This window comes from Apteryx rowi, unplaced genomic scaffold (assembly GCF_003343035.1).
Source record: "Apteryx rowi isolate R43461 unplaced genomic scaffold, aptRow1 scaffold_212, whole genome shotgun sequence".
Taxonomy (NCBI): Eukaryota; Metazoa; Chordata; class Aves; order Apterygiformes; family Apterygidae; genus Apteryx; species Apteryx rowi.
The window spans coordinates 133,027-203,752 of NW_020448442.1; the positions used below are offsets into that span (position 1 = coordinate 133,027).

Below are 70,726 nucleotides of genomic sequence, written 5' to 3' on the forward strand. Positions count from 1 at the left end.
GCACAGGCTGACGATCTCTTCTCAAATAAAATTGTTTGCAATACCTGTCAAGCACAGTGTGACAGCTAACAAATACTTTTTCTACTTTTTGTACAGTAGTAAATACCTTTACAACTGTTTAGTCGTTTTCATTCATTTTTATAATGAATACAAGCTTCCTTAGAGGATGATCTGGAGCAGGAGCTGGACTTAAGGTGCTCTGAATTGCCTCCAGAGGCAGCTCAGAAAAAAACACCTCTTTCCTCTAAATGCGATCGACACAGAATTCGTTAATTATACAGCTAATAAAACTAAAACTGATCTGCAGACTTCTCACAGGTGACAGGAGCTTCCAAAGACTGAAGAAAGCGGTTACAACTGCGTGGTTGGACAGTTTAGTCATCCTATACCTTTTGCTTATACAAATCCATCCACAAAAATGCAGAAATGAGCATGAGGAAAAAAAAAAACCCTAATTTCCATGTATGTCTCAAGTCTATAAGAAACTTAAAAAAATATATAGAATATGCAGTCCTTTTCTGAACACATGAACAGTGTTACCTAATCAGATCTTCCCAGGGCAGAGATCAGTATAGTTGTGAGCATAATTTGAATTCAGTGCAGCCACACTGATTTACCTCAGCTGAAGATCTGGTCCAATTTTTTAAAATGTGATATTAAAGATAATTTTATTCTGCCCTCAGACATTACATGCCATATGACAAAATTAATGGCATCAGGTAGATATAAAGCACAATATGAGATTAGCATTTCACAAACACAGTAACGCAACTTTGAGCTTTTTCTTGCTGCTTTCCATTTTTACATTATATTGAGCACAAAGAGCATGGTGCAAAACAGTATTAAAAGCAACCACTTTGGAAACATTTTTGCTGCTGCTTTCCATGGAGCCGCAGCATCTAAGATGTTTATTCCTCCTGATGGTGCTGTTCTTTTGCTGATTTTAGTGATTGCTTTATGCCTCTAAAATCAAACTTTCAGAGCGAGCCCTTGAATGATTTCCAAACAATCTTTTTTTGTGACAGCCTTCCTTGTTCAAGAGGTGATTATTTAGATTTTCTTTCATCCATAAATCTACCAAACTAGCAATGGAAAGCTCAGATGTTTGTACGCAATTTGTTTTAACCTCTGAGACAGTGACAAATACCAGTCTGTGCTGATTCCCCTTTTCACTTGCTTAGGAAGAGGGACTGGATGAAAAACACTGCCTGTGTATCGAGTGAGGCTGTCCTTTGACATTATTCACCCAGGTGTCTGTGTGACTGCAAGGTTGGATAATTATGGTTTTTGCCTAATGTTTTGGAGCTGGCTTTTGCCGGCCCTCACAATAAGAAGTGTATACGCACACAAACAACATGGTTGGACCTGTGAAGAAACTGTTAAAAATACGGAAGCATCTGTTCACTTAGAAATAGTGGGAAAGTTTGGCTGAGGTCAGCAGGTCTGGACTGACTGGTGATATGGGCTGGTGTCAATCAAGAGGAACAGTACGGAGAATCTGCACAAAGGGGAACCGGGTTGAAACGATGTACAGTATGTTCATTTTGCAGCTTTTATTGGTTCTAGGTTCTTTTAGGTATTGCAGAAGGCTTTTTGCCACTGTATGTGGTTTTGTTTCCATTGTATGTGGCCTTAAGAGCTGAGTAAATCTAACGGATTAGGGAAAATTCCTTGGGAGCATGGGCCAGGATAAAGAGAAACAAAACAGCTATCATCGGACAAAGGTATCTGATATTACTAAGGAACACTCAGCTGAATTAGAATAGATATTTTCCAAGATGCAAATCAAGCTGAAATACGCATTTCCAGCAGGTTCTCTGTTACAAACTCAGATCTCCAAGGCACCTTATTAAACTGAGTCTACCAGCCGCTAAACCTTAGTGCCTAGTTTTGATTGTACAGCCCCAAAGGAACAATTTAAATTTGTAGCAAAGTGTGGAAGTGCTTTGCTAATCAGAGACACAGGTGTGAACAGCAAACAGAGCCATGTGGTTTGGTCTGGTTTTATTTCCTCAGCACAATTACAGAAGCTCCTTATTATTTAGTTGCTCCAGAAAATTACACTTTACTGAGTTAGTGCTGTAAGGCAGATATTTTTGAGAACTCATGATATGAGGGCAGCACTCTCAGTGTGACCTCTTTAAAGTCACAGAAAAAAGGGGGTAGAAGATATCCTTGAAATCAGGTGCAAACAAAGAAATCAAAGTGCTGCCAGTTATTTTATTACAAGCACTCCTATTTCAGCCACTTTATACCCATAGCAAAAAAAGACCCAGAAGCAAAGCTGAAATTCAGTGTTGTCCTGCAGTCCAGACAAGCTACGGCCCAATTTAAAAGACAAGAAAAGATAATTCAGTATCGACACAGGCTGAGTCCTCTGCACCCGAGCACAGCCTGTGCATCCCTCTGTTCCTTGCCTCTGAGCAGCAATGTTTCCAATGGCAAGTAAGTGCCATTCAGCACAAAAAGGAAATTTTAAGGATGATATTCTGTACCGGAGGGAGGAGCTGCCTGCTTTCTCTTAGCCTGTCATCTCTGGCTTCATCTGCCCAGAAAGCAGCAGGCCAGGGAATGTTTCATGGGCGAAGGCCAGGATGGTAGCCAGGGAGCACATCCAGTTGCCCATCTGACCACTAAGTATGTTGTACACGAAGCAGCACCTTAGTTGGAGCCTGTTTGTTGGTATCAGTGTGTACTTAGGATGGGGAGTTTTTTATCTGCTGTTACCTGTTGTAAATCAGGATAGCTCCTTCAAAGGCAAAGCTGACATTTCTGCTCAAGTTACTTAAGTTTTAGCCTGACGTTAGGGAAGAGAGCACAAGCGATCATGCTGTGCTCTACATGCACATGTGTCCATTCCTCTCCCTAATAGCTTAATGTGAACAAATTTGAAAAAGAAGTAGAGGATTTCAAAGCTGCAAATCTCATGATGGCCAGAAAAAGGAGAGAGATGATATTAGGGCTGAAGGCTGCAAAATAATATAGAATAATATATTTTCTGTGTTATCAGAGAACCTACAGGAGTTAACCACTGAAAACGGGATTTCATTAGTTTTGTTGTTCACTAATTGTTTTTTTCCCAGAGTTGCTTTGAATTCCTAAAAGATTGGTCACCTGCAGAGGAGCTTCAGGTAGCAAAGTGCATAATCTAATACCTTTCTGTCTTCCTCAGTGCATACAACAACAATAGTAATAGAGGAGGATTTCAAAAATGAAAGGCAGTGAGAAACATTAGGGAAAGCAGTGACAGTATATAAGAAACCGAGTACTGTAAAAAAAACAATCTGTGCCTGAAGACAGCAGTCATGTAAAATATTTCCTGAAGGTGGCACCATAATACATGAGATCATCTTGACAGTGCCTACTATTATTATTGTTAATAATGATAATTATATATGAAATGAAACCACATGCTCGGCCACTGCCTACTTAGGATTTGCCCAGAAATGCATATCTATTATGAAGCCTGAAGATATTTTTCTAGCATTTTTCTTTTATTATTTAATATAAGCAATTTATTAAAATGCCTATTGCTAATATTGATGGGGAAAGAGTCTGAATGCTATATCTATTCTAAAATATATATATTTCTATTGTAAAAATAATCATGAAGCTTCTTCCCACTCCTTTGTAACCAAGATATCACTGGTGTCTACAGAAGGCATGGTGAAAAAAAAAATGCATATTTAATATATGAACCAGAGAATAATTTTGACAGTGAAGTCTCATTTTAAGCGTTCGTGCTCAAGATTCGTATGAAATTCCTATTTTTTAATGTTTTTGAGGGTGAGGGGCAAGAAAAGCAGAACTTTTCAACATTGTAACTACTAGTTACACTATGGAGGGAAAGACATAAAAATTTTTTATAAGTTCAGGCTCATATCCGCTTAACCAAGCTGACAGCTCAGGCGCACTGAGCTAAAATGAGAAGCTGTCTTAATTGCACATTTTGTTTTTGTGTTTGTCATTAACTGGTACGGTAACTTCATGATCGTTTAAGCCCTGTTGACAGATTAATTGGTTCTACCTCAAGTCAACTGTGTGGAACACAAAGCTATGGGAATCAGTTTTCTGGAATCCAAAGGATTCAACCATTCACAAACAGTTTGCTGAAATGAAAGTACAAGAAAACACCATTATTTTGTTCTGAAATAGAATATGCCCGTTTTCTTTATTGAAACAAAAACATTGGAGGTGCCTCCCAGGTAAAACGAAGTTCAAAGGTGGGACTTCARCTTGAGAAGTGAGAAAGTGCCATTACCAACACAGTCCACACAGGGAGAATGCAGGCAGTGATTCAATAGAAGTTGATCATATTTAGCAAAGCATTTAATCATGTATTTACCTGTAAAGATGTGTTTGAACATTATTGGCCTAGACAGGGTTTAAGCATATGCTTACAGTTCATGACAGGCTTTCCTGACTGGAAAAGAGGCTCTGGGTGTCCACAAGCCTAGCACAGAGCTAAAGCATCACGTCACCTTCGTCATAGGTTGGTCTCTATAGGTAGGGTGGGACCCTCTGTTTTAAACAGCTTTTAAAGACTATGATTAAATGATGCTTTGCAATTTGACAGTGGTGGTCGATTCTTTTAGGCTTTTATGGGTATATAATTCTGCTGTCCTATGCTTACCGCTACTTTATGTCAACACTGGTGTGAAAGCAAAGTCAAATCCTTAATCAGGACAAGATTTTGAATTCAAGCTTAAAAAAAAAAAAAAAAAAGGTATGTACCAAGGACTGATTTAAAAAAAAAAGTTACCCAAGATTACTCATGACCAGTGTGTCACAATAATTTGACTTCAAGATCGGTATCTACTTCTCACCTGTTTAAAAAGACAACTAGTCCTTTCCCGCCTCATCCATCTGTTCCTCATTAAGATAACTCACAGAATGGTGCTTTCTTAAACCTTGCCTGGTTGTCCATTTATTACATTAGACCTTGCAGCTGAATGTATCGTATTCTCATCAGCACCTGTTAAACATTTAATTTTAACAAGGTGGCATATCTCCTAGGTTGATTGTAGGCTCAGAAGCTAGAAAGCTTGTCTTCTGTTTGTGACTATTACTGAGGAAGCTTAGGGCTAAAGGATCAAAAATGTAAAAATGGGAGTCTGTTAGGGATATTGAACAGAGCATCCCCCATCATACTGTCGCCTCCCTGGAGTCATCCTCGAGGTGGATGGACACTCTGCCCAGAGACCAGGCAGGACAAGGGAGCAGAAACAGGTCTCAGGAGCACTCCTCCTTCACCACCCCCACACAGGCACCCTCCTCCTGCTGCGGTGGCTGTCCAGCTTGCTCAGGGCTAGGATGAGGCTCACAGAGAGCTCCCACAACTCTACTAAGTGGGACACTACTAAGTGGGAATAATTTATTTGCTGAATTTGATGCTGAGGCGAGCCAGACTGCCTGGAATTGCCTGCTGTTTCACAAAGGTGCTCCTCCGTTCCCTTCTGCTCAAAAAAAAAGTTCTCAAAATTAAACTAAGGGTGAAACGTGAATGCATTTTTTTCCTCTGCTTGTAATAAATCCAATAAAACAGAGCGTGGAATGATGAGACATTGCTCTAGGCAGACAGTGCTGGGAAATGGGTAAAAAACAGTGTTAGCATCTCAACCGGACAGACTGCTCTTGCACACCTGTCCCTGTTCGAATGAACAGGCTCAGAGTTTTCCCAATGGTGCTATAGGATTGGTGCCCAACACACTTGATAGCTGCAATTTATTGTTAAAGACAAAGCAAAGACTTCTCTGTCACTGCTTTTCTGATGTTTTGGAAAGACCYCCCAAGGCAAAAAGAAGCTGCATGCAAGAGGTGACCTTGAAGTTATTTTCCAAACTTGTATATCACAAAGATAGTTCATTGATTGTCTTTGCTGTTTGGTACTGCTGCGTACTCATAACTGACTCAGCAAACTTTGATTATAGCATTACTCAACCCTGACCCCGTGCTAGACAGCCTGTTTTTTGTCCTAGTTATTTGCCATGGGAAGTTCCTCTTGTTTCTTCTGCTTAATTAGATACCTAACAAATACAAAGGAGCGGGAGTTGTTCTGAGTCTTTCCTTTATCCAAAGGTAGTTCCTGTTTCTGTAGGCAGCCATGAGCTCTTAGTAGGCTTGGAGCATTGTGGCTCTTTGTTATGTGCACAGAAATACCTCCCTCGCCCTCCTCTTGTGTTGCCATGTAATTTCCACAGATATTCCTCTTGCTGCCTTCCTTACAGAGCCACAGGACTAATATCACGCTTGCTGTGCTTGAGCGTTCGAGTGTTCAATGGCCTTATGCCTGGCCTGCGTGCCTGTCTTATAAAACCATGATCACTTTGCCAAAGAGATTAGACCACGGAAGAGAAGCAGGCTAAAACTACCTTAATTCTCTGTGTCTGGGAAGTGCCTAGAACAGTGGTTTTGGTTGATTCTGGAGTGTTTGTGGTCTAAATGCAGTAACTTGTAAGAGACCTGGCACAAGCAAGGGATCTGGTATTTAAATAATTTCAGTATTAGTTTTACAGAGGTACAGCAATTATAAGTCTAAATTCTGTTATGAGTGTCTGATTTCTGTTAATTTTTGGTACTTTCTGTGCCCCTCTCCAACATTTCACATGCATGAAGACAAAAAGGTYGCAGGCAGCATTGCCAGTATTAATGCCAAACTACAAGATGCTATGAAGTTGTAGGGCCAGTGCTGCAATCCAGTCAGTTAACACCTCATTTTGTCATAAAGACGTAACAGAGGTGCTGTGCTTTGCTCTTGCTATGAACCAGGAAACTGCAGGAAAGGCAACAGGCTGGAACAAAGAGACCCAGGAGCAGCAGTGAAGTTTGTAAATCTTGCAAAAGGACCTCCAAGATCATCTTTGCGCACCTGCTTCCCTACTTGTTTTACACAACACCATGAACAGACCCACTACTAATTTTCTGTTGAAAGAATCCTCTTTGCTTGTGCTCCTTAAAGGTATCAATGCTTTGCTCAAATGCCAGGCTAAGTACCAGAAACCAGCTTCTCACAAACCACTTTACGACAAGTGACAGCAGGTATGTTGAAGTGAATACGGGTTGTGCAAACTTGATTTGGTTTCTGTTTGAATGAGTTTGATCCAAATAAGCTGTGTTCCTGCATGATATTTATTCACACTGGTATCGTGCTGCTGATCTTCATGTTGCATATGGACTCTTGCAAGCCCATGGAGGTATCATGTTGACAGGCAAGCTCCATTTTGCATAATCCTATGCAGCACTGTATATAAACAGTAACTGGTTCACCCTCCCTTTGCTCACATGTGATAGGCAGATATTTGCTTTATGTAGTTAGAAAACCTGAGGCAGTTATCCAGACATGGAATGACACAGTACTCTATTCTCACTCGTTCTCAAGCAGACAGGGTTTAACGGAGTTTTTCACCCTGCCTGTTAGGAGGAAATATGCCAGCACTAAAGGTCCTAGTTCTTCCCTTTTCATTTGCATGTGACTGTACTGATAATGATGGGAACTATGTAAGCATTCCCAAATGTGTAATTCATCTCAGCAAGGCAAACAGCCCTTTAGAAGACCTGCTGCATCTCTAGACATGCTTCTTGTGTCCTGTTAAATGGTCTCACTTGACAAGTGAGATCTATTTTCATGCACAGGAATAGCTCAGTCCTGTTAGATAGCTTCTCCCCCAAAAAACACAAAGAAAACCCCCAGAATAGGCTCAGAAGTCATATTCTGCTCTATTACATGATCAGTGTCCATAGAGCAGCTCTGGTTTCCACCAGCAGAGCTCAGAGGAAAACTTGCCGCTATTTTTAAAGAAGATACTCTACACCCCAAACTATGAAATCAGCAGCTCTGAGCTCATTAGGCTCAGAACAGCCAAGTATCTGAGCACCTTGTAGTATTTAGCATATTTTAAAAGCTTAGAGATAACTCACTTGCAAAAGAGGAACAAGTTCTAAATGAATTGCTCAGGCTCTCACGGGAGCTTTGAATCCCCGTCACTGAAGGCACGGGCTAACATGCTAAGCCGCAAGCCGTCTGTCCTCCCTAAGGGGAGCTCTTCACTGACGATTGCAAGAAGGAGTAGATGGGACCACAAAGCAACATCCACGTATTGTTGCACCAATCGGGTACGTGATGTATTGCTACCATAGGTCTGGTAGGTACATGTGCTTAAAAACAATACTAAGATGCCTCTTGTCTGTGGGAGGGATACATTCAGCACTTGGGCTTTTAAACTTTGCCATTAAGAGGCTGCTTTTTTCATATAAGGGGCAGCCTGAGTATGGGGACAGATGGCACTTCACCTCCATAGGGCCCTTGTAGCTCATGTGAAGCTGGAGCCACAGGTGGCTGAGGTTCGAAAGTGCCTTTTTTCCCTCTGGTTTTGCCACAACAACTGGAATTTGTTAGGTGAAGATGTGTGTGGCAGTGCACGATGCGGGCTGACAAGGTGGTCCTCTCACATCCTTGAGGCAGGACCAGAAACCAGGCTTTAATGGGATGATTAATGGGAAAGAAGCTGCTTACTTAGGGACCAGAGGGAGCATATCTTTTTTTCCAGGATGTTGCTTTGCTTGAGAAACATGCTTTTAAAGTCAATTCTGCAACTATATAAACCCACAAAGAGACATTCGATTTCAGCTAGCTAGAACTGCCCTTACATTTATACAATTTGGAAAGAAAGCCATGTACAGTGCTAGGCTTTATCCATCTAATTTTTTATCCAAAAAGGCAATATACAGATATCTTCAGTGCGACACTCATGCATGAAAGAGAACAAAGTGGAGAAAGACTGCAATAACCTTCAGAGTRTTTTTATTTGTTCTAGTGCTACAGATGATGTGGTAAAGTAATTACTACTGTATCCTTTTACTGTGCTTAAACAATTATAATGTTTATTAGAAATAAGTCCACTTCCTATAAAAAAGTAGCATCTTTACAAGATTAGCTGCATTTTCTCAACTGATGTACAAAGTTCTACTTAAAAGGCTATATTTCAAGAGCATGGCATAATGATTGAAGCATACAGCTACAATGACAATTTTTGTACCAGTATATTAACAGCACAACCCCCTCCCTCCCCAGTTTGTCCTGTGTCTTAACAGGCATGAAGCTTGAGTTGCAGTGGTCCAATTTCTCTAAAATCAATATAAAATGAAGCAGCTTACATCCCTGTTTAAAATTTTCTTCAGGATTTGGAATGTGCTGTGAATCTCTTTCCATTTTGCTTGGCCTTATGTATTTTTTCCCTCAATTTCTTTTTCGTTTTTTGTTTTCTTTCTTTAACTTAGAAGAAAATAACTCAAATTTTATTCTACACCACAAATGACTTGATACGCATTGGAGTAGAAGTGAGAAATATCAGTTCTATAAATAGGCATCGTGTTGCATATTTTTAAACTCTAAAACTTTGGATCAGTCTTTCTGGGTGGTAACTTGTTGTTTTCTTAGGTTGGGATATGGGTTAATTTGCAAAACTATATTGCTCACCTGAATCTGTTCTTTTCTGTAATCTAAAATACCTGATAGAAGAACTGCCATAGAAGTTTAAAAAGAGCCAAGTGAGGTAAACAGCAAATACACTAAAAGTTAATGTAAGATTGATGCTGAATTTACTTAGTCTTTTTGTAAATTCCAGCTTCAAGTGGCTTGATTTTTTCAAGTGCTGAACAACCCACACCTGAAACAGGAGGCTATTGGCTGAATTTCCGTGAATTTAACTGTGGGGCTCAACTTCAAAAAGCAGACCATATGCATTGTTTTTGTAGAAATATGGAAGGAAAAACAAAATTGAGCAAAAATAATTACTTTAAGACCCAGATATTTGTCCACCATGCTTTGCAGCTAAAATTTGTTTGCTGGTTTAATCATAGCATTACAAGGTTCTGTATGTTGAAGCCCACTAGCCAGCTACTCATGTCAGTTTACACGTTGTTCTGTTTTTGACTGTGAGTTCATATCTATTAAAAGCATACAGTAACATGCTGTTACTCAAAACATAGCAGAAATATACAAAAAAGATGTTTCCCCCCAATTTTTTTTAAGCATTCAGAAAGTTAAAGATACTTGTTAACTAAATAATAACAACAACAATGATAAAACATCGTGCCAACATGACTAAAATACTCTTTCTGCATAGCCTTCTTGTTAGGCTATGTTGTTTAGGTATGGGTTCCCTTCCATAGGACTAGACCAATTTCAAAATGTTTAATTAAAACAATATGCCTTTGCTTCTTTTCCTTCCCAGCCAGTTGAAAATTTAGTTCAATTAGGTTATAGAATTTGGGTATTTAAATCCTTACATTTTCTTCATTTAGCTCGGGAGTCTTTGAAACTTTTGATTTCTGAGCTCTTGTTTTGTTGGTTTTTCATTTCCAAGAGAAGACTGCCAGGTGTACTTGTGGGGAGTCAAAAATGCAGACCGAAGCCCGGAGGCCTGGGGGGAAAGCCAGCCTCTGGGCAATGGAGTCATGTCCCCTCGAAGCAAGGTGCTGCAAGGAGCAGTTCCTGATGTCAGTGRTGCTATATCTAAACTTTTCCTCTTGCACAGAAAGACTGGGCAATCTGTACACTTGATACAGGGAATCAAAAAGCAGAATGAAATTACAGTGTAGGTTTTCCTTTTCTCACCTTAGAGAAGCCCAGTTAGTCATATATAAAAGGCACCTTGCAGAGGTCAGTTGTCCTAATGCGCTGTTTCCTCACTTCTCAAATCCCAAACCTCTGGGTTTAGCATGTGCACAGTCAGTATAAGCATGTATTCTCTAGTTTGATTTAGTTGTTCTGATGCCATTTAGGCAATGTTTACTCAATATTCACTGCTCTCAAACCTTAAGGCCTGTCCTTCATGCTCCGCATAGCTGTTCCCCAGCAGTTGTCCATACCGATAGCTCTCCATGCTCTCCACTGGCTCGGACTTTGTGGGAACTGGGTCATGCTGGTAAAGCAACGCTGACTTTATCATCCCAAAGTCTTCCTGAATCTTCATCCCTGAATAGATAGTGCCTGAGACGTTTTCTGCCATGTGGGTATAGCTCTGAAGATTTTTCACGTCACAGAGATTGTCACTGTATTTCCCCACTGAGGGCTTATAGGCCTGGTAGGACACTTTGGTAGTGGTGGTGATGACGGTTTGTAACGGCGGAGCTAGGGGAGAGGCACCGTTACCGTATCTGCAGGGATACTCCCCGCTGTAGTAAGGATGATTCGTGTTGGTTTGGATCTGTCCATAGTCACTCCTGTCTCCACTGCCAGCTTTCCCCCAAACTGGTTTCAGTGCATAATGTCTACCAGTATTATTGAAGCTCTTATCATGGGCGGTCACAGAATTACACTGAGGTCCATTCAGGTTCACGGGGTCGGTGTCAACGGGAGTACTTGTCATGTCTTTGTAAAATGCTGGATAAGAACTGGAACTTATGAAAGCAGGAGCTCCAAACTCATAGCTGCAGGGCCGAGGCATGTAGATCCTCGGGTTAGGACACTTTTGGCACGGCGATAGCTGGTCCTCTTGGCAGCTGGCTGAGTCATAAGAAGCTTTGTAGAGATCAGGGTTTTGCAGTGAGGGATAAGACTGAGCTGGAACTGAAAAACTGGCATCTGTGATGATACTGACCCTTTCTGGGCCTTCCAGGCAGGACAGATTCTGCATGTTACCGATATAACTGCTGCTGTTGTGGTATCTTCCTGCCTGAAAAGGACAAGAAAATAGATCTCTGAGGTTCGGGAATGGGTACTGCACACACATGTCCTGACAGTTGCCCTGTTGCTTATTTCAGTCCTCCCCTGCCCTTATCCACTTGGGCATGAGCTGAACGAACAGATGAAGTGTGGCATAAAGCTTTGCTTTGCTCTGTGATTCCTGGTACATGCTTATGCTGTCTTTTTAATTAACTGAAAATCTTGACTTACCTCTGAATTTAGAGGTCTCTTTTTCTGGGATTGGTGAGAAGAGGACACTTGTTTCTTAATTGCACTTCTTCTTGCCTCTGCCTCCAGTTTACTCTCTGGCCTGGGGTGGTCATGGACTCCTTTAGCCTAAATTAAGATTAACTCTTAAGATTAAAGAATTGCTTGCTTATCTAAAGACATACGTAAGCTTATAACTAAACTTCAGTGTTTGCGCCGTTTATTATTTTATAGGCCTCCTGAGATTACCAGGAGCTAGATTCACCCTGTCTTAATTTAGACACCTGACTACTGTGCCTACATTAGGATCCCTGTTGTCCTGTGCTGTGCCTACGGTTTCAGAGGCAGCATTAGACATGAGGTGGATCAAGGTAAGATTACTCAAAGGATTTAGTATTCAGTGAAGTGAGTGGCGGCCACAACATGGACCATAGTTGAGCACAAGTGGAGGAGAAACTAAAGCACAGGGAGCATTTAAATTTAAAAGAAAAAAAAAAAGGAAAAAAATCATGACTTGCAGGTATATAGGAATAGAAAATGAGGGAGAAATCAGTGGTGACTGCAGAGATGTGAGCCTGTTGTTTGCTTCTGTGATGTTCAGGAGTAGCTGATTAGAACCAAGAGAAAAGGATTACAAATTTAATTTGGTCAGTTCTCCGCAGTCCAAGATCTTGCTTCTGCTTTGTAATAGCCACCACTAAAACAGCATAAATGGGCTTCAAAGAGACTGCACACTACCAGATGACAAATTTTCTTTACTCTAATAAGCAATAACTACCTTCTTGAAGAGGACCGAAACATATACCTGGAAAGCCATCCAAAGATGCTCTACTACTGAAAGATCTATGGGTACACATATGCAAAACTATGCTGAGGTATGATAAAATACTGTATGCAACATGTACTTACTCATTACTTTTTCCCAGCTGTGAGTGGACTTGAGTATAGTTCTTAATGCAAACTAGGAAACTTAGCATTACTTTTAAAAACACTTTCATTTCCCCAATAGAAATTAACTTTTAAATGAGGATTTATCACCTATTTTGACAAAAAAATCTTTTTAGATTTTGCATTTCTGTAAAACAATGTCTGAATAATAACAAGAAAATATTTGATAACAAGTGAGTATTCAGAAATGTGACCAGTTTGCTTCCTTTTACTCACTGGACAACAGAGAGACTGGAGACTGGGTCAGGAAAAAAAAAAAAAATCCAGCAGAGCATGTAATCTCATAAAATGGAAGCTTTTTGTGAGATTTTGTCCTAATGCTGCTAAAAATGGAAATATCAACATAAAATTTCAGAATTGAGCTTTTTAAGTTCTCCTTTTCTGTCCAGCTTCTAAATTGTCTTAAAATTCAAAGGCCAATTTCAGATGAAATAGAACTTTCACATTTGAACTTGCCCAGTTTAAGTCTGGCTTTCCCCCTACACACCCTTTTTTTAAAATAGAAAATAAATATTAGGTCCTTAATTCAGTTGTCAGAAACGTGCCAAGGTCCAAGACAGACTTTAGTTTGTATTTGTACACTGTACTCAAGAGAGTTTTAGACTTCTGTAACGACTTTAGAAAACAGTTAACCTTCACATACGGCATTAAAAAAGGAAGGCAATTGCCATTGTTTTATTTATTATTTCCATTATTGTAATACAGAGGAATCCAGTCATGGATCAGAACTCCACCACTCTGTTATACAAAACAGCAAGGTGGGGGGGGGGGGATGCTTTTTACCTGGAAAAATATCGCTTTGCCATCAAGCCTCCAGAAGTTGGTGACTGGATAGCCACTGTGTCCTCGGCAAGGAATCAGCTCAAGGGCTGAGTTACAGTTTGGACAGGTTTTCTCTGTAAATATAGGTAAATTAACACAGGTTAAAAGTGAAGGTGTTGTGCGAGAGGAACACTGAGCCAAAGAGCAACATGTTCAATCCTTCATTGAAATTCAGATAAAAACGTGATATTCAAACATAAACTATGAAGATAGAAATGATATGGACCAGAGCTTTATGTGAGATATAAATGCGWATGACTGAAAGGCTTGTAGGTCCATTTTCCCTGAGCCATTTACAGACAGATGTTGCAGAAATTTGGAGCTAAATATATTCATCATGCTCTTTGTGACTATGCCTCCGTCAGTGTTGCTACACTCGGAAAGGAAACAAACAAGGAATCCATGCAAGGAAATAAGGTTGGTCTCGGTTTAGCCATCAGGACCGGCTAGAAAAAGTGGCCCCCATTGGCATCCCTCACTTTGCTGCTTCTGCCGAGCCTTGTCGCATATGGCGGGGCGAAGCTGGAGCCGGGCACCACCGGGCAGCACGCAGCGGCCAGCGCACACCACTACCCCCAGGCAGGACTTCTTGAGGATCTGGCAGTTGTGGTTGTTGGTGTTGCGCATGGCCCAGCCACTGAGGTGCCGCTCGGCGTTCTTCTCCTCGCTGGAGTAGACAAGCCGCACGTAGCCGTCAGGCCATTCTTGGAAGCTGTCGAAGTGCTTGGGCTCCTGCGGCAGGGGAGGGAGGGCGGGAGAGATGGGTAGCAAGGTGGAAAAAGGGCAAGGGAGGAGACCGGGGACAAAAGACTGTTATCAGGATATTGCAACCTGTTTTTTTTATCCTATTTCAAAATATTTAATGTGAGAAGAGACTTTCTCTACGATCTTCCAGAGCAGCAAAGTCAGAAACAGCAGGGAAAAAAGATTTATTTAAAATAATAACTTATTCAGAAATGTCCTACAAAAGAGGAGAGGCATTTTGAACTTTCACAGCTCAAAAGAAAGCTGTGATGCTTTCCTCTTATGCAGCACGGTCAGTAACAACCCCGTCCCTCATCACTGATGCCTTTTTTTGGTAAGGTTGCCCCGCTGTAGCAGACTGGCCTCGTTACCAAAACTTACTGGCTGCTTGGTGCTGCCCTGCTTGTACTTGCTATTAAATACTCCTTGATGTGCACCTGCAGGCTGAAAACCAGAAGTTTTAGCTACATAACAGTTTAATGCACCTAGTAAGACTTGAATAAGCCTTCTGTCAAAACAAAACACAATACAACACACCATTGTGAGTATACCTCCTCTATATGAACAGGGGTGTTAAGAGAAAGAGATTTTCAATTTGGGATGTCATCTCTGGCTTTCTGGAGTTCCTTACCAAAACATAAATACCAGAACAAAGAAAGAATGACTGAGATTTAAACTCCCTACAACACTTACGTATTTAACATGTGTGTGTACACACATGAACAATCGCAGTGAACTCGGTAAAACTGTCAGCATTTACAGAGTTAAGCCATTCTGTAAGTGCTTGGTCTCTGAATAATGAAATAATAAACTCTAAGATGAAGAAAAGATGTGAAATAAAAAAAATGCATTTAGGGCTCACTTAAAAAGAAATCAATGGAATGTTCATTGACAGTACAAAGTATTAATCAGACACATCAACAAACCAATGAAGTATTTAGATAGCTTGAAATATATTAGCAGAAAACAGTCAAGCCATGCTGCTTTTGACATTTCTTTGGAAGGGGAACAAGGGAGAAAGAATCTGGTCAAACAGTGGCATTGAAGATTATTTTAGGTGTTCGTACACAGCTGGCCAAAGTTGCATATCAAATCCATATTTTTATTACAAGTTATTCTGTCAGAACTATTGGACAGCCTTAAGATTTCTGTAATTATATTTAAAAGGTAAGAGATTTTGAAAGGCAAGAGCTGAACTTTGCAGAAAGTGAGGCTGAGACTCCAGATCCTGGAGGATTAAAGCAGTTGTAAAACAAAGTACTTTCCACCTGCTGGAAAGAGCTGCTTTGTTCAGAGGTAAGATTTTTTCACCTCTTTAGATTAAAATGCCCACATTTTATGAAAATTTCCTGCATAGTGGAAGCAAGAAACCCAGCCAGGCCCTGGGAAGAGGGGAGCGCACAGAGGGGTTTCGCAGATGCGGTCCCCCACCTCTGCACCCGGTGCAGCAGGGACCCCGTGGTCCTGTCTTGGGTAGAGATGCGCAAGCGGCATCGCCAGCAGTGCAGCCCCAAGCTTTAGCCAGGCGACGATTTGGGAAAAGTCCCAAACCCGCGTTTCTGAGACAGCTCCGCGGCCCGGGCCGGCCCCACRGTCCCCCCGCCCCGGTACCTGCGGCAGCTTGGGGTCGTTGATGTCCCAGGTGAGCTTCATGCTGGGAGCGGCAGCGGGCTGCGCCTGGCGCTTTTATACGGCGGGGCGCCTCCGCGTGTCCGCGGCGCCGCGCGTGGTGGCGGGAGGGAAAGGTCCTCCCGCGACGGCCCCGCTCCCCAAACGAGGGGGCAAGAGACGACTTCAAATCACAGCGCCCTGGCCGCGCCGCCTCCGCGGCCAGGACAAGGCGCCTTCCTCGGGAGGAAGAGGAGCAGCCCCACGGGCACGGCGGGGCCCGCGATTTCTGCCTGCCCCAGTGCGGTCTGCAATAACTGCGGTCTGCTCCTCGCTGCAGCGGGCGGCAGCGCCGTCTCTCTATCCCGGCAGGTCCCGCTTAGGGCACGGCAGAAATTCAGGTCACTGATGCTTGATTTCAAAAGCCGGGCTCGAAGCCGGCTACAGGTTGAAAAGACCTTTAAGGGAGTCAAAGGAAGCGTGCGGATACCGCGCTGTTCTTTCAGCGCACTCATTCTCTAAAGATTTAGGTGTAAACGAATTAAATACTTCATGTTTTTAAGCGTGTTCTCCCTACGCACTGTGCTGTATGACACAACGTTAAAAGCACAGACAAGAGTCAGTATCGTTTTATTGATCACTGTGTTTCCTTTTATTGGAAAACTACAGGTAACGTTTTTGTTGGAAAATAGTTGGTGTGCCTTCTGACGAAAAAGAAAACGTTTTTGGCTCTTGGAAACAGAACGAAAAAAGTAAAGTTCTGTAATGTTACGGAGACGGAGCCGCTGAATCCCCCGAGCTCCTGCAATCTTTAAATGAGCCGCCCCTTCCCAAAGGTCATCTCACTCGCTTCAGACCCCCTCTGAAAATTTCCCAGACCTTCACTGTGGTGAAAGAGCAGCTCTCTTTATGCCTTTCGCTTTGCAAAATAAAAAACAACCTGCGAAAAAGGAAGCGTTTGTGGAAAGGAGACAGACTGCCGTCCCGGGGGGTTAGGAAACAACCCCCACCGAGGCGCTGAGCTCCCCTTTCGCAGCCATCTGCTCGGCCGAGGTGGGAATCGGCATCACCTGGGCGCTGATTAAATGCCCGTTGCACAGGTGAGACCTTTTTGCCCATTTTCTGCTGCGGGGTCGGGAGCCGCAGCCCGGGACCCTCCCCTCTGCAGCCCCTGCTGGGCCCGAGGCCGGGTCGCCCGTTTTGCTAGCCCTGCAAAAAAGGGTAACGGTAACTTAAATAGTCTCTTCAAGCGGATGTATAGTAAGGATTTTTGTTTGTTTGTTTGTTTGTTAATGGGAAGCTGCCGGTTTGACTTTCTGTCGCTAGCGCGGTGTTACTTGTATTTTTGCACCCCCCGATGCTGGTAATTCCTGGGGGAATTTTGGTGTTTTCCCAGCTGCTGGGCCGGGCCGGGGGGGGCGCAGCGCAGTGCAGTGCGGCGCGGCGGCGCCTCCCCCCTCCGCGCACCGGCGCGGCCTCAGGGCCTCGCCCGCCGGGTCCCCGAAACCGGCGGTTTGAAAGCGCGGAGGTGATCTTGACAGCTTAGCTGGAAAATAAGGAAGCAAAAGCAGCCCTTTACGAGAGGCTGGATGAGTAAACGGTCTTCGCTTTTTGAGCAGAAAAAGTCTTTTTGCTTATATTTCCCCCCCCCCTTTCCTTTTAAGGGAAGAAAAAAGTGAAGAATGGAAGAGAGAGATAAATGACACCATGGCCACCAGAGCGGAAGACTATGTAAATATTTCTTTAATAGATCTTTAGGTTTAGCTTTATCTTACAAATAGCTATTTTTGATGTGTGATCGTCTATGAATCTATTTCTGTCATGGTATCAAATACTTTATACACCTAACTTTCAATATAACTATAAGTCAGTTGCTTCAGGCTATTCCTAAGGGCTATGGCCATGACGGCGTGTTTTCTTAAAAGCATATGTTTTTAAAGATATATTCTCAAACAGAAGCGGCATAACCTAGAATTTTTAATAGTTTAATGTAACATTTTAAGTAAAACAGAGAACGTCATCTTTTCCTTCGAAAATATGAAGAAATGTTTGTAGGAGTTGTGGGACAGGGTAAGAATTAAAAACAACTCCTTTGGTCCTGTCGAGTTGTTTCTTTAGTCAGAATCCTTTAAAATATTTCGGGTTTGAAGTCCCTGTAATTAGCAGTCTCCCTTTGAGATTAAGACCAGTGTTCCACCTTCAGATATAATAGGAAAAATAAAAATAGAAAAACAAATGAAACAAACGAACAAACAAAGAACTTTCAAACCCTCACATTTTTTTTAAATAGCGTTACAAGCGTTTTCTGATGTGTGCTGCAACAAATCAGACGCCCGTCTATTTTAATCTCCAGTGAGATTGCCCTAACGTTTGTTTGCTTCCCCTCCCACAGCTCGAATCACTTCTAACTGATGCTTTTAAGGGGAAGGGATTTCAGAAAATAAATGAACTGCTTCAAGAGAAAGAAGTTGAACCTCCCCAAAAATACAGCGAATCTCTCTTCAACCAACTTGACAAAGCATTGAGAAAGGTGAGTGCCATAACTCGTTGTAAGCATCCTAACGCCCACTTGTGATAATACACAGATTGGACAACTGGACTAATGAAGTGTGGCAAAATATGTTTTTACAGGAGCTGGACAAGAATGAATTCCAGAATGTTTCAGTGTTGTTGAGATGCATTCAGCTCTACTTTAAAAGTGACCTTCAGGAAGGGGAAAGCTTATTTATCGAGCAAGGACTGGTACAAAAGATGAGTATAACACAGTATTTGAGTTACTAATGGTTTAAGGTTCCTTATATCGGGGGGGTGGGGGTGGAGGAGGGACTCAAAGGGAGCAAGCACTAGAGTATGACTTTTTGGCTGTGCAGAAAAAAATCGCTTTTTTCTTTTTTTAATGTATGTCATAAGTTTAGTGGAAAAAAATGTTTTTTTTTTTTTAATTTTCTTTGCATTGTCTTCAGTACAAAATCATGATTAMTCTTATCATTGGACTTAATGTTTGTGGATTTTTTTTAAGCTGCCAATGGAAGCAAGGAGCGGATGAGTTTAAATGAGTCCCATCTGTGAAATAACATAAAATTTCTAAATCCATTTTAAGTGCTGCAGCAAAAATACAATTTTAGTAATAAAATTCAGGGAAGTTTGATGTGCTTTGCAATTTTATAAGTTAACCTACTCTTACGAGGGCCTCTTTTCAGATAAGTAGTACAACAAATATATTTAACCTGTAACTGTATTTTACCTTCTCGCTGGCACTATACTGATTTCAGCTGATATTGGTTGTAGTAGAGAAATGCACTTGTATCTAAGATAAATAATACCCAGATCTAACCTAGGAAGGAACAGTTAGCAGGGGTTCTCTGTCAGTGGCGCTGTGCCAAGGAGTCCTCAGTCCTATGTGCTAATGCAACTTTGTAAAAATGCTTTTCCAGGGATACTGTTCAAAACTCCCCTGCAGGGAGCAGTAATAAGGTCTCGCCCACTTGAGCTGTGTGCGGGGTACAGAAGCTCCCGGCAGCACAGATTTGTTGGGAGCCATAGGTGTGTTGCACCACTTAATGTAACGCTTATGACTATGTGTTTAATAACACATTCATAAAACAGACTATGCAAAAACTTGAGAAATCTCTTTAAACTTTTTCATGCTTTTAATTGACCTCCTCAAGAAGGCTCTGGCTGCAGCAATGACACCAGCACAGCCCAGGGTGCCAGGGGTGGGTGCTGGGAGAACGAGGAGGAGGATGGGCTGGGGAGGTGGAGGAAGAGAAGCTGCCGCCTGGGTGAGGGGTTGGGGATTTCACCTGCCACTGGCAGCCTTCAAGCCCCATAATGCCTTCAGCATGATACGGTACTGCTGAGGTCAGGGGTCAAAAAATCTCATGTGTGTGCATAAGGTTTGCTGAAGATATATTTAGTTTAAGGATTATTAACACTTCTTGCCAGGTTTTAACTGATTCTTTCAATTTTTACATGGTATCTTGGTTTGAAAGAACAAGAACGTTTGTGATCCTCATAGACCTGAATGAAAACAGGTTTTTGATGATACTTCTTGAAGACTTCTTTGACTGTGCATTGGTATGTATGTGTATTGGAGGGGAGAAGAGTTGCCTTTATTGTACATGAAAGCCACCACTCACAAATAATCTTCTACTCTAAATAATAATAATAAAAAGAGGCTACACAGGCCTTGTGAACCCCAGGATTTAGCCTGGAGCGCAGCCCAGCTGGTGCAGACTGGGCTACTCTTATGTGGAGGTGTGAGATGCCTGGGAGAAGTAGCTGCAGGGGTGCTCAGAGCTGCAGCGTTCTCTCATTTTCCAACACCAAGCAAAGTGATTCCTTTTACAAGAAAACACACAAGAGGCTCTGATACACTTTGTAAACAAAATCTTTTGTGTTGAAGCCCTCATTTAAAAATCCAAATAAGATATGCTGGTGTTTCAAAGGCTGAGTTGCAGCTTATGTGCAAACACTTCTGCTGAGATGGCTCTGGGTATTTGTTCCTATATCGTTCAAAACCACTAGTTAATGTTTAAAAAATGATCCCAACAGCTTATAGTTTTCCTTTAGATTTCATTTTGAAATAGGTGCTGGAGGTCCAGTGATAGTAAATTTGCAATAGGAAGAAAGCTTTTAGCTTCTTTGCCCCAAGCTGTTAAGAAATCTTATTGTCTGTAGTGCTATAAACTTTCTGGGGTGTGGAGGTGAGCCTACATCCAACTAAGTATCTCTGTTTAGTGGAACCGTGTCGTGTGTCAATCTGCGCACTGGGATCTGCTTGAATACTTGTGACTCATTAGGATTTCATGACTCAAGTTTAATTTTTAGAGAATGTCAATACAAACATTTGAGCAAACTGAATTTTCTTGTTCATCTACTAAATAAATTGAAATTATATAAAATGTTTTAAAAGTTACTTATTTGTCCAAATTCGATTCCCTTGTCTTCCAGCCCCATCTCTTCCATGTGCTTTTACCGTGGAGAATGACAGTTTAAAAAAAAAAAAAAAAAAAAAAAAGCTTCCTCAGGGGGCTTTAATGCTTTTTCAGATGTTGGTATGTTGTCTGGTATGGTAGTGTGTAAAAAGGAAATGTATTTTTACACAGGCCCAGATGTATAGTAAAAATAACAAAACAATGCTGTGATGTGGGTTTCCGAGGAATCTGAGGGCGCTCTGCTCCAGTGCTACCTAAATCCCCGGGGGAAACGGGTGCTTTGCTCCTTTTATGTTTTCTGCATAAGGCCAACCTGCCTGAGGGGGTCACTATATGGGAGATACCTGTATCGAGTGGCACTGCCAGCCTTGCCTTGGGTACGGTAATGTTTCATTATTTTAGCCTTGGGGAGGTGCAGTGGTGGGGGCATAATCACCTAAGCACTTTGACTGCTATTATGTTCAGGGTGGTTTTGTTAATGAAGACTTCATTTACCTTTTTCTTTAGGTGATTTGCAGGTGCAGTAGTAAAGGTCAGTGTGTGTGTGTGTGTGTGTATATACACACACACATATATATATATATATATCTCCCTGAATAGCCTGAATTTCTGTACCAGAGCAATTTCTTAATTCTTCGTGAACTCTCCCCTTCCTGCTCCCCACCTCCTCTTCCTCCCTGCAATGTGGTGGGKTTTTTTTGTTTGTTTGTTGTTTGTTTGTTTGCCTGTTTTAAATATACTAAAGATGTCTAGCTGTGATACCTTATTTACACTGCCAGCATCAAGTATGTCACTTGGAGTAAGCGGTACTCCTGAAAGGACTTCAGACATGGACAGTGTGCTCTTGCACATCTCTCTGTAGTGGCTTCAGATGTTATTTTCTTGCAAAGGGCAACCACCTCTGCAAAATAACGTAGTAACTGAGTACTCCTAGTCTATTGTAGAGCCAAGCGCATCAAGTTATTGCCAGCAAACACAGCTACAACTTAAGCTAACCTGATTTAGAGATCCTCCTGTGGATATTGAAGTACTTGTTGCAATTCGAGACGCAGTTGCCGTGCGGTGTGGTGCTTGTCCCGGGGCTCTGCGCGCAGTGAGAAGGGCTGTGACTGCATCTACTTGCTGCAACTGGTGCTTTGGTGAAGCTGTGAAAAAACGTCTAAATTGGCTTTGAAGTGGGCTCAGGATGCTCCTCTATGCTCTTTGCTGCTGAACTGGCGGCTCCCTCGGCCGCTCTGCCTAGGCGCAGGGATGTGGCCTCCCGTGTTCATTTTGGAGTCGGGATTTTGTCCGTGGTTGCAGCTCTCTGTCGCATAGTTTAGGTGAACGGAAGCTCCCAGAAGGAGCCGAGTACCTGTGTGGAGCTGTAGTTTGCCCAGAGATCCAGGCTCACAGGTCATGCAAAAAGGAGGCRTTATGTTGTGTGCCAGGTAACTTAGGCGTGTTTGTTGCTGTAGCTTGTTCTGCCCAAAGCAGAGCAGGAACAACCATGCTCTAATACCATGGTAGTATGCATCATATCTGCTGGAGTGCTGACTTTTTTAAAAAATCTGTATGTTACTGGTTTATCTATYGTGGTTAGTGAGTAGCTTCTCCTTTCTGTATCTATGTAAGTAGGTACCCAGGTCAGCGACTAACTTATCTTGAGCTATTTTTACAGAGAAGTCACCAATTCCCCTTTCTGTATAGGATTAGACTGTTGTAAGAGTTTTGTTTAAAACTGAATCCACAACTGGGATATTTTTACTCCTTCAACAGCAAAGTGTTATTGCTTCAGCTCTCTTTTATACATGGACCAGTTCATTGCTAGCTGTAACTGTTTTACACCCTTCCTCTAGGGAAGAAAGAGCTGGTGAATTTATTTCTACCTGAACTAGGGCATCTTGTGACAGAAACAAATGTTTGCTGCACCCTACGGCAGGAGGTAAGATTCATAGTAGGGAAATAAAATACAAATGTGTGCACGCACAAGTGTGTGTAAATAAATAAAAATATTGTGAAAATCATGAAAAAATCTTACTGACTTCTTTCCCTTCCCATTCTGTTCCCTTCCCCTGTGGGGGGAATAAAAAGGCTTTGAGGACTCTCAACTCTATACTGGACAGCGTACCACGAGAGGAGAGAAAGAAATTTCCTCTGTCCGAAGAAATGTGCTCACTCACGTAAGTGTTCCCCTGCCAACGCTTGCTGCAGGGAAGACGGTGTTTAGTTGTTGGAAGCAACCAGCTTTCCAGCTCTCCATGATCGTAATGTTTGCTTGGTTGGGCAGTGCAGCTTGATTGCACAGGCACGGGCGAAGCCCTGGCCTTGCCGTTGTATTTTACGCTTGATCATTATCATGAAGCATGTGTGCTTCTATCCAGCTTATTGATTAAAATCGCTTTAGTGTTTTATTTCTGCTTTAATTCATTGCATTATGTTCTTTCAGGAAAGATCTTGCAAAAAGTATTCTGGAGGTTGGTGGTAAGAAGTGCTCAGTAGTTATTTTTATGAAGCTAGGGTTCTCTACTGTCTTTTTATTTGCTTATTTATTATAGATGAATTATAATTTTAATAACTTCCTTTTAGATACTTGATTTCTCTGGCAGGAAAATCAGATAATACTTTAAGAGTCTGCATTAAAAATTGTTAGATATAACAATCTGTTAATTCTTTCCATTTAGTATTAAGTCTTAACTAATAAGAAAAGCTCAACTGTGATATGAATAGAAAGGTAATTATATCAGCTTTATGTATATGCTTAAAAAGTATGCTTGCTGTTCATTTTAAAGTAAAGCTTAACTACTTGACCATGATGGGGATAAACTGCAGTCAATAGGGCTTTATCGCCTCTTAAGTCAAGTCTTAGGTGTGTGGGGGTTTTTTTGTTTTTTTTTTTTTCTTCCCCCTGCCCCCCAGCAATAACACTTTCCAGGTAGTTACATTGTGGTACATGAAAAATGACTTAATCATAGTGACAGTTATCAGTGCTCTGTACCTGTTGAATAAGGGTAATTAACTACATGTCCTCTGATGGCTGGAATAAACACTCGGCTGTTACCCTCCACTATAACGCAGTGTTATTTTCCTAGGTGAAATGGAAGGTAGCTGATTAATGTGATTTTTTTTTTTTTTAAAGTATATTAATAGTAAAAATACCAATTCTCTGTTATGGTGGGGGAGATGCTTATTCTTTTATGTTTACCATGTAGACTATGACCTTCAGGTTGCCCTTTCAGAAGCACTTTGTAGGCTAATGACAAAAAAATGGAGGGATGACCTTGTTCACCACTGGTTTGAAGATAATTATCTTGCTGAAGCTTTCAAAGAGATCAAGGATAGAGAATTTGAGACGGTAAGGGCCTTTATTTTGATAACAACATACTTGACAAGGCTGCATAGGGGCTAGTGTTGTTTGAGTTCAGCCAGGATGTCCTTGTAAGAAGTTCCTACAGAAGTGGTGTTATAAATGCAAGAAGCTTATTTGGAGGTGGTAGGGGGATTTTTTAACCTAGCAAATATAAAATGGCATATAATTAAAGTAGCTCTTATTTCTAAGATGTTCTACTTCTAAAGCATGCATATGCATATATATATATATACACACACACACACACACACATATATATACTTTGTGATTTCTGTTTGGAGGCTTTTGGCATCATACTGACTATTTAAAAGCTTATAACTGGAGTAGAGATGCAGCTCCAATAAAATAAGTCTTTGCAAAGGAAATGTAAACTGATTTTTGATAAGATGTCATTTGTCTTGAAGGACTGCAGGAAATTTCTTAATCAACTAAATGAAAGGCTTGGGGATGAAGGAAGGTAAGCTGTGGACCAAGAATCTAAATTAATGCTGTCATTACTTCAACCAAACAGAAACAGAGGGAAAACTAGGGCTATAGACTGACTTGGGTTGTATTTTCCACAAAATAATTTACATCATGTGTGAGAATATATATATTTTTTAATTTTTTAGTGATGATTCTTTGAAAGTAAAATTAACAAAAACAAGGTATCACTAAATGACTAAAACAACATTTTCTATAAGCTTCTCCAAGCCTAGTTTACCTCTAGAAATTTGTTAACCTTTTGAACAATAAGTTTAGTAAACTTTATTCAGGATTTTGGCTTTCATAAATTCAGACTCTGACTAATGTTGAACGTATCATATGCAAGTTTGCTTTTCTTCCAGAGTCTATTCGTTTCCTTGCATATCTGCTTTTGCTGACATGAATGAGGTAATGTTTCTTACTGCTGTGGCACATCCCCTACAGTGTTACCACCATTAATATGGTTAATTTCTGTGTGGTGTATGGGTCCTTCTCCTCCCCCTTCCCCTTTCCTTTTCATAAAAGGATTTAATTTTCTTGAGTGGAAATATACCTTTCTATTCTAGTTTGAAAGTTTGCTTAGTTATGTCGTCCAACTCCGAACTTACTGCTGCCAACTTATCTTTTGTATCAGCTGAACGATAGAAGCAGCCCTTCTCTTCATGGTAAAGGAAGAGAGAGCTTTAAAAAGAAACCGGACAGGGGAACTCTGATTCCTCTGGAAGAGTTACTCCCAGGCTGCCCGAGTACAAGATCTGCTTGGTGGTTACAGATCACTTTACAGCTGTCTAAGTAAACGTTGCATTTGTTGCACTCTGTTTCTGATAGTTGTTTCAAATCAAAGCCAAGTCACYGAAGAGCTTTGTTGCAAGCTGGTTCCAGTGCTTCTGCTTGGTAGAAGTACTCAGAAATGCGGAAGGCTTCGTAGAGTCTTCCCTGAACCAAGTGTACAAGCATTTGCTTGAATTATTTCCTTCCTGTGAGCTGATGTACGGTAATATTCTGACTAGACTGGTGTGGTTGGGTCAGCGGTAGGTGGACAACGTGCAGTTTGAGCCCAGCTTTTATTTCTATGTGGTATACATGGGGCAACTTGTTGCAACTTAATGCTGTAAAGAAGATGGGGAATGACTGAGTAGTTTGCAAATGAGTTTTCTCTGGAAGTGGCAGCGGTGGCTGTTGTGTCCCCCTCAGGTGAAGAAGCCCTCGGACGAGAAGCTGGAGGAGTTCTGGATTGACTTCAACGCTGGCAGTCAGAGCGTGACTTTTTACGTGGACAGTAGCGAGGTAGGAGCAAAGCCCGCTTGGCCTTTGATTAGACTAATGCAGCTGGTGCTAGCTCAGCCCTTCTGCTGTGGTTATTTTGTTTTTATAGGGTGCTCTGTGGGACTCTGTGAGGCTGTCAAAAGAAGCAGTCAGTAGTTACAGCCTGAAGGGTAAGACTGTGCAGCTGGCATTACCCTCTGTCTGGCTCTGGTTTCACAAGACACAGTGATCCGATTTCAAGTCTCGTCATTGCCAAAAAGAGTGCCGGTGGCTTCCTTTCTCCTAGCCGTGTGCTTTTGATGTTCGCCTTGCACTAGCTCTGCTTGTGGGACCTTCCTGTGGGCCTGTTCAGTGCACTAGCCTGGGCAAAAAGAAAAAAGGGGATAGCCGCCCACTGTGTTAGTGAGGTGGAGATGCTCGGGTCTGGTAATCCACATGGTGGGTGTGAAGGGGAGGAGTGGGATTAAGGCCGATGGCAGCACCAGAGGAAAGTGGAAGGGTGGCAGGAGGCGAGGGCACGCCAGCACCCTCATTTAGTGACAGCAAAGTGTTGGGTTGGCTCAGCCTGAGAAACTGCAGCCTCTGTAGCCCCAAAGAAAGAGTCCATCTCATCTTGGAACCAAACTTGCCAGTGTCCAACAGGATCACAGCTGCTGAGGGCAGTTGTTTTCTAATGCACTGAACTCCGCAGCATGACGTCATCTTGGGAGTGTAACTCCAAACACTTGTGCCAGTTCAGTTTTATACARTGCAGTATAAATCAATGTGCTAATGGAAATGGCACCATTTTTGTAGTAACGAGTGATCTTAACCACCACCTTTCCTTGTACTGCTTTGGCATACAATTATGTTGAAAATGGGTTCATTGATGGCCTCTTATGGTGGCTGAGCAGTGGCCACACAGTGTGTGGCACTGGCTTGCAGAGAGTAGTGCAAGTGAAGCTGCATATTAGCCATTTTGGGCCCTGCAAAGACTTATTTTCTGGATGATGCCCTAGGAATGATTTCAGTGCCCAAAAAAAGGCACCAAAATAGCAATTAAATGTGTGCTGGGCTGGGCTGGCAAAGCAACAAATGCTTTTTGGATGTCCTCAAGCTCCTGTGCGTGTAGGTGACTTTCTTCCACGTTGCCTCCTGTGGTGGTGATGGGTGGAACCACAAGGAAGAAAGACTCGGACGTGTTGTAGAAAGTACAGGAAATCTGCATGCTACAGACTGCAGCAGTGCTGTACTGGGGGCTCTGCAACCCGCTCTGGAGGGGACAAGTTGCAATCTTAAGGGCTCCCTTTGTCAGGGCAAGTCAAGGGGTGGGTTTACAGATGGGCTAGGAAATGCCRTAATCATCTAAAACTAATGAGGAAGAAATGGGTGACTAGCATAACTGGAAATGCACAGGCAATATGTAAAAGAGGTTGTCCTCAGGTTTAAAAAAGAAAACAAAACAACCTACCCAAATGGTTTTGGGGTAATAGACTGAATGCCTTGCTCTAAAAGAGATTTAACTGCCCTTTTTTAAAACAGAGGAGGGTGGAGAAAAGACTGTTAAAATTTACATGAAGATTCCTGCTATTGTCAACAAAAATGAAGCAACAAAAATAAAAATATCCTTCAGTGCCGAGTTTGAAATCTTAGATGCACTCAGAAAAGTCCTAGGAGATGAAAAAATGATGGTAAGCTCTTGGTACGAGTTTTTCTTTTATAAACTATATTTTAATTAATGTACAGTGGGTCAAAAACATTCAGTGTTTTTTTTATATCTGCTTTGTTCATTAGATGTTCACTTGAGAGTTTGTGACTGTTCACATAGAAGCTCTTAGCTTTGGCCTGACATGGAGGGAGTTCTCGGCTTTAGAAAAAAGCTTCAGTGGACTCAAGTTTAGGGTTTCAGAGCTGTTTTGTTAATTGGTTCAGTCAGTGTGATTATTTTCAACTTCAAAACTCAGCAAAAGTAAAACCTACAATATTTAATTGCATAACCGGAATTGTAAATAACTTGTATATTAACTCAAAGTATTACATTGTACTGGATGAGCAAACCGACACAAGCTAATGGAAAAACACAAGGAAAGCTGCTTAAGCATTTTTTTTATAGCTGTGATTCATCCACAGTCCATGGGATTTGCAGAAAAACTTGCATGAGAGTAGTCGCAGTACAGTGGCATTCATTTATCCTTGTAGGAGCTGAGAGACTTCCAAATGGTTAACTAGCATCCAGTGATTTGTGGCTGGTGGTTAACAGCTGTTAGTTACATTAGTAAGTAGCTGGCTTTATTGGATAAAAGATTCTGCTCTTTTAAGGTTGTTTTCACATGACATTAATTCACCAACAGATAAACATGGCTGAAGAGGAGCCCATCCAAGCTGGGGAGCAAGCCAGGCAGAATGAAGCAGGTGATGCTTTTCTTGTATGGAATTTAACTTGCTCAGATTTAAAATGAATGTCTTCACTCTCACCCAACAGCTTGCTATTAGCCACACTTAAAGGGGGATGGGGGGCAAAAACAAACAAAAAAAMCCCAAACCACCCATTGGTCTTCTACTATTCCCATCTTGTAAATTTGTTAACTGCCTTTAGTGGTAGGCGTCAAGTCCCCCTGGCCCAGAGAGGTTGGCCGTCAGTTGTGGGGTTGCACAGGCAGGGAGCCCCTCTCGTGAAGGCTGGATCAGCACGCTGCTGGCTACCCTGGCAAGGCTGATCTCGGTTGCCAGCTGCCCTCTGAAATATGAAGAGCATGCAGTAGAGTTTCTCCATCTACAGTCACTGTGGGCGCGTCCCTCTGTGGCTTTCCTCCCCCTTGCTTGCCCCCTATGTCGCTCCTGGTGTGCGGATGCCATGGGGATGCTCGTGGGAGATTTCCGGAGGGAGCTGATGCTCTGCTCTGATGTGCCTGTGAAAGCAGTCTCGTGAAGAGCACTAGTCTTCTGATGGACCAAGGCTTGTGTCTTGGCACGTGCCCTTCCCTGAGGAATGGTCGTGTCTGCAGTGACATGGCCAGTACCAAGGCTTCCTGCATGGAAGTGATTTTTTGTTGCTTCTTGACAATGTGCTGGGAATGTGAATGCATAGGATACTGGGACGGGAGTGCATTGAGCCAGCTGAACTCCTGGAGAACCCTGGCGGTGCTGCTGAAGTGCAGGCTGGGGAGCTGAGACGTTCATCCCCAGCCTGTCCGTGTGGACAGAGTGATGCGTGGCCGCRTACCTGCACTTCAAGGACATCCATGATGGAAGGGCAACAGTCTCTGAGGGCCGAGCAGAGGGGAGAACCGCCTCCCTCGGCCRGTTGGCCACCCTCCTCCTAATTGGAGGGATTGGACACATTAAATTGTTTGCAAGGAAATCATATGGTATTGTCCTTTCCTGTGCTTCCCATGATAGTCTCCTACAGGATGTCTTCCTCTAGTATCTTTTCACTGCACTTAGTTTGTACTGCTGCAGGCAGGGCTTGGGCAACGTAATCCAGTGTGTAGATAGCTGCTGGCATGGCAGGCTTGGAGACTGGTTTGATCCAAATATGGTGAATGTTGAGGGAACATGAAGTCTGAAGTACGGGTGTAACGCTTGGGCCTTAGGCAAAGGAAGGTCCAAGTCCAGCAATAGTCCAAGGGGAAGACAAGGCAGTTTCTTCTTCCTTTCCTCTCTGTCCTGTTTTGAATGCCCTATCAAGGCTGTGATTCACAGTTTGAGGAAAAGCTCCTTTAAGCCAAAAAGGGAATCAAAATTTGTCTTAAAAGGGAAATGTTTCTTTAGCTCAACTTCAGTATCGAGCTATTTGGGAAGTGGCTTTCTTCTGCACAGTGGCCTCTTCTTTTGTTTGAAATCTGGTATATTTCCCTGCTAGAAAACAGGGTTTTACTTCAGACAGTGGTAAACCTATGTTAGTGTGGTGTCTGCAGTCAGTGCGAACAAGGACGTAATGATATTAAATTCTATGGCTTCTCCATACACGCTGACTGCAAACTTTTTTAATGCAACTACTTTTTAGTGTAGATAAGCCCCTGGTGTAACTTGCTTAAGAGATCTTTCCATGTTTTCTAAGGCAATGACCTCAACTTTTTCTCCATTGCTATCATTCACCATCTTGGATAACAAAGTAYGAGTCAAAGAGCACTTGTATTGGGTAGCATTCTTTCTACATCTGTGCTGAAAGCAAATTTTTGCTTTCCTTCTGCTTATAGTGGGTTTCAGATTACTCTGGGTGAATATTGGGGTAGATTGTTGTTGGATCAGGTGATCTCCAGAGGTCCCTTGCAACCCCAACTATTCTGTGTAATACCCTAAACAGTTACTAAATGTTTTCTAGCTTTCAATGTCTGAGAGTGTAACTTGTTCAGTAGTTACCATTCCCCTAAATTATTACCAAAAGCAAGCTATAATGGAAGTCTTCCAGATTCTGGAAGCTCAGGAGAAAGTAGGGAAGGGAGAAGCTCTGCTTCATCCGCATCCATGAAGCATATGCAGAGGTACAAGACTGCACTACTACTCGGAGCAGTCCTGGAGTACGAAGGGTTGGAAGGCCACGTATTTCCAGTGAAAGACCTCTTGAAGTGCCCAGCTGAGATTCAATCCAGGGAACCAGAGATGGTGGAAGGTCCTGTTCCTTTGCTTTAGTCAGACATAAATGATTGTTTCATGCCTTCTGGAGCAAAAAGTTGAGGTAGCAACAGGATGATAAATTTATACATCTTCATACACTATGAGGGGCTTTCAAGAGGTAGGCTCAAGATGTCATTTATTTAGCGTTGCAATTCTGCACTGGGTAGCTTGGAGATGTTTCATGTTTTTGTTAAATATGATCATGAGATGTTTGTTCCTATTAGGTTATACTGCTTTGCTTTTATGTATGTGTTTAAGAATGGAAAGGTCTGCATATTCAATTACAACAGAGATATTCTCATTAAGGTTGTTGTTCCACAGTAATACCCGAGTCCAGTAATCCACCGAGGAAGAAAAATCCTTCAAACTCTGAAAACACAGACTCCCTCTCAGACATCCTAGCCTCTCAGCACAGTGAGCAGTTAACAGACACCGTAACAGTAAGTGTTTTGTGTACAGTGAAACGAAGGCTTTGTGCCCCCTTTCCCCCTCTATTCTGCTTTTTAAAATAGGTATAGTTAAAACCTTCTTTGAAAAAAYTAATTTGTACCCAGATCTGACAACACCTTCCTTCTCAATCAGTGGGAAGTCAGCTTTCTAGATACTTGCTTCCAGAGCTGCAATCTTGTAAAATTGTTTTTAAAAAGGGGGAAAAAAATTGTACTCTTATCAGGGGATGGTAAGATGCTTTTGGTGAGAAGCTGATAGTGTCACTTTATGTATTTAAAAAAAAAAAAAAAGTTTGTGTCTGTGCATATATATTTTATATATATATATGCATGTGTGTGTGTATGCGTGTGTGTGTATATATACCCATGTATAACTAATGAAAGTCCTGTGGTCCAGCTGCTGCTACAGGCCAGCACTGAAAATCTCTCTCCATGTTCTTAGGCTTTTTTTATTGATCATATGCATGATCTGTTTACTGTTTCATGTCTCCAAGCAGAAAACGGTTACCTCTGTCACCATGATTACAGTGAGCCAGCAGACTGACTTGGAGGATGCTAACCCAGGCCCAGGTCAGGCCCAGGTCCTTTCAATTCCTTAAGTCTGACCCACTTAAGTGTTACCTGGGTGATGCTCTGTGAAGGCTCTGCTTTTGTGGGCCTTCCAAAGAAAGTAGACAAAGAGTTTAACAGTAGCTCCAGAGGGTGAAGCTGTAGTTTCCTTGCCTCCCTCAGCAAAAAAATCCAAAACTCCATCTCCAAGGATGAAAGCTAAGCCTAGGTAAGTGTCTTGAAGACAAAAAGTTGTAACTCTTTCCACCATCCCTCCTTACCTTTCCCACCCCCCCATGTTTTAATGTGTGTGACTTCTAGGATTACTTTATCAATTATTAAATTAAAAAAAAAAATCCATTTGCTACACTGACTTGCAAGGTGGTTTGCCCGGTGTTACAGCACTTCAGATTACAGAATGGTCATGCTTGGTTACTGGCTCGGCTGCTAGCTTGGTGTGACCTTTCCTTCTCGTCCGTGATTTAATCCAAGCAAAAGATGAACACGCACCTCTGTTACAGAGTCTAACTTCAGCAGTGTACTCGGAGCTCACCAGATGTGTAGCTGTTTGTAAATTACAGTCATAATTTTTGTGTAGCGTTGCACAAATTTGGGTCCACCTTGGCATTAGTTAAACCTTTCTTCAGAGCTATGTGGAATGGCAGTTCTTTTAGTTGACAAGTTGGGCTCGTGTAGAGCTACTTGTTAGCTTTCTTCCTTATGTACCTGTTAAATTAACGCTTTGATGCTAGTAGGCTTATCAGTGCAGGTTATTTTCTTCTTATTACTTCATAAACTGCCTATCTGGGGTTTAAATGAAAGATCCTTAATGCTGTGTTCATCTAACGTGTCTGGTTGTCCCTAGTGAGAAGCCCCTAGAAGAAGAGCCCATAGAGGAATCGACACCGAAGGTACATGCGTCTYGGGGCCGCCTGAGGGAAGGAGTCTGGCACAGGGTGCAGGTGCCCTCCGTGACACTGCAGGAGTCAGCAGGACTGGGTTGACCCAGTCCCGCGCAAGAGGTGTCCTGAGCCCACATAAGGTGGTACCTGATGTAACGCACTGCTCAGCCTCAGGAGCGTGCTGCACAGGCAATGACTGTCAACCGCAGTCCAGTGTAACCAAAGCTAGCAATCAAGCGCAGCTGAATTTGGTCAGTATATATATAACCTGTGCTGTGCTCAGGGTATAGGAATACAGTGTGTAGGTAACCAGCCCCGCTCTGAAGGGAACAAACTTGCGTGTTGCAAGACTTGGGTGCAATCTACAAGAGCAAAGAGTTGCTTCCTGAAGTGAAGCAGGTCTTGGAAATACATAGCCACGTTTATTCAGTTTTTGACCTGAGCTCCGATGATCCTCCCAGGCCAGATCTCTCTCTGGACTGCTGGAATGGGAGCTTGAAATGTGGGTAAACTAGCCACAAGTAACTGAGAGCCATCTCTAGCTGTGTTTTTCTCTTTAGACAAGTTGAGCACTTGGAAATCTCAGAGATCTCTGTCCAAGTACAAAAATGATCTGTGTAGAACACAAGAGAAAATAAACTCCTGAAGCAATGAATTTAATTGTGGGTTGATACTCAGCTTATCTGCGAAATCAGATTTTAGACTCACACCTTGGTTTAAATTTCCAAGTAATTGGTTTAGATCTATTTATTTATTCATTTATTTCCCCCAGACTTACAGTTCAAAGGCCGCATAACCAGTGCTCACTGCACAATGAATTCAATGCTTTTAAACTGTCTTTCCTCTGTATCCTTTCCTCTCCCCTCATTTTAGCTCCAGGACTCCCATACTTTCTGGTAGGAAAGAGCTCCAAGAAATAGTTATAGCCAGGTGGTTGTTGTGATTAAAAGACCACATGTTTCCTGATATTTCTTATCTCTGCTTTTAGTATGCTGTAGGACAATAATATTACTTAGCATATCATAGTTTCTAGGAACTCCTTTCTCCTTTTTGAAGGATGTTGCCAGGGAAAAGAGAAACAGAAAATCAAGTTTGGTCAAACAGAAGACTGAAGCCAGGTATGATATATAAGTCTTGAGCACATGTGGGGTTTAGTGCACTATGTGATTGATAATATATACATATATAATTTTTTTTTTTTAAGACTGTTTCTAGCACTAGTGCAGGGGGAGGGAAAAGCGCTCATGGTGTGAGCTGTCTGAACACAACAGCAATAGCTGGCTGCTTGTTGTTTTGATAAAGTTCATAACTTGTCTCACTTGTCTCAAAGGGGACTCACCTTTGGGTCCGCATGGTGATTGACTTGAGGAGAAGCTATTTCCAGTCTGCCAAAAATGCCCTTACCTCTGCAATACTATGTCCCGTTAGCCTTCCTATTTTCCTTGACCCTCTGGAGGATGAGAGGACAATGGCCATACAGAGCTATGAGTAGCAGCCTGATTCACAGATATCTAAGCTGTTCTGATATTGCCTCAGCCCTTTGGTGTCGCATGTCCTAGACTTCCAGGCTGGACTCTTTCTCCATCTGTTGCCCTCTCCTACCCCCATCCAGCAGTTTGCTCACACTTTGAAGCTGGTGGCTCTGTGGACAGAGGTGTTGAAGAGTTTTGGAGGGATTTATGCTGTCCCTGGAGCTGGAAGCTCATCCTGGCCCTGCATGTCATACCCCGTCCTGTGCTCTCCCTGCACTCTCTGCCAGTGAAATGGTGTGCGCAACTTGATTTATCCTGCCGGAAAGGAAAGCAAATGGCCCCTATGCCAAGGATTGTGGCCACCGCAGCTGCTCGCAGTGGTCCGAAGCAGCTTTGTCCATTTGAGATGCCTGGACCACACTGCAGCATCAGCAAGGGGTGACAGCACTGGGCCCCAGGACCGTGCACAAGGGAAGGACATTGGCGTTGTCTTCCAGATGTGACTGTCATTTCACAACCTGTGTCCTGCTCAGACACTCCAATTTTGGGGAGCTGTGCCTCTGGCAGCTCAGGCAATGAAGTCTTTAATCTGAAACTGGACAAACATAGGACAAAAAATTAAAGCTAAGGCTCACCTCTTGCTTTAAAGGGCTTTGCTTTAACATAGTAAGAAGTCAATTGCTGCTTGCTGTGGAAGAAATAATAGTGCTTGCTTTCCAAAGCAAGCTGGAGGTGATCTTGCAAGATGCAGCCATATCTGATGGGGATAAAGTTTTGAGTTTTAAATGCTTGTGTTTTCCTGGGTGTCTTGTTTTAGTCTACTGACTTAACTTAAAAAAAAAAAATTAGATGGATTTTTGGATTGGTTGTGGATGTGAATGGAAGAGTTGATGTAGAAGGTCATGGCTACAAGTTGTGTCTTCAGATAAATAACTCATACAGCAAGTACCATTGGTAAAACAAGAGTGGCAGAGTAAAAGTTAGAGATGGAGAAGGATGTCTTAGCTCAATCATTCTGCTCCCTCTAGTGTTTCATCTAAAAATGTGCATTTCTTTTTTCCTTTAGGAAACTTTAATGAGAAAGTAGTCTAGTTCTTTATTTTTCCTGTACTAGTAAGAAAAGGAGAGTATAAAGTATGCTGAGCAATAGTTTGTAGTATTTTTAAAATAGTTGGGATCTGGAGAAAGATATCAGGATAACTTTTATTTTAAATTTTGAAAGGCATGAAAAAATCTGGTTGCATACACAGAAGTAATTAGAGAGCAACCATTAAATGCTATAATTTTCAGAAGTGAATTAAATGGAATTTTGTCTTTTTAAATACTTTTAAAGTTGTCTTTCAATGCATTCTTGATTCCTTCCTACCATATCCTGTTATTACTGATTTGTCTGCTACAGCTGACTTGGTTATGTCTTCTGAATGTTTGTTTGAAAATAAGGTCTGAGAATGAAGTAATTTTTTATTTCAATTGTAAGACAATAATAGAGACTAAGTAGGAAAGGAACAAGTATTTGTTTAAGGTGCTGTTTTTTCAGCTTAAGTTTTAGGCATATAAAATCTTTGTGTTGACTATAAAATAGAGTTTATAAATACTAAAAATAGTATTTCCTCTCCCCCACCCAGTGCTCTTAGTGAAGTTCTATAGATGGACTGTTCATGATGGTATGCCACTGTCTCATATGCTGCCTTCTTGCAGGAAGGATTTCTATGACTTTGAAAACTYGGACTCTGCAAGCCATGAAAAGGTAAAGCTGAGGCAGAACTTGTCTTGAGCCATGCTAAGGTCCCGGATCAGCAGCTGACAGGGAAAACTTGGAGCAGGTTATATCACTTACTGCAGAAATGCAATAAGGGTGGATGTGTTCCTGTAGCAAGAGTCAAACAGATAACTGGTAATCTGAGGTTTATTTCTGTAATGTGCATAAAGACATTTTTTTTCCCAGAGGAAAAAAAATGCTGATAACCTCTTGAATTTTGTGATGGGTGTGGTATGATAAAGCTGGTTGCAATAGGAATTTGAGCTGTTGCTCAAATGAGGCTGTGGGATATCTTTGCAACTGAAGACCAACATCTGTTCTCATTTTACTGAATATTGAAAGAGCAGTGCTGAGAGTCTTCCATGTTGTGCTGAAACAGAGGACCCCAAATCTGTTACCAGCCATGCTTTGTCTGTTGGGAATCGCTGGTTCAAGTCAGTTGTCACAAATGTTTTGTTGTTAATGCTGCTTGACTGACATTTGCGGACTGTTGGAGAGTCAAATGAATTCACAGCTGTGCCTGCTTTGAGACTTTGACCAGTGCGGGCTTTCCCAGGAAGCTGAAAACTGGTTTCGAAGGTGTTTCTGCAGTATAAACCTTCAACTTTCAGCATCTTCCTGGTGCTGGGGCAACTGGTGCTTCCTATTAAGTAAGAGATAGTGGGTRCCAAACTGGCCACCCCAAAATTCTGCTGTAGAGCTGGGCATCACCCAGTCCTCAGTACTGTCACTGGGTGTCAGCATAAAAGCCTGCTTCATGGCACGCTTAGTAGTGTTTAAACAGCTCTGTTCAAAATCTACCTATGTGTTGCATAGTATATTTGTAGTATGCTAGTACTAGTGCTGTCATCATTGCTTAAATGAGGTTCCTCTTGAGCATTATTTGTTTAAAAAAAAATGGGGGGGAGGGGAGAAGTAGCACTGTTTAAGATGACAAACGTTTGTCAATTGTCACTTTCAACACTGTTTCAATCAACAAATCCCTTTCAGTTAAAAAGGGGGATTTCCATGCTGGGCTGCTTGTAATCCACTCCTCTTCTAGCCCTTCTGAGTCCTCATGCATTTTAATTTTGTAGATTACTTTGCGGGGTAATTGAACTTTAAGAAAAGATGTGCTTCTGTTTTAGGTTGCTGAAGCCAAAGGAAGGATCCTTGGACAGAAACCTTCTTCACAAAATCAGAGGTACAGAATCATGCATGCACCATTTATGAATCTCTTGACTGGATTTAAGAATCCATTACCTTAGTTAGCCTTCTCGATCTTAACTTAAAATAGTTTATGTGATGCTTCTAATAAACTATTCCTGGCTTAGCTGTCACAGTAGCTGTAGATGTTATCAACACTAAAATTGCATCTGAGAATATAAGAGTCACTAGAGAGAAAAACGACTTCTGTCTAATTTGACAATAGTAAGACCTGACTCCCMAAAAATGCCTATGCCTATAAATACGTATATGTGTGCCTATACAGCTGATTTGACTTTTGAAAAAATGCTCAGATACTCTGCCTTTCCTTTGCCATCTCCAGTTACAATAAAGCTGCCAGGGACTTGCCACTTCTAAATAGTTTGCTGTTTGTTTGCTGTTTGTTTGCTGTTTGTTTGCTGTTTGTTTGCTGTTTGTTTGCTGTTTGTTTGCTGTTTGTTTGCTGTTAAACTTCAAGCATTCCTGGATTACTGCTTTCAAAAACCAGCCAAAGAAAAACGTGGCTAATTACTGTGTGTTAATAATTTGGCCACCCTGTTGATCTCTCAAAAGCCCCTTCTGCTATTATTYGGCTGCATCTCTTCTATACCACTGYCATATATTTTTGCACCTTCTATACCACTGCGATGAATTATTGGACCTTCCGCTAGTCTGACTTTGTCTTTATGGGTTACTTAGCAGGGATGATGAAATGGAAAACAAGACTCGGGACTCGAGCAAGCTCGAGAGAAGGCGGGTAGGTCGTGCGTGCCTTCCGGTCCCTAGAGCACGCGGCGGCTGTGCGTGTGGGTGGGGACAAGCTGTTATGCCCTCAAACAGTCTGAAATTTAAGCTTATTCAGTGCGGGCTCGTATCTCTGCTGGTCACTGCTCCCTGATGAGCCACAAACGTGTTTTTGGCATGTCCCCAGACCCCGTGTGCTGGCAAGGGGGCGTGAAGGCATTGGTGTGCAAACCAGCCACATGCGTTCAGCAGTGGTGGGAAGACCTCCTCGGGGGCAGAGGGGTGGCAATGGGCAAATGGCACTTAAAACAACCTGGGAGCCATCTAAGGCATCTGTCCCCATTCCTGAGTCTGAAAATGGACTACTTGTGGCCACTAAAAGTAATGCTTGGGAGGGCGCTGAGGCTGCCAGAGCAGCAAAGTGAATGTCTGCTTTCTTCTTTCCAGCTGTGCAGTTGGCTGCAGCTCAGGCATTTTAGTTTTTTTTCTGTTGTTCTGCTGAAAGGTCTTTTATCCAGAGCAGGAGGGAGGGGGAAATGAGGAAAGAAGACACTAAACACTGCACTGACAAAGGGCAAGTGCCCACCTCTTACTGTTTTTACCCTGCTGTTAACTGTTTAGCTGCTGTTTTAGCAGATTTCATGGCTTAAAATGCTTTGGGTATTGCTCTGTGGGGAGGAAGAAAGGGAATAATTTGCTAGTAATAATTGCTAGACTGACTGAGCAGGGCTCACTCTTAATAGTGTCTTTAGTCTGATTACAGGAAACATCTTTTCTCTGAAAGTAATAGTGAAAATGCAAGCACTGGCCAGAGTGAAAAAAGCTGGATCCTCGACTCTCAGAAACGATTGTTGCCAAGATCCCTTGATTACACTCGAAAAAGGCCCAGGGTCAGAAGTAAATTAAAAGGTAAGGTTAGTCTGTTGTCAGCACTTTGCTGTGTGCAACATACTGTACGACCGAAGTGTAAAAGGGCAGATAAGGAAATAGCTGCTGCTGGGTTTTGTGTGGCTTGAGGAGGATTGGGGGAGCCCTGATCCCAGCAGGATGGGCCAAGCTGCAACTGCCCCCCTTCACTTTCCCATCCCTCCTGAAGCACGGTTGGCACGGGGAGTAAATCTTTAGCAACTGTGCAATCTGCAGACCAAGGCTTTCCCATTTCCCTGTTCAAGCTCTGACAGATGCTCATCCTTCCAGTGGTTTAAAAAAAACAGCCGCGGTGAAGCATGAGAGCATTTCTTGCTCAGAGCCGGCAAGCAGTGAGCCTCCCTGGCGGCTGCTCTCGGTGGCTGCTGGGGCCTCTGAGTTCAATCAAAAGTGATCTAAAAGTGTTGGGATCTCTCTCTCTCTAATGTGGAGGATGAGCCTTGCTGTTTGATCCCTGCAGGAGTTAAAAAGCATAAGAAAGGCGAGGGAGCAATTATGCTTTATATCATGTTCTGCAAGAGTTTGCTTTCACTCCTGTACCAGCCCCCACTCCCCGGTTGAGGCTTAAGGGCTGTCAGACGAGCTGCCAGGCCTGCCCTTTTTTGGCGAACCGCTCTGGATGCAGTGAGTCTTAGTAATGCTCAGTTCTGCATCATTTGGGAGCTTTGTAAGAAGGAATTGTTGGAGCTCAGCACACATGTTGTGAAGTTTATTCCTGTAAATGCACAGAAAATCAATTTTAAAACTAAGTTACTCTTAGCCATGGTGCAAACTTAAGTGGATAAGGCACACAATTACATTGTCAGTAACCAGGAAAACTTTTCTCCTTGCAGTGCTTCCAGTGTCTTCTGCAAGTAGTGGCAGTGATTACCAGACAAAGAAAGTAAGGACCTGTAATATTTACTGTGCTTTAGAATTCAAAGCATTGCATATGCAAAACACACATGTACAAACGATTTGAAATTAAATAGTTATCTTTCTTCTCAAATGTTTTAACCAACTAAATGTTGTTAAGAATGTACTGGTCTACTAGAAGTTGGAGAAATAAGGAGGTCTTAGCAGAGCATGGGGTACATTATAGAAACAACCATGCACGAGCCCTAAGCAAATTATTCTTAAACCATTATTATATTTCTCTGTGACATACTGGGCAGGACCTGGCATGCTTGGTGGAATTACMTCCACATCACCTAAAGTAAATGTCACAACAGTAACAAGTTTAACTCTTTGGCAGTTATCTAGAGCCAGAGTAGCTTATTCAAATACCTGTAAAAATCCTAGTCAGGTCCTATCGTGCTGTGTCTCTACCCTCTCCTCTAGGGCTGTCCTGCCAGCTGGTGCCTTGGGAAATGTCCTGGTCTTCCCTGTATGTCCTGGTGGCAATTTTCAGGTCTTGCACTGTCAGGGTCCCACGTGTCCCCTGGCTCATGCTTTGAACTTCTCTGCTTTCAGAAAGCTAACCATGAATTATACTGGGGGGAGGAGAAATGATAAGAGGACTGTACATCAAGCAAAGGAAAATACAGTTTAACAGTACCAAACTTTCCAAGTGTCCAGCTAGTAAGCACTGTATGTTGTATGCCATGAAGTGGTTTCCACATGAATATAGAAAGTTTGGAGAATCACTGTAGACCTGGCAGCTGTACTAAGAGCTTTTTCCCTCTAAAGCCTTTTCTTATCTTTCTTGACTAAAATGCTGTGATTCTGCTCATGAATTTCTTCCACTATATAACTCTACTGGCTAAAGGGGAATATTTTGGTATCCATCTAATTTCAGGGAAGAAGTCTCCTTCAGCATTAGAGATGGCCATCTGTATGTGTTAAGCATATTTTAAAAAAGTCTCAGTATTTTAGTAAAGTACTTAAAATAAGCTTAAATTAAAAAAAAATCTTAAATAAAATTCCTACTTGGACTTGGTTTTATTTCAGTTGGGAGTTTCAAGGCCAAGAGCTCAGAAGGAAACGTTAAAGAAAAAAGGCACATCCGATGCCAAGGGAGATGATTTACCTACTGTGGAAGTTGCTGGTATTTCTCTTTGATTCTTGTTCAATGTATTAGAAAAGCTGTTTTAATGGGGTTTTGTTTTTAAATTTGCCTTTTTCCATCACACCTTCATAAACATTCTGCTGTGTGATAGTTCTTGTAATGGCTATGAAGCTGGGTAATGTTTGTGGATAAAGCATCTTGAAGAGGGAGAGCATTAGCCGGGGGGTGAGGGCTGTGCAATCTGGTGCCTAAATCATGCAGCCTCATGAGGAAGGGTGGCTTGTCAGCTCCCTGCCCAGGGGGCTTCCTTCTGTTCACAGTCATGCTACCATCCCTGTCCAGGCTAATCTGTTATCCGCACCCAAAGCTCCAGTTTTGGTGCCTTGGAAACAAAAAGATCCCTCAGAGCATTAACATTAGTGTCTTTAAAAAAAATAAAAATAAAAATAAAATAACAACAACAACAAAAACACCCTGTAGATGTGGGATGCCTAGAAATTAGAATTTTCTTCTTACATTGTAAAGCAGTTACTGAACGCAGATGCAGACTGTGGTTTGGTTGAACTTGTAAGGATTCTTCTCTCCTTTCTGCAATGTTAATAGTCAAATTCTTTTATAGTATATTTGAAGCTGCAGTGTGAGCAAAAATGCATATAGTATTTACACTATTATAAACTTCTGCAGTACTATCTGTGCTTCCTCAGCCAGTTGGAAGCTACACAAACCTGTTGAGAGTGATGTTATGAAAATACCCACAAAACTATTCCACCAACAATTAAGTGGTCTATCTTCTTGCTCTGGTGCGTACTCTGAGGCTGTTTATTTTTTGCTTTTGACTTCCTGGGTATTACAGTACTCTGAAGTATGTTGTAGTAGTCCATTTTCTCTGCTCCAATTTCTTTCTTCTGAGAACATCTGTACTGAAATAAGGTAGCGTTAAATGCAATATCACAGACTTAAACTTTGCAGCAACAATGGGAGGTGAAGGAATGATCTTAAAGGGCAGCCAAAAATAAAGCGGCCTTTGGACTGAGTTTGAGACATTGTCTTTTCCCTTTGTATGTGTGAAGCAATAGAAAACATAGTGTTTGTTTCCTTTTCTTTTTCCTTCCTCTTCTTGGTATTAAACTCAGTGTTTTAATTGATACAGCATTTATTGCCTGCATTGTTTGGCTGATCTCTCATGCAGATGAAACACACTCGGAGCTAGAAGGGGATCCAGTATCACTTAATGCCTCTGCTGAGGACTATTCCAATATTGAAGAGAAGCCAACACAGGTGCGGTATGCAGTACTTCAAATGCTTTCAAACCTGTGGTCCAGTTACTTCTCATCTGAAAACCAGAAGCAGTGCATCGTCTGACTTAGATATGCTGCAGACAAGCTGTCAAAGGGTTACCTCTCTTTTTTTAAAATTTATTTTTCTCTCCTCTCTCCTTAGAAGTTTCCTGATGCATCTGGCAAATTGTCAAGAGAAGAAGAAATGTTTAAGCGTAAGGACTCGGGTATGTCAGTCTCAATAACGTGCAAGAGATGTTAAAAGGCAGAAAGGGATGTTGGCTGAGCTGYCATTTTCTTTCAAAGAAAAGTGGGCACTAAGCTTTGAGATGCCTAAAGATATTTTTGCATAAGAAATAACTTCCATTTCTCTGTTTTATATATTGTGGCAGTGTATGTGGTATGATGTTTTTATATACCTTCTTGAATTCCTTGCTAACTGTCTTAAATCCTCTCCTTGATCACAGAGAGACAGAGGATGTAGCTATCAAGAGGTGGGATTTCACAAACTAGTGATCCTAAGAGTAAACATGTGAAATAGGTAAAAGAAGAAACCCCCAAACTAATTCTTAATGACTTGAAAGTGCAATGAAGTTTAAATATAAAGAAGTTCTGAAAGTCATTGCCTTTATATCTGAGAATATAGAGATAGACTATCATATAAGCATTTGGTAAATGGCAATGTGCACTGATGCTTTTGCAGGTTTTTGAAGTAACAGTGGCCTTTAAGGGTCTGGGTGTGTTTTTCTGGTTTGTTTGTTTTTCTTTTAATGAAAACTGAATTTGCACAAACTAACTCAAAACTGCAGTACAGTCTTTTTGTGATTGGAAACAACTGAGCTTCTCAGAAGTCGAGCAGCAACGAACTTCTTGTGCATTATGTTCACACTAATATTCTTGCTCCTAATCTAGTTCTGAGAGAGATTGTTTTAAAGTTGTTCTTGTGTCTGTGCATTGAGTTACTAAAGCTCTGGGCTCAGCCAAAAGCATTCCCTTTCTTGTGAGGTGGCTATGTTCACATTCCAGATACAGATCTCTTATCYATTGAGCGTTTGCAGAATGCTTCACAGTACCAATGCTTTGGCTTAATTTGGGGGAAGAAAAATGCTATGACTTTAAGTTTATCACCGTTTACTGGGCAATATTACAGTTGAAGAGGAGTTGATGCTATGTGAGGGCAGAAGTAAGGTTATGTTCAGAAGTTTCAGGTGCAGATAATGTTTGCATTTGAATACTTACTCCATGAACCCTAAATCTATGAGCTTTCTGGGATGCTGCTTCAACGTGCTCACCATGGTCCAACTGTACCTCCGCGTCCTGGGCTCTGCCACCTCACTGTGTCCTGCCCTCTGCAGGCTCCCAGGGGGCAGCTGTTCAAATACAGCCCCCTTGCTGAGTTCATGCAAGCGGACAATGAGACCCAAGGGGGATTTTCAATTTTATTTTTTTTGCAAATTATCTTTAATTATGGGCTGCTGCCTCCTGCTCAATGTTTCTGAAGAAGGTGAATTTTTGGTGGTGAGCCCCCGAGGATGGCAAGGCTGCTGGGCAACACCTGCCCCTTGCTGCTTGCACCCGGCCAGGCAGGGGATGCTGACAATTCCCCACCTCAGTGCATGCGCTTCAGGCAGCCCATGTACACCAAGCAGGAGGGCTCTGTTTTCTTCCACCCACCTTTTGGCGCCCTGACCAAAATATAGTTTGGTTTGGCTCCCCTTAGTCAAAAAGGGTGAAGTCAGGTTGGAAGAGGTGCTGAGGAGAGCATGGGGGGTGACTGAACTTACCTTCAAGACATTGAAAAKGTGAGGCTGTGGCCCACGCTTGCACGTCTGCATTGCTGTGTGTGCCCTACACAGCCGACCTCTGTGTGCTGCTCTGTGGCGGCTGGGAAATCCAGGGAAATAAAGAAAATCTTCAAAATCTGTCAGGTAAAGATTACAGACATGGAAGGAAAAGTGGATGTGGCTGGGTTAAAAACAACTGTATGGCAACCTTAGTGAAGCTGGAAAAAAGGTCATTAAGGACAATTAGTTTTTCTCCCTCTGATATATTTATGCAGAAACGTTATGGTATGTGGCTGAAACTAGCTCAGGAACAAATGGGCAGAAACAGGTTGTGAAGCTTGGGCTGGAAAACACAAGGGGGAAGAAGCCAGGCAAGAGTTTTCTGGTGAGACGAGGGGGCCAAGGACCAAACTGTCTTTAAGCTGGAGATATGGTGGCTTTCCAGCTATCTACATAGCACTAGGCAATGCAGTGGCCTGCCCTTGCAAGGGAGGAGACCTGCTGATGAAGTCTTGTGTCCTTTCATGGAAGAGTGTGTTGCTGAACCTTCAAGTGAAGTTGCCTGCTCTTCTGCAATATTGGCAGCTCCGTGGTGGTTTTGCTTGAGGAGCTGGTAAGTAATGCCACTTACCTAATGCGAAAAAAAACAGATGTGTTCTGAAACGTCTTTTCTCTTTTAGATATGTTAGCTGGCACTGTCTTGAAAAGGCCTAAACTTTCCAGTTGGGAAACAAGTCACTTGTCCTCTGACACCTCCTATAAACCAAGGAGACTTTTTAATTCAATAGAGAAGGAAAAGGAGACCAAAACAGGTAAAGTTAGGCTGGCAGTTAAGGTGAAGTACTTAAATATCTTCATGTTTTTTGTTTTTTTCTTTTGGTGGTAAAAATCATAGTCATATGGAAGGTTGAAAACAGGTACCCCCTGCAGGGCATTGTCTCCAAAAACCCAAATGTGGCGGAAAACACATCTTGTGTGGTGCTGTCATTGAAAGCAATGTACTTAGGGATATGAACAAGGAAATTTAGGCTCCTTGACCGCAAGATGCACTCAAACTGCTAAGCAGTGGTAGCATTTTCTAGTTTTTCTGAACAGTGATTGTCCAGACCTATCAAAGAAAGTGTGCAAATAATGGACAACGTAACTGCAAGACACTGCCAACTCAGAATGAAAGTGCGTTAGGCTTGCTTCACACTGAATAACTAGAAGACATGGGGGGAGAAAAAGTGGAAATTTGGCCTGATTTTTGTGTGTGTGCTTGTGTGCTATTGCCTCGTTGTTTGTAAATACATTGCTCTTCACATTTGATTGGTATCATGTCTGTTCTTCTGTGCTGCTTTCTAACAAGTCTTTTGGGGCAGTTTCATTCCCATTCCTGTGAATATACAGAAGAGCAATCCTCAAATTCCAGCCCTTTAGCAAATGTTGCTGCTTACATTTTGCTATAATAGTATATGTATTTATATTTTGATAAGTCCTCTAGCAAGGTACTAATTGGGATTATACTTTTTTACAGGCCAGAAAATGGATGAAATGGATGACACGTTTTTTTCCAAGATACTGAGTGAAGATGTCAGTGATTCAGGGGTCATTACTGCATTTGAAAGCTTTACCAGCCAACTAAAGAAACTATTCTGGGTAATGTGCACTCTTTGTGTGTTTTGGTGTGCGGCACTTTCTAATACGAAAGGAAATCACCATTTAATCAGCAGGAGAAGTTAGAGTTATGCCCAAGAGCAGAGTTTTGGCTGCACTCTCTGTTAGCCTGGAGCTCTTCTAGGTATTTTGAAAAACCCATATGTTCTCTGAAGTGTTATAGGAAAGGCAAGGAATAACCTGTAAGTGAAGTTTTAATTAGGTTCTTCCTTTTTGTTAGTGGATCTTATTTATATTTTGGAAACTCAGATTTGTATAGGCATTTTAAACACTTTCATCAGAGGGTATGGATCAAAGCTTTTTGAAATATAACCCAGAATATTGATAGCGTACCTAAACTGGGGACCTAAGGGGAGACCAAGCAGAGCAGATTTATACTGTATCAGCAGCGTTGTGCAAGCATTTTTTTTTTTTAATTAATTWATTTTTTTTAACATGGTATATGTATTCATAGTAAGTTTGACTTTAATCCTTGAATCACAGCTGGAGGTGGTTGCATTTACAATGGAAGTCAGTTATGCTTAAAATGCACACAGCTTGCATTAATACTGATCTGAATTGATGCTAATAAAGACCTGGTTTTGTGCAGTTGTTAACAGTGTGTCATAGTATAGGTGAAGCTCACTTATTTGCTGGTTGGGATAACTTAGCCCTGTCCTGAAGTCACACAGACTACGTAAAGATCATTATAACTAATGTGGCCAGATATCTTGCTTCAATTTAAAATTGACTTAAACTGGTTTCAGCTAAACTGAAAAGCAGCCCACTGGGGGGGGGGGGTTGTGTTTCAGGGAAACGCTTTGCAAACAAGACTTTTAGATTTTTGGGTTGGGCTGTTGCCCTTCCCTGACAGCATGTACTGTGGTTAGTCCAGGTACAAAAGGATGGAGACTTGTGCGCAGAATGCGCTGAGGACTTCTGAGAAGAACGTGTCAGCCTTATTAAATCAGATACATGAGTGCAGGTAAGCTATCTGCTGTTTGCTGAAAACACCTTCAACTTCACATGAGTTTCTGAATGATATGTAAATTACTGTGCTTATCATGGTCTGTAAGGCAAAATAGCTTCCGTGCGTGTCTCTTCCCTTTCCATAGTAAGAGTTTCAGAATCATCACTCCTGTGACTTATTCTGCTTTTCCTATAAGGGAGGAAGGAACGGATTAGTGCAAAGTAAGCTTGAGTTAAGAGTGGATGATGAAGCAGTCCTTAAACTGTCTTCTGATAGTTATCAGTGTTCCCAAATCTGTTAAAAATCCTCCTGTTATACTTAGGAGATTCTGTTACTAAATATTTCAGAGTAAAAAGGAAATTACATTCTGGTTTACTTAACGAAGTGGGAGGAAAAAGGAAAGAAATGTAAGGGGTGTTGATGTTTCAAGCTTTGTTATGGACCCATTTCTATACATGGTTTCCATGTGCGTTAAACAAATGTCAGCTAGTGGACTTTACAGGCACTGATCTGGTGGGGTATCTTCCTTTAACAGGTCCTCTTGCTTTATGGATTGTCAGACTTCTGTGATAGGAGCTAAATAAAAAAAATCAATTATAATAGAGAACTCTGTTCCTGTACTCTGTCCTAGGCCTCGGTTGCTGGCTACTATTTGAGAAAGGATATTTAGCTAAAAACACCTTCAGTTTAGTACAGCTATTCTTATGCTCTCTGAAATACTTGAACAAAACTTCCCAGTGTAGTTCAAAAAAGACGTTTCCTTCCCTATAAAGGCAGGTTTGGTACTGAAAGCAGAATGCAGGGTTGTCAGCAGCCTTGTGCTATTACATCTTAAAATGTCAAACTGGTTTCTGTTTTTCATCGTTAGACTGAATAAGCTGGAAACCTTCCAAAAGATTGTTGTTGAAGAGCTTGCCAGTCTTGAGAAGGAAACGCAAGTCTTAGCAAACCTGGAGAAGGATGCAGTGGTGTGTATGACTTCTCTTGTGACAGTCCATGAAGGTTCCCCTTCCAAAGTAATGGTGGTATTTTTGGGACCTCTTTTTTTTTTTTTTCCCCTCTCTTTTTTTTTTTTTAGGACTTCTGGAATGCGCAGGCCCTCAAACTGAATTCTTTTTGCAACCAGCAAAAGCAACGGTATGTGTCAGCCAGCTGTCTTATATACTCACAAGTCCTCTAATGGTAAAGTAGGGCACTAATTATACTAATTGTACTCATACTTGTATACATGAAGTATTATTCAAGAAGAGTACTTGAAGAATACTTGAAGTATTCTGATGCCATCATGGCATCTCTACTCTGTGTTCATTAACAGAGCCTTTGCRGTCTCATTAGGGTTTTGAATTGGGACTAGGAAGCAATGAGGGATTTCTGTGTGGGAAGCTGTGCAGAATGAGTATGTACCTCAAGGGATCTGTACCATGGTCTGGAACAAGATGCATCCTCTGGTCGCATCTGTATATTGTTCAGGAGAAGGTGAATAGATCCTTTCTATAATAGAAAGGATACTGTTGGTATAAATGATGGGCAAAGAGCAACTGAGCTGCAAAAAGGTGAATCCTCAGGCTCTTTTTTTTTTTTTTTTAAATATCTCAATTTGCTTAGATTTCATCAGTAAGTATTAATACTCTGAAGGCAAACTAGCTAAACTTACCTTTCTTCCAGAATTCAGTCTGTTGACTCAGCCCTGGGTGAAACAGCAAAGAGTTTTGTTGAAACTATCCAGAATACAACGGTATGTGCAGTACACCAGCAGCTTTGGGTGGGCTTTCTGAGCTGTGATGTGACTGATAAGTATTGGAAGTGAGAAGATGGTAACTGAAGTCCTGGTAGGGGAAATCTTTCACCAGCTGGCTAAGGTCCATCACTGCTAGATGGAATATAACCACAATAGGCTTTTCTGTACTGCTGCAGCATTTGCATCATTGCCTGATCTGTGGGCCAGTTCCTCATGAGGTCCTCTTGTCTTAATGTATCAGGAAAGTGGGATTTGTTCTGACAAGCCCCAGACTGCGGTGGTGTCACCATCCCTTCTTTCTCCTGTTCAGCATGGGGTGAAAGGAGCAGCTCAGCCCTTCTCATTTCTCTCTCCTCCATATTATTGTGACCCAGCAGCAGCATGAGCTGGAAACCCTCCATGGAAAAGGGGTCGTGGCATGTTTATGATGCTGTTCCCAGGCTCCCAAACAGGTCTCCCTCTGCAGTAAGAGCTGATGCTGGTGCACAAGTGCACTGAGTATGTCAGGCTGCAGCCCTTCTGCCAGCTTTTCCAGAACTTGTCACTGAGGTCCTGGCTGTGCTTTTCCCCATACCTCTATGTCTATACCCACCTCATCTGAGGTGCTACCAAGTTCTGAGACTTTATCAACTCCCCTGGCCAAACTGGCCATCTACAGCACTGGGAGGAGGGAGTTGATAGGGGTGACAGAGGCCAGCTACTGTGGGATCTGCTGTTTCTCTTATCCTGTAATTTTGATGAGCAGAGCTCTGCTGGGCAGTGTCTGCTGCCTTTGGGAACAGCTGCTGGGGCTTTGCTTTGTGCCCCTGCAGGTTGCCTGGCCCTCCTTTTTCATCCCCTTTTTGTTGTCTTCCATAACTTTTTGTTTTCTTGCTGGTTCTTTTTTATTTAGTACCAACTTCCACAGGGAAGGTTCTTTAATATTTTTTAGGAATGGGATTATTCAGGGAACCATCAGGGAAAGTTGTCAAAAAGCAGATGCCTAATGGAGAAGATAAGAATAAGAACCATCATTTAGAAATACTTCTCCTGACAATTCTCCCATCACTTCCTGAATTCATATCTCCAGGATTCCCTCATCTGGAGGCTAGTCTCTGTGTAGGTAGTGACCCCCAATGCAGTTCTCTTCTGTCACTTTGTCCATTTTTCCCTTGGAGCTATGCATCCGCAACAACTTGCGGCTAGGAGCTCCGCGATTTAGCAGCATATTGGATGCTTTGTCTTGCTTGCTTTTTGGATCTGTCATCTTCTAGCTTTGTTTGATGCTTCCTACTTTGATTTCTAAAATCTGGAAGAACATCAGAGCACCAAATCGTTCATTTTACATGCATAAAAATCTACAGAAAAAGATGGATTCCCATTATAGTAGTAGATATGAAATTTATTATTAGATGCTGAATTTATCCATTTGCCTTGGATCCCAGTTAAATATTCTATATAAACTCTTAACTGTTCAGAGTCTAATCACTAGCTTATGCCTTAATCATTTAATCAATAGATTAAACTGAATACCCTGTTAATTGAGTTCAGTGAAATGTTTAGTTCCTATCTTCTTCACCCCAACACACATACATGCACGTGTATTTTTGCTACTGCTGCTCTTCCAGCTTTTATATGCAGACCTGATGGTGTTGGGGGCCATGACGTTCCTGCAATAAGACTGGGGAGTTATCATGATTTGTGATGTGTCACGTGTCTGTGCTGCATGAAGAGCTGAAGAAAGTTCCCTGTGTAAAAGGAACAACCGTGTTTGCAGTCACTTTAGATGTGTGGATCAGGCCTGGAATTTTAGAAAAGATGTTGAAAATCAAGGGCTTCTATTACTTATGTGTTGGAGCTGGAATCCTGAGCCTTTCCATAGGAAACAGTTTGAATTATGAGCGCAGGACCGCCCAGGGTTATAGGTCTTTCCCTCGCCGTAGGTGCTCCTGAAATGCACCTCTAAGGCATAGAGGGCTGAGGAAGGAGCAATCAACTCACAGGAGCTGCTCATCCTGCAGCACCCTATTCCTGGCTCAGTAGCTGAGAATTAATAACCGAATCTAAATGCGTTTCTAGGCTCTCTGCAGTTTCTTCTCTTATAAAACATAAGCATTTATATAAACTTTTGAAATGTTTGTTACCTCTTTTTCTCCCCTACAGTATGAACGCCCAGTGAAGAAGGCAGCAGAAAACAATGTGTTCATTGTTCCTTCTGACTAGCAAACCCCTGAATTCATAAAAGATCTTAACGGCATTTGAACRTCTTACGTGGCTGAGAGAAGAACTTTGGGTCCTGTGGAGGATATGTTAATGTATTTTAAAGGGAAAGAAAAACGGGGGGAAAAAATGCTATTAAGCCTTTTTTGTTGTTAAAAACAATATGTGCTGCCAGAGTGGTCCAGTTCTGACCACACTGAGTTTTCCTGCAAAGTAATTGCAAGATAGGTCTACTAAATATCATCATCAAAAAAAAAAAAAAAAAAAAAAAAACTCAGGGGGAAAAAAAATCTAAACATGGTTTAGCTAACACATTGATTCATAGTGGCTTTCTTTGACTAATCCATCAATACCTTTATCAAATGTAAAAGCACTGAGTGATTGATTGTAAGTAAAATATTGTTTGCATAGGATAACAAGCTCCTTTTCTTCTGAGTTGATGTACCTCGCAAGCCTATGAAAGGTACTTCCTAGTGTCCTGTGTACCCTGGGTGGGCTGTGCTGCTGGGGTGGGTGCTGTTGTGTGCATGCAGCCTGGGAATTGCTGGTTTGAAATCTGAGCCACTCCATTCTGCATTGCAGAAATCAAAGCACAAGCAGAGAGAGCTACTGGATATCAGCCTGTTTGTGCCAAATGGGTGCCTGATGGCAAACTGCAGTGAAGGCTGTGGGGGGCAAGAAACTTGGAGCGCTACAGAGAAAAGGGCAAGCGAAGTTGGAGAAATTTGTTTTTGAAACTGGTGGCTGTTGGCTTCAAGGAGAGCTCAAAGTACAATGAACAATGTTAGGGTTAGATAAGCATCAAAGGTCCCTTGAAAATGAACAGAAGATTAACAGAGGTTGATATTATATAGCACTGTTTAAACAGAATTCTCTAAATTATAGTTGCTCTTCACAGACCACCTTTAATGCTGTGGCAGACTTACCATGTGCTAGTGCATCTTAATGAATTTGTGGGAACATGGCACATTTCCAAGCACTCTGTTTTTATCCACTTATCTTWTAAAACAGACCTCAAATTATTGTGTGGGTTGGAATCAAAGGAATCATTCCATGTACACAATGTACTTTCATAACAAAAGCCCAGTTTTGCCACTGTTTATTTCACCCCAGAATATCTTTCGGGGAGCTGAAACTGTTTCTGCTCACAAAGACGATGTAGTGTCAGAACAGAGAACAGCAGAAAATCTGTTGTTGTCATGACTTAATCACTTTCTGCAGATCATGATTTTTCCTTGATAATTTAAGTAGCCTTGACTGGAGCTGGCACAAGTAAGGGACTCCACCTTCATCCACATCAAGGTTTGGTAGGCTTTTTTGTTCCTGGTTGGTTAAAAAGGAAAGACCTCTTTGTCTTTGCCTTTCCCAAAGCTCCAGACAAGCTAGTCTGCTCTCTGCTACTTAAGCATGGAAGGCTGAAGCTGCACTTCCATATCAAGTAACTTGCAGTCATTTCTCTGAGGACTGGCCGTCGTGACCTAACTGTAATGCATCTTTCCATTACTGCTCAAAGTCTTTCCACTAGCCATTTGAATCTAGTTAAACTTGGCCAACACAGCTGTGTTTTTTTGCAGGTGAAGCTTTAATATCCATGAACAGCTCTGCTTATGTACAGTAAAGGTGTGTCACTCGTGTATATTTTTGCAGGCTGGTAATGGAGTTTTCAGCATGCTTTGTGTCCCACTGGTATGGTATTATGCTATCACTGATCAACAACATCTTTAATCAAAGCAGGCATCAGTCTGAGTGATCTGAGCATCTCTTCATATTGCCTGTCTGTACCAGGTCCGAAACTGATAACCATTTGAGGCTTTTACTACCTGAGTCGTAGTGTAAGACCCTGTGCCTAGGAGTATGGTAAGGGCTTGAACTGCTCTAGTGCTTGTTCTTGTAACCCAGAGCTCACATTAGTGAATGTAAGAGGGCACTTTGTGTATATATTGCTCCCAGCCTTAAGTACTAGGACCAGCCTTCCAAAAGTTCCTGGGTGAATACCACAGCCTATGTTTCCGCTTTCCCCCCCTCCCCCCCACCAAATGGCCAAGCACAACAGATGTAACCAGGCATAATAAGGTGCTTGAGGTAAAGCAGACAAAAGTAGTCAGCGGAGCTTTCTACATGGCAGCTGCTCTTGTATACTGAATTATGCCAAGCCACTGAGGCCATGTTTATAACCTGAGTCCTTGAGGCATATGCCAGCTCCGCAGCAGAGAGGATGTTGCCGTGATTGGTTTTGTCTTGGTTGTCTGCATCTCCAACAAGCTTCTTGCCTAAAGAAAAAGTTTGAAACCATGGCAGCCCTCTCTGGTTTAAGGACTCATCTCCTTGGTCAAAGTTTTTACTTCAGTGAGGTATCTGCACTGACTGATGTTTTCTAGGGCTGTGTTTCCAGGGAAACCTTTTTTTCTTGAAACTTTTTTTATCTTTCTGAGATGTTGCTTGATGGTTTTACCATTCTCTAAGTTAAAGCAGCTCAAGCATTTAAGTCTTGTCAGTGCAATGGAGTAGGTATGTAATGAGTCCTGTTTTGCTACATTTCCCCCATCATTCATCAGTGTTAGTAGGATGCTCTTTTGCATCTCCTGTGACAGTACAAGTTTGGGGACATTTTTCACCCAAGTATCTTTGCCAGAGAATTTAGAGAAACAAAACTGATGCACGCTGCATTTGTTATTGTTGGATCCTTGTGTAATGTCACTACAAAACTTGGAAAGCGAGTTGAACGCTTCAGAAGGCTTGGGCAAAGGAGAGGTAAGTATCTCTAACTTGTATAAAATCATCATCATGGTTGCTTGTAACCCTTGTATTGGAAAGATCTGAACCTTAAAAGGCTGCTTTTAGTGATAGTGTGGGATGGGAGAGGGGTCCTGGACAGTCAGCCTTTTATCACCGCCGGCACTGTTGGGTCAGTTCAACATGTTTGAGCTGAAATCCTCTGAACGTCTAAAGTCCTTTTGGCTTCTGCAATTGATTTGCTGGCAACGTTGTGCTGTAACTGGGTTGTGCTGACATTTCACTTTGGAAGGCAATTGGTTGACTTTGGCATCTTTCCTGAGCAGGTTTCCTTTATCTACTCACTGAGGCTCTGATGAGTGTTTTGTCCACTATTTCTTTTATTTTCTTCCTTTCAATGTAAACAGACAAAGCTCGATTTTCAACCTATTCTTCTGAGCCAGAGCAATAAAGATGATGTGGGTGCTTAAGACATTGAAAGTGAAAAGAATGCATCAGTACCCAGAAAAAGAAATGTGAAATATGAAGCGCAGGTTAAGGATAATTGCTTCATACTTTTAAAGTTTTTAATCAGTTCAATATTAAACTCTGTTATCCCCTGGTATCTTTACACCATATCTCTTTCAGATGATGATGCTATGCCAAGTACTTGTTTACCTGCATGTTCTGTATAAATGCAATGATCTGTACAGGCCTAGAGAGCTACTGTTATCCAGTGGCAAGGCCACCTGAAGGCTGTGCAATGCTACCAAATGGGGGGGGTCCTCTGTAGCTGGAAATAGGCATAGTGACCAGAGGAGCTGTGTGTTTGTGTTTGCCCTGGTCTTGGGTCAGCCAGTCCTGCTGGCAATAAAGCACATTGGTGTGGGCTGGGACAGGTTCTGCCTTTGCAAATTATACAACCATTTCTAAAAGAGTTGTTATGTCTCTCCAAATGGTGCACTGGAAAACAGATGTGTTTTGGGGAACATTTGGGAGCTATTGTATATTGGAACTCAACAGAATAACAGAGCCTTTCCTGGTCACACATAACAGACTGGCTTTTGTTTGTCATGAGTAAGAGCTGAGAAAGCATTAATTACAGCCAGACAGTGAGAGAAAATCTGGAATTAAAGGAGGGAAATCAGACTGCTGAAGTGTGTTCAGCTTTGCAATGTTCCTGGAAGAACCTTATCAAACCTTCTTTCTTTCTCTTCATGTCCCAAAGCATGAAAATGTAACTTCCTGGGAGGCTATTAACATCCCAAACCAGTGAATCAAACTCAGTAACTTTCCTCTGCTTCCCTCCCCCCCACACATATGCATACCCTTTGCTAAGCACAAAACAGCAGGGCCTAATGTTTGCACACCTCCCCTCTGTTTGAACTCTGAACCTGAAATAAGTTATGCTTTTGAGATTGCTTTCAGCTGGGACCTGCTGGTAGAAAATTGAAGGAGGAGGTGAGGAATCAAAGGATGATCCTGATGGACAAGTTCTAGCTTTGAACAAAGAAGTTATTGCAACACTAGCTTTGCTTAAAAGACGACTTTTTTTTTATAGGTAGTGGGGGGTATGTATGGAAAGCTAGGAGTTCCCAACTTCATTGTCATGTGATAGAAAAAAGGTGCCAATTGGCTGGGTAGTACAATCTAGTTTAAAATTAAGCCAGAAGGGATGCAGGGTATATGGTATTTCAATGGGCACCACATCTAAGTTTGGAAAGTACAGATCAGCCAGAGGTGCAAGAAGTTAGATAAACATAACCACCCCCTGAAACTGTAGTATCTTGTTGGAAAACAGACGTCATTCTGAATGCTAACTAGTTAGGCACTAGACCTGTGGAGCTATTCTTCTCATGTCTTGGCATCTGATAGTGCAGAAGTTTTTACAAAACCACTAGCTGTTCTCCTGCCTGGCCTGAAGGGGTAATCATACTGTGGTGCTAACTACAGCGGCAGAAATACTTTGTGATGTGTGTCTTATTTCATGGTAAATAAAATGGAAGTATTTTAAAATATTGTCCTGGTGCATATTGGGCTGCTTCAGCCTTCATGTGCAAGGGCAGAAAGTGCTGCTGGTCTTATGTTTTGTGTTTGATATTTGTGGTTGAAGGTTGAAGCATCAACAGGACTGAACATTTTGTGTGTGAATATAGCTGTTCACCTTTGTCCACTTGGATTTTCTTCAAAGAATCCAGATGAAAGGTAGGTTCAACTAAATTCAAGGCAACTCTTACATAAATAGGAAAGTTGCTTGTGTACCTTGTACGGGTATCTAAACATCTTTAAAGATGAGTATTTTTAAGAAAAACAGTGCACTTGATTTGATTGATTTGTTTACTTTGGGCTGGAGTAGATGTCGGTACTTGTTGCCAACCCACTTCACAAACAAAAGAAATTCAGGAAAATGATTGTAAGAAACCATTGCGGAGATTGCGAGTGATTTGTGAAAAGTACTGCAAGGCATCTTGGTGCAGTGTATGTTCCTTACACTCATCTACAGTCTCTGCTTTGGCTGATGCTTACACCTAACCAAGGGAGTCATTTGTCTGTGAGTCTTTTGGCCTGCCACAGGTATGAGCACTTTCTTAAATCTAGGTGCTCTATGGGACAGAGAAGCTGCTAACAGCAAAAAGTTCTCGTTACATCCAAACAGAGGAGAGGCAATACCCTGAAAGCACATCAAAAGGTGACTGGCACTGCCCCAATGTTTGAAGCATTTCCAGGAGAGAAACTTGGTGATGTTGATGAAAGGGTTGTATTTTTGTGTAGAGCAAAGTCTCTTTAATGAACRCAGGCAGCTTTGCAGCTGTGTTGTTGCCTGTCAGGCTGGACATGGTGCTTCCTCCTCCACTCTTTCCCTGGAGTGGTCCAAGCACGCTACCAAGTGAGAAGGTGCCTAGCAAACTTCATTTTCAGGTGATAGGATGTGGAGAACTTCCTGAGAATTATGTCTAAACATAGCACAAAAAGAGAGTTTATGTGTATGGAAGGAGGGGAACAACTATTCAAGGACTGGCAATCCCTGCAAAGAAGTCAAATATGGAGACTCTGCCACTTTTCCTGAAAGTGGCTTTAAGTGCCCTGTGAATGCATACCTGCCAGAACCGCTAGTAAGTCTATAAGTTGGTGTGAGCAATTGTTAGACTGAATCGTCTTTGTGACCATTGGTTTTCATAGCACTTAGCTCTTTCCAAGAATAACACTAGCTTTTTTCATCTGTGATGCTAGGCACCACCTCTGTACGGTAACACCCAGGACAGGGGCTTACAGCAGCACTCAGAACTGCTCTAGCGAAGCTTGTGAGCATTTCTAAGATAGTCTGATTGCAAGAGATGCTGAGAACCACTGCCCGTTTGTGGGTGTGCATTGTAGCTGCGGAGCATCTCTGCCTTAATGTTTTTCCATTTCGGTGTCTTACAGCTTTCTAGATTTTCCTTTGTGACTGGAGCTGGGCGTCAAGGATTCCTTTGCATGCAATTTATTTCTGCATTTGACTGACTGGAAACTACTGGCGAGTTGAGGTTGAACAGTTCTGTTCAAAAACACTTTTTCAGTTGAATTCCTTTCACAAGGGGAAAGAATGTTGTATGATTCTTTTATTTTTCTTGCTGTCCAAGTGACTAGATCACTTATGTGGCATATCTGCATACTGTAAAAAAATTTTTTTTCCCCTATCAGCCTATTTCAGACACTAATTTTGTGTGTGTGCAAGTGAGAGATGCAGAAATGTCACCTGTTTAGTTATAGCCATAGCTTTAGCTGGAAAACTGATGAGGAGGGCAGAGCACACCCAACAGTTGTACCACAAACATGTGGGAGCTTTACTTCACTGTGACAGTGGAGGAGGTGTGTAAGGTTATGGAGATTATTTCTCAGTTCGAGGTGAATGTCCTAAGAGCTTTTAAAAACAATTTCAGAATGTCGAACAGAAGAACGGTGGTCTTAAACACCCATTTCCCAGAAATTTTATGCCTTAAAGGGGAATGAAGAAACCCCTGATAGTAAAATTTACAGTGTTATTTACAGTGTTATGTATTACAGAAAAATCAGTTTTAAAAGTCAATGCTTCTTTCTCTTCAAAGTTGCAGCATTTAAGATGTTAAGACAGATTTGAAGAATTTAAAACATACCTGCTTCCAGCCTTCCTGGCAGTCTGGATCTGCAAGGTGAGACCATCTTGGTTTTTTTTCAGCCCTTTGAGCTTCAAGTAAGGCAATTTTTTTCCTTTTTAAATTAGGTTTCAACAAAACAAAAGACAATCAATTTCTGTGGGTTTGGTTGCCATAGCAAACTTTAACATTTAGCATGTTGACACTGTCTGCATTGATAGTCAACTGGATGCTTTGCCATCAAAAGGTTATGGACTCCTTTCAGACTAAAACCCATGCTTGGCTATGCAACCTTTCTGTTGTCTGCCTTAGATGAAGAATTCGACTGTTTGCCTTGCCTTCTATCTYGTCAGTTGTTCTGATTCCCTCTGCCTTCACCACTTCTACAGTTGTGTCTCATACCAAACTAACATCTGCAGGGGCCTTTGAAGCTCTCCCATTTATTCAGGGTCATGTGCAGCACCTTCAGTAAAACCCACTAATTGCTTACAATTTGTGAGTTTTGCAGTATCAATCAGCAAGATTTTCAAAGCAAGGTTTCTGGAAGGGCCAGTGAGAATTAGTATGAGCACACAGAGTCCAGGCTTTGTTACTGTGGTTTTTTGGTTGCCGTCTTCCCTCCTTAGTAAATTTTAAAAAGAAAGCAAAATGCTGACTTTCACTGTGGTTATCTTCATGAAGAGAGAGCAAAAATGAAGAGAGCAAAATGCAGCAGCTAGATGAATGTTTGTGGCTTACTGTGTTTGAATATTGCAGTTATTTTGGTCACCCAATTTATGATGATGTAGTTTAACAGTCTAGCTGCTTAAACGTTCTGTGTATGCTGCAGCTTTATGAGGATTTCAGTTTTCTGCAGGAGCTGACAGGCTTTGTTCACATAGTAACCGAGCAGTAACTGGAATTGGTTCAAAACAGAAGAGATCCATAGYTGTGAAGCACAAATTCAAACTAAGCGCTGACTTACGGCCCCTTCCCTTTGCCTTATCACTTTCTCCTCTTGTTTTTGCTGGTCAGAAACCTCTGCTCTTCCCCCATACTGTATCACTTTCTTAGCCTGACCCTTTCCTTACTACCCAGAAGCCCCAACAGCTGCAGTCACTCAAAGTGTGCCTAGTGAGGCTGACTGCCCTGCATCTGCACGGCTTATACCTGTTGCCTCCAAGACCACTTGGCGGAAGATCAGCTAGATGGGACACTTGAGTTGCTAGGCAGAGGAGCGTTTGAGGAGAGAGGACTTGGGCCAGCTTTCTCTCTGCACTGGCCATATGCTGCTCCTTGGTTCCCCAGCATTGGCTGTGTGGTGTCCTTCCCTTCCTGCCCTGGTACCCCGCAGGATGATGCGGAGGGAAAGACCACAATGCCATGACAGAATCGCTTTGGTTTGTGAGATTTGCTGGGCTGGGGCGACTCTGAAAAGTGCTTTTGTTAAGAGAATTTGCATATATGAGATAAGAAGAGACTAGAACTATTTCAACTGCAAAAAAGAGAGAGGAAGGAAGGCTGTGTTCACTCTTAGTAGAGGCTTTGAAGAGGACTAGATAAGAAAAGAGCAAGGGGCAGATCCCCAAAGATAGCCTAGGGAATTCTGCTTTGCTCATTGTTTAAGTCAGAGGTAAATGCAACTAACTGAAGCAGCAAAGATGGTGACTGACTTTTGTGTGCAAGACCCACCTTTACAGCTGCAGACAGGAAATATCTCTTTTCTTTCCCTATAGAAGACTGTATCTCAGTCCCTTCTGTTTCTCTGTCCTTATCAGAGACAAGTCTGAACAAGGTCCACCTATCAGGGAAATTGCTATATAGTATACTTTGCTCTCTGCTAAATTTATTTTTAAGACTTCCTGCATCTCCTAGTGTGCTAATATTTGGCACTTTATGCTTCAAGTTGGCATAGTTGTACAGGGTTAATTTTCCTTCATGCACCTTTATGATCAAAGGATTTATCTTCATTAAGTTGTTGAGCTCCTGTTTCTTCCAAAAGCCATTTAATTAGAACTCCTATTAACTTAGCACATCTGAAGTGACCTGCCTTGCTCTGACTGGAGCTCAAAGCCCCGTATTATTGTGTACTCTAAATCCCACATCATGCAGCCCACTGGTGCTACTAGTCCCAGCCCCCTGAAATAGGAAGCTCCCACCAACCTCAGTGGCATTTTTAGTCTCGGGTCTCAATACACAAAGCAAGCAAGGATGGCGCATGTCTGTCTGCAAACCCTATGATGGTGTGCCTGGGCTCTGCCCTCTGCTACATCCCTCCCCAGAGCTCCTGCGGGAACGTAGGGATGGCTGGACCCAGCTGGTGTCTGAAGGAAGGGTGGGAGAAAGCCTGGGAAGCACCAGAGAGGTATGGTGATGGAAACAGTATGATTCTCATATCTTTTTTTTTTTTTCCTCCTTTTGTTTCTTCCTTTTTGACTTCAACCATAGTTTAGCTGAGTTTGTTGGGTGTGCTGCAAACCTCTGTCCTGAGACTTCTCATGTGCACAGAAAATGCTCAGCCTGTTAGTCTGAACAGAATCCTAACCTTCTGAAGGCTTCAGTGGATTTCTCCATGAAGTGTTTTATAAGGCTTTTTAGTGTCAGCATTAGAGATCCGAAGGATTTTTTCTCTTGTATATGAGAAAGATGATATTTCTGTTGGCCTTATTGCTCTGATGGTGATCTTTGACAGGGCAAGCAAATCTACTCGTTTTGTTAAAACCTAAATAGCAGTACATTAGTGTCTGGTACAAAGAACTGAAAAATGTGATCAAACAGGGTTTAAGCTAAAGCTTGTAATTCAGTCTTTTTTTTGTTGTTTTTAGAAAAAAAAGGGGTGGGGGGTGGGGGGAAGTATTACACCGTAGTATTGAGTTACTATACTTATTGTGCTTTCTTATTTTTCAGGAATCCATTGGCAGTAGCAAAGTAGTCCTTATGGAAACCGTTCTTGATTTCTGTTGTGAGAGGGGTTTCCTTTATAGCCATTCTTGAAGGTGTTTTCTGGTATGTCTATAAAAGCAAAACCCARACTTGTATTTGTTTAGTGCCCCCAAAATACTGTTTATGGTTAACTGTAACATAGAGCTGTCTAGGGTATGTTTGACAGATATATATTTGCTTCAGGCTGTCTTAAGGGAACTGTATGACTTTCACTGCTGTGGATGATATTACGTTACTAGTATTACTGTAATATTTCTTGGTGTCAAAAGAAATTTTAAGCCCTTCTCACTAGAAGCTGTATGTACGCGGGCCAGCTGGGGCAGTCCCTGCTGAATAAGGTTGAAGTAAACAGTGCAAAGATATAGCTGCTTGTTTCTGTTTCCTAAGGAGGAAGGAAGGCTCAAAGTTTCCCATCAGAGCAAATCCACATCTTCTAAGTTCTGTTTGCAGTTTCTTACTCCCTCAAAGTGTTACTGTAAAGCTTATTTTAATTTTTCATTTTGACCCTTCAGACACTACAACATGTAGAAACCTATGGGCAAATGAACTAACGCCTCCCCAACAGCTTACAGGAGGTTTGTCAGTTCCCCCTCTGCTGGGTGGAGTACAGGAGCCTGAGCAGAAGAAAACTGACAGTGACTGAGTTGCATCTGTTTGAAGAATTTTAGTGACCTAGTAAACAGGTCCAAATATCATGCACATCATTGTATTTCAATTGATGTACTAGTGACTTAATCTCTCACACATCATATTATTTACTATTTTGCTCCTGTGTTAAAATTTTTGAAAATATAGCCAAATGTCAATGGCTTCTATAATTCATTTTGTTGAGATGCAGTTAAGAAAAAAAATGAGCAYGAAGAAGTTATGACTGATTTAAAGTAATTCTACATCTGTCACTTTGGTGTGTAATTGTGAAATGCATATTCCACTTAATGTGTTTCATATCTAGACGTACTTTCAACTAGATACAAACATCTGAACTTTTTTTTAAATGAAGTTTTCTAAGCAAGTTTTACAGAGCTCCTTCTACTGGTGAAATATTAACATTTCTATAAGTTCTTTTCTCTTTCCAGCCAGACTTTAAAATCAATACAAGTATTGAACCAACATGGCTTGTAGTAATATATATGACTACATTTCAGGGATTCACAGGAAACTGTTTATAGTTGTCAAAGAGGTCTTGAAGATCAGGTTTTTGACTGGGGTATTTGAGAGAACCAAACACAAATTGACAAAAATTTGGGCAAGTTTAATCTGGTATTTCTGTTGACTAGCACTTGATCATTATTGAATTACTAGACTCTAAATACTGATTGCAACAAAATCAAAGCCAATGTCTTAGTCTCTGTCAACTTGTCTTAATTCTTTCATGTAGAGTTTTTAAAATAAATTACTGTCGGTCACTATTTTTAAAACTAGAAAATGCTAGAAGCAGCATCAATATTCTGTTCTTTGTGCTGTCTCTATTAATAAAATAAACACTCTACAGGAAAAACATAAAGATGGAGGAAAAGATCTTTTTTGCTGGGGTGATAGTTTTAAAGGTACCTTAAAAACAAAACTTTGAAACAAAATGAATGTCTTGCAAACTTAGGAGTGCAAAATTGAGCCCTGGTACAAGACCACACTTCATTACAGTATGGTAGAGCTGTGCCCCTATGTGAGTTCATAACTGTTGAATGCCTGTCTCTTGCAGAAATTACTGCATTTGTTATTCTTAATCGACATATATATATACACACAAATACAATATTTTGTGTACTGACACTTGTTCTACATTTGAGTTCATTAAGTCCACTAAGCAAAAAGCCCCCACCCTTGTCAGAAAGATCTTACCTTAATGTAAAAGTTTATGAAGAGAATAACCAGTGTGGCCATATAGGAGGACTGGAACATGAGGCAGCCAAATGGAAACCCGCATGGCTTCACAGCAGCACTGAGTGTGTGCACAATAGTGAGCAGAAACTGGATCTGTAGAAGAAAGATCATACATGAGTATTTACTGAGTTAAATCAGATATAATAACGTCACCTAGTCTAGCTCTTTGAAATTTTGGGCATTCTTGAAAACAGTCCCTTTCTGAACCTGTGAACATTTTGTAAGGGTTAAGTTAAAAAGGCAGCCTTATGAGATATTAAAAAACTACGGGACTGGAGATTTCTAAAAATATGAACTTACAGGCCTGGCTGACAAAATGAAAGCACTTTTCTTTTAACAAGTGTTGCAATATCTTCCAGACTCTGCTGCGCCAGGTACAGCATTGTCTCTAGTAAGTAGGTGGGTAGAAACTTGACAAAACTCTGAAGACTCAGGACAGTAGCTTTAGAAGTCTGAACAGAAAATAGAAATCTCAGATCTGAAGAGAGCTTTAGGTAGACTGGGGTTTGCACTTATCGAGTTAAAGGGGGGACAAATGAAGCAGAAGTGAGATGGAGAAGGAATTGCAGAAGGGTGTCAGCATTTTGGGCTTCCAACCACAGCCCACACTGCTGCATCTGATTCTCCCCAGGCAGCTGAGGGTGCCCTCGATCCAGTGTGCTGGGGGTGCATTTCAAAGAGGGCAGCACGTTTTAATTGCACAGATGATGCCAGCCCAGAGAAGAAACGCTTTCTAACTGAATTTCTACAAGGGTATTTTTAAGCTTACTGCAAACAACTTAACTTCTAAATAAGACAAAGAAGCCATAAAACACACAAAAAAGAGAGTTTTTGTCATATCAAGCCTTTTATCTTATTGATAGAAGCTTTTGATGTGACTGAGCTCTTTGTGTACAGCAACTGCTGGAACAGACTTTTCTAAGCCAAACGCTTTCTGTCTTGTCTAACCGCCTGTTTGTTTACATCATTTGGCATTTTGTAGTTGTAGCGTGGTTACACTTCTTGACTCTTTGATTTTCTTCACTAGATGAGAGACAGTTTTTCAAGCTGTAAGGCCATATACGAAGCGTGCAGTGTATATTTTAATATCCTATGTAATTGATAGCTTTTATAACTTTTTAAACAGTAGTCCATTTACTTTGATTAAATAGTGTCTATTTTCTATTTGATGGGCCATAAATAATGGGGCTTTATGGACTGTAGAGTTTCTRTTTGATAGTAAAAAAACATTTCTGAGCATCATCTCCTTTAATAAGTTATATTTGGCCAAACTATTGAATTAATCTGCAAAATAGTTTTGTTCTATTTGAATTATAACTGGCTTAATTCTGCAAATGATAGTATGCATCTATCATTCTTTTTGTCTATCTGGCATTTTGAAGGACTTCTGGTAGTTAAAAATGAGAGAGTAGAAGAGACACGTACCAGTTGTGCCTGAGTGAGGTACTTCTTCCACCACAGATACTTGCGCATGGAAGGGATGACTGACAGTCCATAGTAAGAATACATGAGCACATGGATAAAGCTATTCAAAGTAGGTCCAAAGAAACCTATAAAAATCCAACGAGGAAAACATTTTGTATATCAAGTGTTGAAAACTGAGAGAAGATACTACTAGGCATATTGCTAGCAGTTTCCTGCATATGGCAAGTCTTCTTGATGCTGTGCTTACCCTTTGGTAAGGACATTCTTGATGTGAATGAGATGCACTATGATGCTTCCCAAAGTGGTTTTTCTCTCATTGAAGAGCGTATTTTGATCCTGTGTCTTTCATTTTCTTTGCTTTCCTTTTCTTTTCTGTAGTTTACAGATTATTGCTTTTGCTACCCTCCTACACATTCTTCTTTGCATCRGTACCTCCATTATTGCTGTAAGCTTTAAACACCTCAGTGGGTGACTGTGCTGCTGTTACAGTAGCTTGGTGTCCTGGGGGGCATAGAGCCTCATGCTTTCTGATGCAGCAGTAAGTGCTTTACTCTGTGTCTGAGTTAAACTAGCCTAGTGTAACTTTGAGCATTGCTTTAATTTACTTCAATGGCTCTTCTGCTAGATGCAGATTTCCAGAATCTTACCCCAAGACCTTGCCAGTCTAATTACTGACATTTAGTAAGTATTAATTCTAGAGCAAATTAATTGCTCTCTGTACCTTACAGATCATTGAGAAGTAAGAGCACTAATCTACCTGATATACATCTACGTGATTGATTGCAGTGCTTGACAACTAAAAGAAGTTCTCACCAATTGTTTTGATTTTCCACTGATTGATTACTTAACTATTGATTTTTCCACTCTGTTAATTATAATTGTGTAAAGTTAGGGTAGAGTGTGGGGAGTATGTTCAGATGCAGTAGAAATCACAAAAGCCTTTAACTCTGCTCAGCTATGTTTGTGTTTCTGTAGAAATAGTTTGTAATTGCTATTAAATTCTTCATCTACACTTCTACCTATGACTGCTTTACTTTGACTTTGCACTATCCAAAATGAGTGCAACAGATGCAAGCACTACTTTTTGTTTTGAAAAGCGCCTATAATAAATTGCTTTACAAAATATTACAGTGGACTGAGGAGCTTCAAGTTAAAAATACTCATTTTCTGCTCAACTCCAATAACAAGGCTGCTGGAAGTCTCTGACTGTATGAAGCCCTGGAGAAGCATACATATTGCCAAACACCTGAAATAGTTCACTGCTGTTTTGTAGTATACAAATGCCAAGTGAGCAGCMTGTTGCACTGTACATTTCCCTCACTGTGGCAGAGAAGACAGACAGTTGCAATATCCTGTTAAGATGAAAGTGGTCTAGTGAATATTGTTGTGAAATACATTGGACCCAAGGTTTGATGAGCTAAAGAAGGCTGCTACTTCTACCATTTCAATGCAAAATGTAAGATGGTAGTGGTTAGGCCTGGCTGTCTTGTTCAGAGTTCAAGCAGCATCTTTGTTTTTTGCTCTAGGCTTGCTTGGAGGCAGTGCTGAGTTAGTTTGACCTGCTGCCTTGTGTGTGTCCTCATGTCAGTTCTACTGTAAACATAAAAAGTCTCTATAGGTTTTATACATTTAGGTAACTTTTTAAGAGTCTCTACTGCATAATAATATGTGCTATTAACTGCTAAAACAATCCCTGATATTGTAGTAACCTGCATTTTTTTTGGTGTTGTATGCCACTAGACAGCTGTTTTTCTTTTAAAAAAAAAAAAAAAAAGGATATTTTAGCTGGTTAGATATTTTACTTACATAATCACTAAAGCAGAATGCCAGATTGATGCATATAGGACTCAAATCTGTAAAAATGCTATTGAATTTTTTTTTTTGGTGATTAACATTGACTTTACTAGGGTCGCAATTTCATTCTGCATCTGCTTTTGGAGTACATCTCATGTGTTCTTTCTTTTGCATACTTCTCAGTAGTGTTATCCTGTCTAAAAGTGGTTTGGGGAAAAGCAAATATGAGAGATTGTGGCAGCTAAGTGATAGGGCCTAACATTCAGAATTATTTTTGCTCCAAACTTTTATCCGTGCTTTTAGTTTTATAGAGATCTGCAAGAGTTCAGCAGTTCTGAAAGATATGCTTTGAACCCAAGTAATCATATAACATATTAATACTCTTGCTCTGCATGGTGGTGTGACTCCCCTCAAGCAAAAGGTGATTTATACCCCAGGTAATGAAGTAAAGACTTACTTTGACCACAAGGTATCCAGTTCAGAACACACCACCAAATGTTAAACATAGTGGCATGGTGATACACATGAAGGAAGGTGATCTGGCTGCTTTTCTTTCTCAGTACAAAGAAGATAGTGTCCATGAATTCAATTACTTTGGAAAAATAATACCACCACAGCACCTTGGCTACCTGTAAGAACAAAGGAGCAGGAGATCAATATCTGCTTATAAAAGGGCTTAAATACTGCTGTTCTTCATCAGTCCTCCCCACCAGGTATCAATATCCTTTTGAAGGAGGAGCACTTTTTTTCTTTTTTCTCTTAAAGAATGAGGTAGTTTAGAGAAAATTCATCATTTTTTGTGATTGTCTAAATAGCTATGATTTAAGAAATATATTATAAACTTTGAGCAAGGCTCTTCTAACTGTTCTAATAATTTATTATCAAAGATACAGTCTTTTAAGGGTGCTGCCATATACAGTTTCTTGTCATGGAGTAGATTATGCTGGCAACTGCTTGTTTTTAAATAACTCACTTTTGAGATTCGGCACAATGGAATAAGCCATTGTGTCTCTGTGGAGCTGAAACAGTTTATCAGAGCTCAAGATATGTCCCAGGACATTATAATTTTGCAGAGCCCTAAGTATTGCATAGAGCATCATAATGTGCATCTGCTGAGCTGGAAGCRAGTGATACTTGCTCTGCCAGCACTGAAGCAGCTTAGACCAAGGGCAGCATGAATGCCTGACTGTCTGTACATAGCCTGTAGCCACCCTTGATGATGCAGAGTACTAAGATGATGATGACCAGAAGGCTAAAGGACGGTTAGTTAAAACAGAAAGGTGGAAAACATCTTGCTGATAGGAAAATGCATTTAACTGACTGTTTACTTGCCAAAACACAGACAAATTTGGTAGTGGTGGTGGTAGGGGAAATGATATGAGTTATCTAGTCTTTCTGCCCCTGAGCTCCAACAGTATCTGGAAAGTGAGCCCAAAGTAGGGAACAACAGAYGGTTAATACACAGAATTGCTGAGGTGCAGAAATAAAGTTTGAAACAAAGATGAGCCAAGGCAGCGAAATGGCTCTGAAATTTTCCAGAGTTGGGCTTGAATCCATTTCTAGCTAGAGCTAGAGCTCAACATGGTTGATTTTTCTCAGAAGTTCTTAAATGACTCTCATTTTCTGTTCTAATAGTCATGGAACACTGTTTTGATCACAAATCTTGATATACAACTTTTAAAACTACTCCCTGTTACGTTTTCTGTAGAAAGGATGCATCTGTATTGAACCAAAAAACTAGTATTAACCATTGGCTGCCAGCTATTAGGCAACCCATTTAAAATTCTCATGTTAAAGGTATACTGATGGCATCCTTATAACTGGTATGAATGCAGAGGTTTTGCACCAAGTCTGTGGAGAGCAGGGCTGCTGCAGACGCTGGGGGCTGAACTGCTGCCGTGTCTCACCCGGATGTCAGCTTCCCCTGCGCTGTCGAGGTTCTGACACTGTAAGTTGTAGCCTCCTTCCCACGTGGCAAGGATGAGCTGGAACAAGAAACATGGCAATTACATTCCTGAACAGATGAGGTGGCTCTCTTCCTCCCCTGCAACTGTTCTGCAGTTTTGGAAGGAACAGCACAGGAATATGGGAGGTACCAATTCATTGCATGAAATGATGCTGTAAAACCAGACAACTTGCAGCTGTCTCTTCTGTTCTGAAATGAAAAAGGCATCAGGTTGTGATGGAAATATACACTGAAATGATATACCTTTCTCTGACTTTAAAACCTCCAAGGTATCCATTAATATATCATTACTATTGCAGTGGTCCTCTCTCCAAAGTTCATGCTTGAATATTTTGTCTCTGACATGAAGCAGTATGAACAGAGCTTACCGTACTTACTGGTACAGCAAATTCCTTCCTGTCCCCAAGAAAAATACGCCAGGCCAAGCAAGCAAACCCAAGGCAACTCCAAAGCATGGTATGGGAGAAATATTTCCCTACGTCATGCATGTGTCCTTATCCTATGTTGTCAAAGGAAGGGAGCAGGTATAGTGCTGAACGGAGAAGTGAATAGACACACAAGCAATTTCTTAGCAGTGCTCTGGTGGTGCCTTCCACTAGCCTGTCATGATGCACCAAAGCATGAGCGCACGTCACACTGGGAAGCAGACAAATCAATAAAATGTCAGGCTACCGTACTGTGCTGAAGCTGAAGGTTTCTGGAAAGCCATGTGGTGGCTCTTCAATGGAATATTTGTATAGTAATGATCACCTAAAGCAATCAGCAGCCCTTTTGGAATAGGGAACATAATCTGTTATCTGTACATGCTATGAAGCAAAGTATCAATTTACTTAGAAAGGTCTTGCTTACTTTTGAATGTGTGAACAGTGTTTCTCAGGGCTAAATCAAGGAATTCCTGGTTTGGGGTCCCTCTCCACAGAGGATGCAGGTTCTGCAGTGAGTAGGAGAAGTACGATTTAAGTGTTGTGCTGTAAGCAGAGTTGCAAGCTATTGTGAGAAGTGGGTTGCTTTCAACTCTGGCACTATATTAATGAGGAAGATTATTTGTATCAGGGTCTGTACAAACAGATTTGTCCTCTGCTTCAGACTGTCAGTCACCTGTCTGTAATGTGTGGCAGTCTATATGAAGTGAAGCAGATACATTCTCAGGGATTCAAGCTGAATTAATTCCTAGAGTAAGCACATGCTATTAACAATAATAAGCAATCATTTTTATTGGATCTAGAGAATTAGCAAATGGCTCAGAATACCCATTATAAATTCACATTAAAAAATTTTTTTGAGAGATAAGGGCTTCTCCTGTTTTTCCCCTGAATCATGCTTCTGTGATTGTCTCTGTAATTCTAATATATCAGGTTCCTGTGGCCAAAATAATAGAGAATCTGCTGTGTTGCAGAAAGAGAGAGAGAAGAAGAGACAATAAATGTTTTGTAGATCATTCCTTTATAACAACTAAAACAAAACTACTCTATTTTGGAACAGTCCTTGTTTTGGTGGATTTGCCTACAATGTGTGCTAGAAGTCATCAAACAAAACAGGATGGGACTGGCCTCTGAAAAAAATGAAAGCCTGACAAAAATCCAGCTGGAGAACCCCACACTGATGCTTGGTGTGACTGTGGCCACAGCTTGTCCTGCCAAGTGGCCTCTGCTCCAGCGTTGTGCCTGCGAGCATGTGGGGCTGGGACTCGTGAGCTCCTCTGCACCTGCTGCTGCGTCAGGAGGGTGGGAAGGGGAGGCACAGCTCACAGGTCTCATGGTCACTCGACCTGATGCTGAAGAGGAGGAGGAAGAGGAGGTGGAAGTCAGAACTCCTTGAGGAGAATGAAGTATGGTCAGTGACATGTTCTTGTTGGGCTGTGGCTTGGTGTCTGCCTTTCTGCTACCTTTCCCATCACACCACAGCAGTGTGAAACTCTGGCTGGCTTTAGTTTCGCTGGCTGGCAGTTTGTTTCCTTCCTATCTTTTAAAAAGCAGCTGGGTGGAAAAGGGGTGATTTACAATCCAGCTCCAGGACTGGAGTGACAGGAGCTCATTTGGAGGCAGCATCCTGGATGCCACTAGGCTACAGTGGTGACATCTGGGAGCTTTGGTAGGGAACTACCTCAAATACTAGTGTTAAGAGCTCTGCCAGAAACTTCCATGGCTAGTACTGCTAACAGAAACAGGAAGACATGACATTGACTGTACTCTTGGTATTTTATTTTCCTCAAGCAACATTGGCTTTTTCCTCTATTTTCATTGGCTTCATTGGGTGACGGGGAGACGTCAGTACCAGTTCTAGTCCTTGTGATTGCAGGATTTTAAACTGTGACCCACAAAAACTCAAAACCCACAAAACAAATGAAGGACTATGGCTGACTGCTTTCCCCTTGCTGTACAAGGCAACATCACAGACTAGGGAGACCCTTTCCCTTGATTTTACTGAGGAACTATAAACTGCCGTCATAAACACAGTCACTTAGTTGAGGTAAGAGATAAAATTTGCATTTCGATGTATTCATACTTACACCTGATATGTGTTTTGTATGTATGATATGATGTGCCTGTAACATTTTTTATCTAAGGCTCTGAAACAATTTTACCTTATGAGAGCTATGCAATTTTAAACAATGTTTTCATGATGAATTAAAGCAATCTCACCTGACTGATTGTATTGCATTCTATATCTGTAAATTCATATCTTTCTTAGGCCCAAATTTGTGGAATTCATTCTTTTTCCTTTTAATTTATCTTTGGTAATCTGTTTTTCTTGGAGTATGATTGCAGAAGCACTTTACCCTTTTTTACTCATTTCCATCTTTGCTTAGCAACTCATTTTGTTGTTGTTTTGCTGAAGATGCCTAACCTCATAAAAGCCTGTTTGATAGGTGAAATGTTGGTTGACAGAAATTTGTTAGAAAAGTTAGCTATTTTAAAACATTTCAGTTTGGTTTACAAATGTTCTGATTCATATATGATTACAATAGGCTGATTTTCAAAAACTCAACTTCCCCCCCAAAATCACAGATTTTTAGCTTGATGTTTGAGAAATCTGTAATTCCCCACGTGCAGTCAGCAGGTAAAAGGAGAGAAAGCTTTGGGGTAAGAATACCTCTCTCTCTGACTTCAGGGTTTTCTTTAATATGTTCTGTTATTCATTCTTCTGTGATTCTGTATAATACCAGATTTGTAGATGATACTTTGCTCCTATCCCCCCAGGTTGCTTGACTTGGCCATAGAGTTCCCTCTGATTTGTATCTGTATTTCAACGGCCAGCAGCTTAGAGAGCAGCTTAGAGAGAAAATTTGTTTTGAGTGTCTTAACCCTGTTCTTTTTTGTCAGCTGTTCTGTAGCTCAACATTTCTATTCTCTGTTGTTAGGTTCCTTTAGGGAACTGAGGAGAAGCAACTTTGAGTTTTGGCTGCTTTCTTTTTCAGGGTAACCTTTAAGACTTCTGGCTAACTCTCTAATAAAACATCAGTGGTGAAATTTGGAAGGCGGTGAGGATGCAAAAACACTCTTTTGCTTCTCTTTCWGAGCAGGATGTTCAAGCAGTGCTCAGCGCTTGGTAATCCTAGGCCATAACTTTCATGTTTGGTATGTATGACGTGGAAGGTAAACAGCTTACCTAATGGTCCTAAATGAGCTAGCTGCATATCTGGCACAGAAGCTGGTACTTCGATATGAAATATCCAGTTACTAGGTCTCTTTTTCTCTGATAGCAAAGT

At 41.6% G+C, this 70,726-nt stretch overlaps 3 protein-coding genes across 3 annotated transcripts in view; 1 reads left to right on the top strand and 2 right to left on the bottom strand.

The window, feature by feature from the left end:
• Positions 1–10,793: 10,793 nt before the first annotated feature.
• Positions 10,794–16,060, bottom strand: GCM2 (glial cells missing homolog 2). The gene is made up of 5 exons (XM_026064292.1): positions 16,019–16,060; positions 14,143–14,395; positions 13,625–13,737; positions 11,897–12,022; positions 10,794–11,675 (listed from the first exon to the last, which is right to left on the bottom strand). Exons 1-5 carry the CDS (start codon positions 16,058–16,060, stop codon positions 10,794–10,796), a joined length of 1,416 nt encoding a protein of 471 aa, XP_025920077.1.
• A 1,662-nt stretch (positions 16,061–17,722) lies between these two features.
• On the top strand, positions 17,723–50,208 carry SYCP2L (synaptonemal complex protein 2 like). The gene is made up of 34 exons (XM_026064267.1): positions 17,723–17,746; positions 18,408–18,545; positions 18,647–18,766; positions 19,988–20,092; positions 21,460–21,484; positions 22,791–22,876; positions 23,026–23,114; positions 23,381–23,415; positions 24,144–24,286; positions 24,706–24,758; positions 25,129–25,174; positions 25,961–26,053; positions 26,142–26,202; positions 27,554–27,702; positions 28,363–28,423; positions 30,950–31,074; positions 31,572–31,647; positions 31,771–31,855; positions 32,492–32,582; positions 33,603–33,646; positions 35,699–35,747; positions 36,887–36,942; positions 38,452–38,597; positions 39,449–39,498; positions 40,545–40,641; positions 41,792–41,880; positions 42,043–42,106; positions 44,344–44,475; positions 45,180–45,301; positions 46,189–46,283; positions 47,137–47,236; positions 47,347–47,405; positions 47,934–48,003; positions 50,149–50,208. Exons 1-34 carry the CDS (start codon positions 17,723–17,725, stop codon positions 50,206–50,208), a joined length of 2,838 nt encoding a protein of 945 aa, XP_025920052.1.
• A 9,676-nt stretch (positions 50,209–59,884) lies between these two features.
• The window catches only part of ELOVL2 (ELOVL fatty acid elongase 2), a 66,872-nt gene continuing 56,030 nt past the window's right edge, over positions 59,885–70,726 (bottom strand). Inside the window, exons 5-9 of the mRNA XM_026064264.1 lie at positions 66,959–67,036; positions 65,509–65,680; positions 63,258–63,382; positions 61,791–61,925; positions 59,885–60,020 (exon numbers count right to left, since the gene is read on the bottom strand). Of these exons, the coding sequence (XP_025920049.1) occupies positions 59,892–60,020; positions 61,791–61,925; positions 63,258–63,382; positions 65,509–65,680; positions 66,959–67,036 (639 nt within the window). The 3' untranslated portion in view covers positions 59,885–59,891. The remainder of the gene's footprint in view (positions 60,021–61,790; positions 61,926–63,257; positions 63,383–65,508; positions 65,681–66,958; positions 67,037–70,726) is intronic.

Bases quoted from the DNA above. Each gene is read 5' to 3' on its own strand.
- GCM2 (XM_026064292.1), bottom strand. From the start codon at position 16,060: ATGAAGCTCACCTGGGACATCAACGACCCCAAGCTGCCGCAG. The intron at 12,023-13,624 runs GTAAAAAGCATC...ATCTTAATTTAG, and splicing joins GCAAAGCGATATTTTTCCAG to GCTAAAGGAGTCCATGACCA. The intron at 11,676-11,896 runs GTAAGTCAAGAT...TGTCCTTTTCAG, and splicing joins AGAGACCTCTAAATTCAGAG to GCAGGAAGATACCACAACAG.